We start from the raw sequence: 63,165 nt of genomic DNA, 5'->3' as shown, positions 1-63,165 counted from the left end.
TAGAAAGCAAACGTAGAACTTTTGCTTCAGGCCCCCAGGCTGGGTGTGTTTCAGTTGAATTGGACACAAATGTTCTACAGGGCCCTGAACTCTTGACAGTGTTTAGCCCCACAGTAAGATCTTAACTGTGAGTGGAGCACCAAAAGGGAGTCCCAGGCGGAAAGCAGGGACCCGGCTGTGAATCTGGAGGGGTGGACTGACATAAGTGATGCCAGCAACAACACGGACTCCTGAGGGTCTCCAGGCCACAGAGCCTGGAGGTAATGGAGTCTCCTGTTCCCAGACAGGAAGAGCTGCCAGCAAGGCCATGTCCTTTCCTCCCTCCGTCTTTGCCCCAGGTGCGTTTTTCTCCTCCCAGCCGAGGACTACAGGTAGGCAGGAGAAATTCACACCCAGATGTCTTTAGGAGGCGCCCTATTTCCTCAGAGCCCTTTCGGACCCCATGAGTCCCGGGGTTTCCCTTTTTATTCTCAAACAAGGCACGCCTGAAGCGTGGGGATCTGGGGAGCCCCACCTGCTTCTAGACTGTCGCGGAGCTAAGTCCCAACTTTCCAGTTCCTGCCGGGAGCTCCGCGCCTTCCGAGGTAAGACCGGGAAGCCAAACCGCATATAGACCCAGTTCCACTGGGTGGAGGGTAGGTGTGCGTCAGGGTCAGCGAGGGTGTGTGCGGCTAAGCCTGCTGGTTACCTGAAGTGAGATCTCCAGGGGAGGGGGTGCGGAGGAAGAGGGTTCCGGAGATGGACTTGGGAGCGAGAGGTGGCGGCAGTTCCGGGCGCTTTGACGTAGACTTGGAGAGGCGCCGAACACTCCCACTGCTTAAGAGGCACCGTAGCCTTCAGGACGCCGGGGCTGGGGACCGTCACTCGCTCGGGAAGCAGCCTGCGCTTTTCCTCTTCACACACTCCAGGGAATCCGGGGAGGGTTGAGTAGGTAAGTGCGAAGGGGTGCCCTCCTACAACCTGGGAGTTGAGCATCGGTGAAAAGAATATAATGGGGCACGAAGGACACGGCAGGTCCTTGGCATCTCTGCCCTAAAGAGGATTAAGCCATTGAACCAGGTGTGGGATCGGGACGCAGCGAGCCCAGCGCGGCGCTGGTAGCGGGACGCACGAAGGACCCCAGGGTTGAGAACTTCCAGGCTCGGGAAAAACTGTCCTGAGAAGGGAACCTAAAAGAGCCAGTAAGAGGAGTGCTGTGATGCGTGCGAGCAGACAGGGAGTCCCGGACTACACGAACTTCAGCACAGTGGACAGCGTCCCGCGCTCTGTCTTCCAATAACCTCTGACGGCTTGGACGTGTCCCCTAAGGATAAACAGCCTTTGGGGCAACTTGACTTTGATATTTTAGTTCAGAAGAGGACGTATTGAATCCAATTTTGTTCAGGGAGAGATCCTGTGTAAGTGAACTGAAATATTTTTGAATAGCCTTGAATCTCAACATGCCTTTTCCGAATGGGAAAGAGCATGTTCAAAGGCATTTCTGAAATACTGATTTAAGGGTGCCTCAGTATGTTCTGCTGCTGTGTAGAAGAGAAGGATTCAATCCTACGGTGTTATCCTTAAATGTTCCAGGATAGACGTATTCCTATGAGCTGTGCCTTGCTTGTCTTTGTGATACTCACATCTAAGAGGTTTGGAAATACAAGATAAAACTGAAAGGGAGCTGTGTATGTCCTCCTGTTTTTTCTTTATGTTAGAGTTGTTTAAGTGTGATTTTGTGTGGTCTTAAAGAGTCAGATAAGCTTTTTTCCTCGGAAAAAAGAAAATTTAGATTAGTATTATTTTAAGGACATTATTTCTCATTGCACTTGTTTGAAGTGTAACATCATAATTTCAAAGTGTTATATAGTTTAATTTTTTAAGGATTTATTTCTTTAATAGAGAGACAGAGTTGGGGGGATGGGGCAGAGGGAGAGAATCTTAAAACAGAGTCTCTGCTAAGCCTAGAGGGGGTGGGGGTGGGAGGCAGGGCTTGACCCCACCGACCCATGAGATCATGACCTGAGCAGAAATAAAGAGTGGGAGGCCCAACCAACTGACTGAGCCTTCCAGGGGCCCCTATATAGTTTAATTTTATTACAGCAGGCTTTGGGAGCCAGAAAAGTTGAATGAGAGGCAAATGTTTTCATTAAAATTCTTGAGATTCATAGCAAGAAGAAAAAAATGATAAAAACATTATCTTTATGAAAATTATATCAGAATCATGGAGCATTTAGGTGTTGATAAAATGTCAATTGATTCTACTCTAATGGATTGAATATATACCTCTTGGCTCCCCTACTTTTAGCACACTACCTTATGTTCATTTTTATTTATAACATTTTACAATTTTTATGCTTTTTAAAAATCGAAAGTCTTCAAATAGGAAAACATCTATGCATAAAATAGATTAAAATTCTTAATTGAATGGGGGTCCTGGATTAGAATAGGTAGGCTAAACTATATTATAAAATAATTAAAGCCATGCAGCGAGATTTTAAATTTTTACTTAATATTCCTTTAAATTATGTTCCTCTGTTCTAGGGAAAACAAGTTCACTTACTCATCTCATAAAGGAACATGTCTTAGGAATAAGTACTTCCTATCTAAATATTTTGGTTTTACAGTACATGTCTTGGCAATGTGTCATTTTAGATAGAATGGGACTTAGGGGAGGTATGATAAGACTATTCCTAGGGACAATGGTGTATTTCCTTTGCTGGCACCAAGGTTTTTAAAGGCATAATTATTTTCATTACTGAGTGGATCTCAAGCAAGGATTCGTAATTTATTTCCATTCTATGCAGTTTCAGTGCCATGGCTGATCCTGGGAACAGAAGAGGGATCTACCGCCCCTTGACCCTTACCTGCTCCTTGCTCATTGTGGGAATGTGCTGTGTGTCTCCTTTCTTCTGCCATAGCCAGACAGACCTGCTGGCTCTTAACCAAGCTGATCCTCAGTGCTGGGAATCTTCTTCAGTGCTCCTCCTGGAAATGCGGAAGCCTCGAATTTCTAACACTGTTTCCGGTTTCTGGGATTTTATGATCTACCTGAAGTCTTCTGAGAACTTGAAGCATGGGGCACTGTTTTGGGATCTGGCCCAACTCTTCTGGGACATCTATGTGGACTGTGTCCTCTCCAGGAACCATGGCTTAGGAAGGAGGCAATTGTCTGGGAAGGAAGAGAAGATTTCAGCCGCGCATCCACAGCACGCAGGGAGAAATCAAGGTGGTCAACTCTAGGTCCCATGTCTTTCAAAAGAGCCAATCAAGTATGAATGTGCTCAGTTGTAAGGAAGAGGGAAATTGCTTTAGGGGAATTAATTGTGCTCTCAGGAGTGAACCCAAGAGCACACAAGAGCACACAAATGATAGAAGGATAGCACTTCCTTTTGTATTTCATGGTAGCTGTTTATATCCACATATTTTCCTCATTCTCATACTTCATGTAAACAGCAGCAAGGAAAAGTAAAAATACAAGTAAGGAAAAGCACGATTCCCAAAGTACCACACAAAACTATAAAGTGATTAGCCTGAATATTAGCAGTCATAACCTGTCTTTACATGCTGTGGATTTGGGAAGATTTGAATGTAAGTCTGGGGAATATTCACAACACACAAGCTCTCACCCTTTTTAAATAGAAAAAAAAAATGCTCCCTGTAAATGGAGGGGCTCCTTGTGATATATTTAGTTGGTGAAATGAAGGGCAGAAAAATTGGCTGGCTTGCGGATTTACTCCTTGTAGCTTTTTGAACAAATCTCAAATATGTAATTAACTTCCAGCAAGTGGAGTGATTAACTTTTAGTAATTTGGAACTTCCAACAAATTTAGAGATTCTTGCTGGTGCAAATATTATATTCAAAAACAGTCTTCTCTGGGGGCAATAAAAGAAATGTCCTTTATGGAATTAGGATTAGAACAAATGAGCCACAGTGAGTAAGCTGAGAAATAGATAACTTAGCCCTATTCAAATTATTTTTTTTTCCTTCTTAAATGTTGTTTCAACCAATGAGATTCCAGTCCTTGCAGCAAAGGCTGTTTGGGTGGTAGTGACTCTTAGAATTACTTAAGAACTAGTGCAAAACGGAGGCATAACTAATTTTTACATTTGTATATTTTGTTGTGAGAATTGTTATATATCCCTATAATTTCTCTATTAGAATAGCACTTAACAGTAATAGTTCTAGGTCAATCCTTTCCAAAGATATTATAGAGCCTTTATATATCTAGTTTGTTTTAACCTCACTAGCTAAATATCCTCATGCTTTGCTGATCCATTAAACCAGATAATCCACTGCTGTTATTTATAGATAAGTTTATTATTTTGGCAAGTGTTATTGTAACTTAAACCAATTTCCATTTTTAGAGGAACTACTCTTTTACCAGCTTAGCTACTAAAGAAACACAAAAATAAGTGTCCTTCAATGTTTGTTACCAATATTTAGAAATTTAGAAATATTTTAGGCAGAGGCTCATCAGACATCAGCATCCATAGAATTGGATATTTTCTTCATTTGTAGGCTAGGACTCATTTTCCCATTCTTAACATATTTAGTTGTCATACTCCAAGTCACCACCAATATTTATTGGGGTTTTTTGGTATTTCGCACTCACTTTAAATTACTAAAATATCTATAGAATAAATGAAAATCATATTTGAGTTCAGACAAACATGAAAATAATTATATACATACACAAGATCTTTTTCTAAAAGAGCTTCCAGTTGGCTTGCCTTGTCACTATCAGAATCATCTGAAGCTATGCACAATTTTTTGGAGCATATTTCAACATAGCATTTCTATCTTTTTTTTTTTTTTTCTAAAAAGGTAGTAGATTTATCTTCAGCTCCAAGAGCCACTTCTTTTCTCTTGCTACAGAGGTATTGTTGACTCAGCTGGTCTGCAGATTTTAGCCAGAGTGGCTATGTAGCAAGAAGGAATATTTCACTTTATTGAAGTTATTTTAACATTGGCCATAAACAATTGTTTGCAGATCAGGAAACAAAACTTTCCATTTCGATTGTATAATCACAGTCAAAGAGGGTCTTGGGTCAAGGAGACACCATGTCTAAAAGTTAAATAGTTGCTGGAACATTGAGATTTCATCTCAAGAGGTTTGATTAAATCTCTAGTGGTTCAACTGGGCTCTGGATGTACCTGCAGAGATTCTCCACTAATTTTTTCTATTGTCCTTGGGGGATTAATATACTACCAGGTTGGGATGGGGGTGAGGGTGAAGAGATGTCTGTCTATACAATTCTTGGGGAAATCAAATCACCAGAACAGAAGGAAAGAATGAATGTGTCTACATAATATGCAAAAAGTTTTTTGTTATTTTGACGTCCTCAAATTTAAATAGTTTAAACGCACTTGAGAAATGTTGTTATGAATCATGTTTTGTTAAAAACATAAAACTCCTATATAATTTTGTATGTTAATATATCATGTTTGTCAATATTGGGCCAACAAATATGAAAACAAGAAATCATATATATCTATGTAACCTCAATTAACTTCATTAACTTACTTAGACCTCAGTTTCTTCATCTGAAAAAGAGGGGTGAGGAAAGAATTAGAAGGCCTTCTTTACATTCTCCATTTTAATATTCTGTGATTCTGTAGGAAGGAATTAATGAAAGGCATGTATTTAACTATGAGTCTGGAAGAGCTTTACCTCAAAGACAGCTTATTGAACTGGGTGGTGACCTGGATACTGTAGTTGTTTATAACAATGATTGTCAGGAATAGAGGGTATCCAGAAATGAGAATTCCAAAAATTCTGAGGGCTAGAGATAGCATCACTTGGGGAAAGACTTAAAGATCATCATTATTTAGTCTAGAAAGATATGAGTCAATAACTGAATGTTAAAATGTCCAGAAGGTGTGAAGAGAGTGTACCCAGCTTAACCACTAAATTATGACACATTATGTCAAGGCAAAGAGAAAGAGAGAGTGAAAGAGAGAGTTATAAATTGAGGAAAAGAGTAGACTGATAACTCCCAAACGGAGAATAACAGAGTTAAGGTTAACTCATGGGTTAATAAGGGCTTCAATGCAAATGAAGGGATTTTGAAGTATATCCCTGTTTGTGTCAAAAAATAATGGCCTTTTCCTTCGACAAACCTCGCTCTGCCAGTGAGAAACAGAAAAGCCTGCCTGCCTGAGACTGGCTGTTTAATGTTCTAGAAAAATTGTGAATCTTTGCATTCCTTTATGATGAGAAAATTAAAATTTAGATTATATAATTTGATGATGTTTGCAGTTGGTGTGTAACTAGCTGGCAAATGTTATTTTGTTGTTTATTATTTAAACACCAAGCATTAGAGAAAACAATGCTTCAGGAACATATATGTAATTAGTTTCACAAATGCTTGATTTTTTACTTTGCTTATTTCAAGAAATTTCCTAGTAACATCTTCAGAAATTACTCATCTAGAAATTGATCCCAAGGAAACATTCAGAGATGTGGCCAACAATGCAGTACATGGATTTCACTGCAATACTGTTTATAACAGCAGAAAACTTGGAAATGATTTAAAGTAATGGTTAACTAAATTATGGAATAAAGTGCATATACAAAGAACTTTAATATAAAAATCATATAATGACCATTTTTACTTTTTTAATTAGAAAAAAGTCAATACATTATTTAACAAGGAACTGTATTTATTATAATTTACTTTGTTATTTAAATTGCAAAGGACACATAAACAGAGATTTACATATACATTCTTGCAATAAATTTATAGAGACTTAGATAGTGACAGAAACAACAAACTTTCTTTTATTTTTAGAGATTTATTATTTGAGAGAGAAAGAAAGAGAGAGAGAGATCATGCAAGAGAGTACGGGGAGGGGCAGAGAGAGAGAGAAAATCTTCCATCAGACTCCCCACTGAGCATAGAGCCCATACTGGGGCTTAATCCCAAAACCCATGAGATCTTGATCTGAGTCAAAACCATGAGTCAGATGCTCAATTGACGGAGCCACCCAGATGCCCCAACAAACTTTCTTTTAAAACCAAGGTATTGATATTTAATTAACCTGAGAATAATTTGGTGCTCTAATAATGAGTTCCTTTTCTCTACTTTCAGGTGCATATTCTCAGCAACTAAGAACACCTTTCCTAAAGAAGAAAGAGTTGATTGAAGGCTTGATAAGCATGCACTTGCACAGGAGTGGGTCTAAGTTCATTGGAAGTCACCAGTGGCCTGGAAATAAAGAGAAAATAAATCTCACCTCATAGCTAACTCACATCTTGGAATTAAAAAACAAACAAACAAACATAATTTTCTTGACTATTGATCATTTCTTTAATTGAAATGGTGGGAATGTCCAGAGATAAATCATAAGCTACATTCTCTCACAGTACTTCCTTAAGGTTTCATTCTTTTAGCCTGCTAGCATGTTCGTTCAAATGGTGGCTTTACTGTTAGATCATCCCACTGTCTGATAGTTAAAATAGCTTCCAAAGAGATTATTTGTCAGGTTGTTTGTATTCACTCTGACAAATTGTTCTGGGATGCTGGATATTATTAATGAACCAGAGGGCCATACATTTAACTTGAATACACTGCATGACTTCCAAGCCATTAACCACTGCTTATGTATAAGCATACAAAGGACTATATTTATTAATTACCAGTTACTGACTGTAATACCTAATTCTTGTTTGAAATAATATTTTGAATACTATATAAAACAAAGAACAAACAAAAAATGCACAAAAATGGCAAATAAAGCATTCTTCTAATGGAAACAAAATTAATAAAAGCTCTGGACCCCAAGTAACATTATTGGAGTATCTTTATTTCAACATTTGATGTTACCATTACTGATAATCTAAACTCTAATAAAATAGCAGTAAGTATGAGTATTTTATAATTAGCATATTTTCTATTTTTTTTAATTTTATTTATTTACTTGATAGAGAAATCACAAGTAGGCAGAGAGGCAGGCAGAGAGAGAGGGGGAAGGAGGCTCCCTGCTGAACAGAAAGCCCGATGCAGGGCTCGATCCCAGGACCCTGAGATCATGACCTGAGCCGAAGGCAGAGGCTTAACCCACTGAGCCACCCACGTGCCCCAGCATGTTTTCTATTTTGATTAGATATTAAAACTCTGTAAGTGGTTAGTTATACTTTGTATCACAAAGCAAACTAAAAGTAAAATGAACAGCGTTATAATAAAAGAATCCATAAAAAATTTTTCCCTGAAAAATGAACACACCTGATGAGGTTCACAGTACAGAAGTCCAATGAGCAAATGTATTTGAGATCCAGACACAATGTGATTTTTTATCTCTAATTACTTCCTCTTTCCAATTGTTCTTTCACAACCAATACTGGACAATCAGCTTGAATTTCAGATACGTTAGCAATTTACTTGCTTTTTCCAGATCTAAAGGAAACATCAGTAAATGCTTTTTCATGGAAGGTTGAGGGGACTCCTTAAACTAAAAACCTCATCTAAATGTAATCGGAATATATTTATTTAGATATTCCTTAGATAAAGATGCAAAGGCAATTCCATGGAGAAAGGGTAGTCTTTTCAACAGTGCTTGAAGAAATTTTGGGGAGTGATGAGTATGTTCATGACTTGACTGTAGTGACAGTTTCATAAGTGTGTAATATGTCAAAACTTCGACTGTGCATCGTAATTATATGGAGTTTATGTCAATATACTTGTCAATTATACTTCAATAAAGATGCTAAAAAAGCAAAAAAAAAAAGTTATCAGAGTTATCAGAAGACACAGCTGCAATTGAGAATTAACCAAGTTCTAACAACAGGGGAAATGAGTCTGGGGAAGGAAGTGGGGACGGGAACCAGCCTCAGCTTTTCTAGGTTGGGAGAATGAGCACGTTAAAAGCTGCCACATTGTATTTTTACGTGGGCTCATGGTTCTACTTACCTGCCACTTTCTCTGATACCTTTTATCACATTCCTAAAAACCATCATGTAAACTTATTATCTCTTATAAATCATGGAAGAAATGCCACGCCTGCTCACAGAAAAGCCTGCCCTTTGCTCTTCCCTCACCTGGGTACTATACAACAGAGGCTGCCAAATTTTTCTGTAAAGGATCAGATAGCAAATATCATGATTGTAGGTTATCTGGTCTCTATTGCAACTAATAATCAATTCTGCTTTTGTAGAATACAAGTAACCATAGACACCATGTGAATGAATGAGCATGGTTGTGTTCTAATAAAACTTTGTTTATGGACAATGAGATCTGAATCTGTATCATTTTCAGGTGTCCCAATATCTTCTTCTTTTGACTCTTTCAACAATTTTTTAAAGATGTAATGACCACTTTTAGCTCATAGCGTGGACAAAACAGGCAGTGGGCAGGATTTGGCTTGTGGGGTGTGGCTTGCTGATCAGTTTTAGGGGTTGCTTATTAAACTCTTAAGGAATACATTATATGTTAATACAAAAAACTCATAAGGAACAAGCTAGGATAAAGTGAGAAGGACAGTGAATAAAATAAAAATAAAAAATTTGTAATAGGCTGAAAAGCAAATATTATGATATTGAGCAGGGATAACCTAGTCCTAATCCTATTCAATCGGATGTTATTTTCTTCTGGAACAGTACTAGAAATTACAGATCATATAAATAAAAATCCATATAAATTTAAAAAAGTCCTCTCTAAATGCAGCATGGATTGCACATGAAGATAATATGCAAAAGACTAGAATCAGAGCAATATTTATTGAGAGAAAGTACAGAGGAGAGTACAGACTCAGAACCCAGGTTCAAATCTCAACGTCATCAACTATTGGCCAAGAAACTTTGGAAAACTTACTGACCTTCCTTGTGCCATAGCTCCCTCATAAAATTCAATATCTACTTGCTAGTTTTGTCTTGAGGATTAAATGAGTTAGTGCTTGTAAGGTGCTTAGAAGCTAAGTGCTCTGACAGTAAAACAATTATCAGCTATATCCTTGGACGTTATGGAATTAAGCATCTATACTGCAGTCAGACATGCAGAGAAGGGAGGCTGACAGTTACTTTAGCCAAACTCACCACATATAGGATTTTATTTTATTTATTATTTTATTTTATTATTTTTTTAAAAAGATTTTATTTATTTATTTGACAGGCAGAGATCACAAATAGGCAGAGAGGCAGGCAGGGGTTGGGGGGAGCAGGCTCCCCGCTAAGCAGAGAGCCAGACTCAGGGCTTTATCCCAGGACCCTGAGATCATGACCTGAGCCGAAGGCAGAGGCTTTAACCCACTGAGCCACCCAGGTGCCCCACATACAGGATTTTAGCAAGAAATGTTCATGATTTCAGAATAAATTTATTTTGAGATAATTGTTGATTCATATATGGTGATAAGAAATAATACAGAGACATCCTATATACTCTTCATCCAGTTTCCCTCCATGGTAGTGCCACCTTGCATCATTGTAGTAGAGTGATGCAACCAGGAAGTTGACATGTGTATAATCCACAGAGTTTATTCAGATTTCACCAGTTTTGCATCCACTCAACGGTGCATGTGTGTGTTTAGTTCTCTGCCTGTTCTCCGTCAGGATCATCCAGATAGACAATTTGGTCATCAATTCAATAATTTAAATGATATTTGAAGAAGACAGTAGCATGGATTCATGTAAATCACACACTTGAATATCACTACCAAGGTATCTAAATTAAAATAGCCCTCTATTGGAAGCTCAGCACACCCAGATTCAACTTGGCCTCTTCTTTCCATCTCCCTCTACCACCTCTCACTCCCAAGGATTTACTCTGAACTGAAGAACTAAGACACATGAGTAGGGAGATTAAAAATAAAACTTATTCTCTTCATGCTTCGCACCAAATTCTCGAGAGGCAAAAGACTTAATTCTTTAGCATAGATTTTGGAAAATACGTTTCATCGCCGTCCTAAGGGGCCTTGGAGCCTGGACTCCTAATCACTTCAAGTTGGACAAGGTGATTTGATCAACAAGGGCAGAGAAGGCCTTGGACAGCCGCTCAGCTCCACGGTACAGGTCCATGTTTACTGAAGGCTGCAGGCCTGAAATCAACAAATGGGAGAGTCCTTCAGAGAAAGCACCTGTAGGTTTTCAAGCTGATCTTGCTAAAGCTCTAACACAGAGAAGATAGGGAAGCCATCTCTCCCCAGATCCTGATGACCAGGCCCTCTTTCTACCAGCTGACAAATAAGATGGCTATCATTTGCCATGATCGATTCCTAATAGCACTTGGTTGTGGGTTCTTAAAGGGCATTTTTCCATGACTCTGAGCACAAATCTGAGTAGCCAGAAAGCCACTCTGGAGCAGTGGTCTTCAAACTCTGGTGTCTATCAGAATTACCTGGAGGGTATAAAGACAGATTGCTGGCTCCTACTCTAAGAACTCTGATTCGGTACATATGATGGTTAATTTTATGCCTCACCCTGACTGGGTACTAAAGTCCAGAGGTTTGGTCAAACGTTATTCTGGGTGTGCTATGGGGGTGTTTCCGGGCAAGATGAGTATTTGAATCTGCAGGCTGGCTACAGCTAATTGCCCTCCCTGATGTGGTTGGGCTTCATCCAATCCGTCGAAGGCCTGAATTAAGCAGAAAAACTGAGTAAGAGAATTCCTTCTGCTTGACTGCCTTGTGACTCCCACATCAGTTTTCCTCTGCCTTCAGCTTCCAATCAAAGCAGCAGCTCCTCCTAAGTCTCTAGCCTGCCGGCTTTTGCACGGGAACCCCACCCACTGGTTCTTTTAGTTTTCAGTTTGCTGACAGTAGATCTTGGGGCTTGTCAGCCTCCATAATCCCATGGGCCAATGCCATAAAATAAGTCTCTATCTGTATCTCCCTCTCTCTATCCTACTGGTTCCGTTCCTCTGGTAGTCCCTAACTAACACAGGGTTCCAGGGAGGGGGCCCAAGAATTTGCATTTCTAATATGGTCCCAGGTGATTCTGATCTAGGAACCATGCTCTGAGAACCTCTGCTGTATAGCTACTGATGAATGGTTGGAGTGGCCCCCTATGATCTGTTACAATAGGGATTGTGTTGTAGAAAGATTTACAGTGTGGCAGTTATCAACTAAAAGTTTGATACGCATAATTTTTAACCTAAGAATTACCTTTCTAGGAACTGATTCTACAAATGTATTCACATACACATATGAATATATAGGTCCATAAAGATAATCACCAAACCATTTTTATGGTAATAAAAAATTGGAAGCAACTTAATTACAGACCAGTAAATAAATTATGGTACATTTGTACCATGTGATAAAAAATGAAATTGCTCAATGTCTAAGGTATATTGTCAAGTGAAAAAAAAAAAGCCAAAAGAACAATCTAAGTTATGTTGAGAAAGGAAAGACATAAAATGTACAGAGAAAAATGCTGGAAGGAAAACTCACTAAACTGTTAACAGGTATTATCTTTGAGAAACTGGTGACAAGCAGGGAAGGACACAATGAAACAATCCATTTTTTAAAAACCCTGTACACTTAGACATTTTTATACTATGATGAACATGTAGGATAATATTATTGGTGTAATTAATAAAAAATAAAATTGCAGGGAATGAAAACTTACAAAGACTTATTAGTTACATAATTTCGTTACATGATTTATATAATGGCTTCCTCTATGCGGTTTTCTGTTGAACATAAGAGGAGAGGATTCATGGCTTTTTAAATCTATCTATTTTCTAACATTGTTCCAGAATTATAAGAATCTTGAATAAATAATATTTTATTGACTGAATACAAAACCTTGCCCAGAGACAAACTTATTTTAGGACATTCTGCTTCTCAGCCCCTGAAAACTTAAAATACAACAATAAAGAAATAGAAGAGCTATAATCCATTTCATTCGTGGGAAGTTTTTCTTACTATTTGGCTGTTTTCTTTTTAAGTTTCAGTCCCTTGAAATGTTAAAAAAGCCAGATATACGTTCACTTAGCACCTAGCATGATGCGTGACATACACCTGGGATTCCATGCATATCGGGACTGAATTAATGTACAGCACAGGTAGTAGCCTAATGAGATGTTAGAAATATCTGTGAAATCGACAGCCCAAAGGAAATACAAATGGGAGAATAATTCACTTCAATGTATTAAAAAATCTATCTGGTCTCTGAATGAATCAGTGATGTGAGAGGAGGTTACCAGAATGATAGATATAGAGATTAAAATATATTACGTGATCTAGTCTAGAATTACTGTGCTGGGAAACAGAAATGCTGAGCCTGTGTCTTCCTTACAACAATAACTAATTAAGCAAACCCATATACATTGAATATCTACTCTGTACTAACACTTCTGTGAGCTCCATATTGTACATGTTGATGGACACTCTGATATCCCCCATTTCGATGTCTCTCAGGAAACTGACACTTAATGGGATCCAAGCAGAACTATTGATGTGCAGTCCCCCATCGCAGCTCTCCCCATTACAATAAGGGTATCCCCATCCCCTCAGGCCAAACTACCACTTCCCGCCTAGATTTCAACAGGTTTTACCCAGACTCTGTGCTCACCCCCTTGCCCTTCTCCAAACCATTCTCCACAAAATGCCAGAATACTTTTTTTTAATGCTAGAGTATCTTAACAACGTAATGTACCCCTTTCAAAATGAATGCCCAGCATCTAGCACAGAGTAAATGTTGGAGGAATATTTGTTGAATGAATAAATGAGTGAATGAATGATGAATTCATTAGACATTTTTTTTCTACCTTCATGAAGCTTAGTTGCTGGAGGTCTGTATCTTCTCCCATCAAGGGTAATTGCTTCTACTTTTTCATACATACGCACACACATACATATGTTTGAGAGAGAGAATGAGAGAGACAGAGAGAGATTCAATACGATTTCAGTAGACCCTTCCCCCGACCCGGGATCCCCAGGCGATTATTTGAGAAGACTACCTTCTTAAATGAGTGAGCTAAAGATAGAGCGCCGCACTCCTCTCTCCTGAGCTTGCACTGCCTTTCTGTTCTTAGAATTTGCTAAAGTTCAAGCCTCGTTTTCTGGTTATTTATAATAATAGTGCTGATGATAATCTCACGTGAAGAAGAAAGGGACAGGAATAACCCTCCCACATCCACTCCCTGGCCTTCCCTTCTCATCCTTAAAACGTACGGTGGCAAACAGATGACAAAGAGGGATGGGAGAGAAGCTTGGAAAAGGGTTTCAGAGATGACACAGGAAATTTCACTCACAAATGGAATGAAAATCATTTAATGAGAAAATAAACCTAGAGTGTTATGTCTTTTTTTTTTTTTCTCACCACAGGAGCAAATAGTGTTAGACGCTTTCAAATTGAATTCCTTTACTGCAAGTGTAAGCAAAATGTTTGCTACTGATTTTCAACACAACATTTGGAATTTAAAGAGGCTTGGGGAACCTCTTCTACATACTTTCTATTAAACTCTCATAGTCTCGTGACATCCTGTTACCCTGTCTTGGTCCTGAATGACTCTATTCAGTAAATGTCTGCAACTCGCTGCACACTGACCATCACGCTTGCTGTTTTAGTCTTATTAAGCTTTTAAGTAATGTTAGGTTCATCTTAATTTCCAAAATGTATTGAATCCTTAGCAAAACTCCAGTCTGAAAGGACTGTCAGCTACAGGGAGGCAGGGAAACCGAAGGGAGCCTGTGAAGGAAAAAGCTGGGTTTTTCCCCCTTTGCTTCTTTTTCTACTTCTATTCTTGCTATAACATGCATCTTCAACCTATACACCCCTTATTGTCTGTCCCCCTTGGAAGGGACAAAGAGGAATGATATTTTGGGGGTCTTCCAACACAATAGATGGGAGGGAATGACCGGGCAGAGCCATCATGTGCCTATTCCAGATCACCGACGCTAGACATCTCCATGCCGAGACCTCCTGACTCCAGGAATAAGTGCTTATGATGGACACCTGAACTCGTCCTTGTTATGCCCGGTTCCTGTGTGCCCGAGAAGACACACGCACCACACCACAACTGCCAAGAAGAAGCCCAAACCCCAAGCAAAGACAAGACTCCCTCTTTTCCCTTCTGAGTCTCCTGGACACTCTGTTCATCTCTCTCTCTATATATATATATCTTTAATAAATTTTGTTTTTGCCTCCTGGTGGGTTGCATTTGATTTCCATTCTGGGTGAAGCCAAGGACTCCTGGCTGAATCACTAGGATGATCACAGCACTGGCTGGAGATGTTGACACTATCTGAGTAAATCTTAGCATGTTACAAACAGTGGAACTTTCTAATTTTCCAAATAATCCTCAAGTTAAAAAAAAAAAAAAAAAGAACTGGAGCAGTAAAATGGCCAAAAGCTTCCTGCTGTCATCGGATGCATCTGTGACAGAGAGATAAAACAAAGGTAACCAATACCCTATTTTAGTTTGTTTGCCTTTCCTCCTCTTCATCAGTGTGGTTATGACACTTCTGGTTCTGATTAGGTTTGGTGTAGTCTTGGTAAGCGTGCATACAATGTGCATAAATTATGGCGTGTACTTTTATAATCCATATTGCCAATGGCTAAGTAGAATTTGCAAAGAGGATCATATTCAAAACCAGACCGAATAAAGATATAAACTTACTTGGAAATATTTGGGTGAGGGGTGACAGTATTTAATAAATGCAAATAGCTATGGAGATTAACATAGATGCTTAAAAGCATTAAGGAGGGGCACCTGGGTGGCTCAGCCATTAAGCGTCTGCCTTAGCTCAGGTCATGATCCCAGGGTCCTGGGATAGAGCCTGGCGTCAGGCTTCCTGCCTAGCAGGGGAGTCTGCTTCTCCCTCTCCTTCCCCCCAATTATGCTCTCTTTCTCTTTCCCTTTGTTGCTCACTAGCTTTCTCTCTCAAATAAGTAAATAAAATCTTTTAAAAAGAGCATTATGGAAACAAGGCTGATATAAGAGAAATAAGACTGTCAGTTTAAATCTTATCAATTAGCATTTGCTGAATCATCACAAAATATACATACTATAATAACAAAAAGGGAAAATGTGCACCTTCTTGCTAACATCGTAAGCACTTTTGTATAATAATGCATACTTCTAACAGAAGCATCTCACTGGTTTTATTTAAATTTGAAGTGGAAGAAGAGGTAATTTTTTAAGACTCTTTTTTTCATTTTCTACAAGACTGGACAATGCTAATTGTATCTTTATACATTATTGCATCATCTAAATGTAGAAATAAGCTTTATCCTTTCCTGATTTCCCTTTTAATAATATAATCATGTGTGTATATATAGGTATATAGATTTTTTTAAATAAATAGACTTTGATAAAGTAACTTAAAATATGCATGAATCTTTCAGTTTCAGATATAAAACTGCATAAGTGCTGGGACAAAGTCTTCCCAACGTGTGTAGTCAACGTAGCTTATTAGCATTCTGGAATGTGCAACACAGCCCACTGGATTTGTGAAGGCTGTGAGGAATCAGCAGCTTTTATAAGCTCAGCTGGAGAAACCTAATGAAAAATAAAAATGAAGATGTTAAAGACTAAAAGACTTTTGTAAAATAAAAGTCAAATTTTATGTGTAATTTTCCTAAGAAGTTCAAGTAGATGTTGACTTTGCTTTGAGTGCTCACCATGACCCCAAAGAAGTAAAGATAGAAACACAGTGGGAGGAAACTTCTGTCGGCCTCAGAATTAGGCACAAGGTGTTCCCATCCTGTCTTGGTCTTGGGCAGTCTGAGCATGCGTCTGACATTTTTATGATCTTGTCTTCTCTAATACAAGGACTGTAACTCCAACTCTTCACAGCATGTATTTTTAGAATCACCAAATAATGATTTCATTGACTGGCCTCTGCCAGCTTTAATACACAACTGACATTATAATGTCCTGATTCTATAGCTCTCCAACTGTTATGGGATGGATTGTGTGTCTCCCTGCCTAAATTCATATGTGGAAGTCCTTACCCCCCATACCTCAGAATGGGAATATATTTGGAGTAGATTCTTTAAAGAGATAATTAAATTAAAAGAAAGTTATGTGGGGTGTGTCCTAATCCTATATGAGTAGTATCTTCATAAAAAGAGCAAATTTGGATAGGGGCCCCCACAGAGGGACACCTTGATCTCAGCCTTCTAGCCTCCAGGACTGTGAGAAAATTAGTCTGTGATGTTTAAGGTACCCAGCCTGTGGTAGGTACTTTGTTATGGTAGCTCTAGCAAACTCATCTGCCAATTCAGAAATATTCAGAGAAGGCCTCCTCCCATTCAGAAACACATGAGAATATTATCCTTCATTTTATCACAAATCTCTAGATGATCCCTCAAATATAAAAGATCTGAGGCTTTCAAAAAAGACATGGATATATGTACATAGATATATTAAGGTAACAAAACACTATAAATAAGACAGTCCAAAACACAAGAAATAACTACAGTTAAAAAACATTTTTTAAAAGAGCCTTCAGAATTTAGCAATGAGCTATATCTTACAAAGAAGACGGTGATGCTAATGATGGTACTACTTACATGACAGAAACCTAATCAATGATCCTCTAGGAAGAGGGCCCTTATTACCCCCATTTGTAAGTGGTAATATCAGGCTGCCCAGTTATATTTGTTGTAGTACTATTGATAATATTAACTGCAATAACAAAATCATCTAATATTTGTTATTTATTTTCTATTTTATAGTTTAATATTTTGTAATGTAAATGCTATGGAATTTAAATTTCACATAAAACTTGGCTCTTTTTCTAGAAAAGTCTTTTAGTCTTTGACATCTTCATCTCATTTTTGTTTGTTTGTTTTTGTTTCTCCAGTTCAGCTTCTGAAAGCTGCTGATTTCTAAAATATTTGTAGTTATTTACTATTATTGAATGCTTGGACTGTGTCAGGTGCTGTGGTAAAGACTCTTATGGTCTATCAACATTAATGCTCACAAAAACACTGTGAACTGGGCAATACTAGACATCAAGTTCACCGATGCTACTGATGTCCAAAAGGTTCCCAACTCTGTTACTCACTTGATAAATTGCACTGTTGGGATAATGCTATAAAATCAAGTATTTAGGGGCACCTGGGTGGCTCAGTTGGCTAATCACCTAACACTTGATTTCAGCTCAGGTCATGATCTCAGGGTCGTGGGATCAAGCCCCGTGTAGGGCTCCTTGCTCACCAGGGAAATCTGCTTGAGGATTCTCTCTCTCTCTCTCTCTCTGCACCTCCCTGCTGTAACAGAAATTAAATGTTTAAAAGGCAGCCTGAATCCCTGGCCATCACTATCTCCGTTGATTGTGAAAACCTTACCTGATGGCATTTCTAGAGTGAAGGCATCTGTAAGTTTTGACAATAGTTCTTGCAGTTCCTTTTCCTCGAGCTCATCCGTTCCCTCCTGGATGTTAACTGTCTCTTTCCTTTTTGCCAGTGCCAGAGTAGGACTATTCATCTCAGTGGGAACAATCTGGGGGTTGTCCCGCGGTAGTCCCTCTTGAGAACCGGATGGGGAGCTAAAGATGTCCTTTGAGAGCTTTCGTGCTTGGCTTTGTGCCCTGGTGCTTTGTGTTGACTTCAGCTGCGAAATGGTCTCTGGTGATTCCGAATTTGGTAGAGCGTGCTCTGCATTTGCTTGACTTTGGTGACTTTTGGTGACTTTGGTGTCAGTTGCGGTTGGGGAGGCAAGAGGTTCCCATTCTGAACAATCCTCAGGGGCTTCTTTTGTGACCTGGGAAGAATCTCCTCCCCTGCAAAGCCTTTCACCCTTTCCATGGTCACCCTTGGAAATCATACTTTGACAGGAAGACGAGGAAGGAGGGAGTGACTGTAACACTGCCTGAATAAAGAAAACTTGATGAAGAAACCGACATTTATCTTACCGTTTTCATAAATGTGTTTAGTTTTAATCTCATACTAGGATATTTAATGCAAGATTTTCCTTTCTCCTTTCCAAATCCATTATTATTGATTTTATTTTATGCTGTCAGTTCAACGTCCATCTAAAACTATCCACAAAGGATACAACAGCTCAGATTCTAAAAATATCACAGGGAGTAATCACGAAGCATTTGGGAAAAAAAATCTAGGTCCTAAATGTTCAGGTTCTAAAAATATCATAAGGAATTTCTAAGAACACCAGCATCTTTTGAATTGGTAGCTAAAATGTATTACAATAAAACATGTTCATAAGGTATGTCGGCGGGGGGTGGGGGGTTCATAATAAGGCACAGGTTTAAAATCTAGGGCACAATTCCCAAAGTGTGGCCCACAGACTCCTGGAAATCCCTAAAACACTTTCAGAGGTCCATGAATTCAAAATTATTTTCACAATGATACTTAGATGGTCATTGTGTTAACATTTGCCCAGATGGTGAAAAGTCAAAAGAAAGTAAGGCTAAAGGAGGTAAAGCACTCTTGGAGTCTTAGTACAAATCAAGGCAACACCAAACAGTGCTAGTGGTCATGGTACTCTTCACCGTCATGCTCTTACAGCTAAAAAACAACCAAATAACAACAACGAACAGTTCCACTTAAGAATATCCTTTTTTTTTTCTTTAAGATTTTATTTACTTATTTGAGAGAGAGATAAAGCTAGAGACAGAGCACAAACAGAGGAGGAGGGGCAGAGGGAGAGAGAGAAGCAGACTGCCTGCAAGGCAGGGAGTTCACCATGGGGCTCAACCCCAGGACCCTGGGATCATGACCTAACCCAAAGGCAGACACCTAACCAACTGAGCCACTCAGGCGCCCCAAGAATATCCTTGATGATCTAAAACTCTCAATTTTCTTAATTACAATTTTTCTCTTTAATATTGTGTATGATGAAATGGGAACCGTGTAAAATACCTCTAATATTATTGAAACACAGAAGTTGCCTTTTGTGTAAAAGAATGACTTGCAGACTCTAATTCAGACTTGGATATTTGGTAAATATTTTCTCAAAAATGAGTGAAGTGAGATTGGCACAGTAAGGAACAACATGAATTACCAATTTTAAGAGTTGAGTTTTTAAGCAAAAATCAGAATTTTAGCAAACACATTCATCACCATGTGCATAACAGCTTTCCAATTCCTAAAGACTTTCCCAGTGAGGATAATGGTGATATTAATGAATATGATTTTTTTGGCAGGGTGGGGTGGATATGTATAATGAGCATTAGGAAGCTTGGAATCATGCATAGGTAGAAAATCCATTCAAAGAGCACAACAAAACCTTGTATTTTCATGAAACAGAGTGTGAAGTGGATGCGGTTTCAGATATAATGCTGCAACTATCCTTTAAGAAACGAGCACTTATTATGTGTTGGTGTACTACCAAAGAAAAAGATCTTCAATGATGTGAACAGACTATTAAAATATTGTTCTCTTTTTTGGGGCATCTGGGTGGCTCAGCGGGTTAAGCCTCTGCCTTCGACTCAGGTCATGATCTCAGGGACCTGGGGTCGAGCCCCACACTGGGCTCTCTACTCAGCAGGGAGCCTGCTTCCCCCCACTCTCTGCCTACTGGTGGTCTCTGCCAAATAAATAGATAAAATCTTTAAAAAATAAATTAAAATATTATTCTCTTTTTCAACAGCAAATCTCTCAGGCCAGATTTCTTCATATATTTCAACTATAACATCTTGCAACAGATTGAATGAAGCAGTTATGAAAATCTGTCTTTTGTTAAGTCAAATATTAAAGAAACTTTTTTAAAAAATATAAAGCAATGCCCCTCTTCTAAATTTTTTTTTTAATTTTTAAAAAATATGTAGTTACTGTTTAAAACTGTTACATATATAATGGGCTTATTTCATTTTTAAATTAACAAACTTTTAAGCCACTTCTCACTTTTAATTTTGATCAAGGTAAAGAATAATAGATATGACCCAAAAAGGCTCTTTGGGATCCTCAAAATGTTTTAAGAATGTAAAAAGGCTGCATAGACCAAGAGGCTAAGCATCAGTGCTGTAAAGGGCTGCTTTGCTCTAGATCTATAGTTTCTTAACCAGCACCAGTATACTACCACCAATTCTCCTAGTGGGTCTGAAGGGGAAGGGTAGAGTCTGAGGGTGAAAGTGGGAGGAGGTGAGGGTATGGAGAGAAGACAGAAAGAGAAGAGGCTGATCAAAATGAGGGGAGAAGCTTCAGGCTGAAGTCCTCCCACGTCCAGTGGATTTGAGGTCCGAGTTCCGGACGTTCACTCTTCCTACCTGGAGATCCTGCCCCATCTGCTGTAGCTGGGTCCACAGGCTCTCCTGGTTGGCTGTAAGCCTGTGAATCTTGGTTTCAAATCGGCAACTTTTTTCTTCCTGCGAGGCATAGATGGCTTGCAACTTGTCTTTGTATTGGTTTAACTGTTTTTTAAGGAATCTGCAAAGAGGACACCTTTGAGTGATTTGAAAGGGGAAGAGGTCAGCACACTAACTAGCTCCCTAGTGACATGGGCTGTGAGTCTTCTCTGTGGGAGAAGATGCTGGAGAAGCCCATGCCTCCACTATTATTTCACATTGATGAAGGCTGTTTAATATTGTTCAACCATTCACCACGCACCGCTGACCTTTGTGCCTCCTATGTACATGACTCCACCAAGAACTTCATCGGCATTGGAGGTGTTTTAGAAAACGCATCCTGCCTGTTAGGGAGTAATTTTGGCAGCATACCTTGACTAACTACTTAAATTTGAATATTGATTTGTTATCCTTTGGTCTCGAATCACTCTGTTTAGAACAAAAGTATACACGTCCTGGCCAAACACCTAACACCTGACCAGGATAGGGAAGGAACAACGTGGCAGGCAGTTCATGAATTGTGAATCTGTTTTGGCTCGTCTTCCTAAGTCTAGTTATTTATTGGTTTAAGAATGAACCACGCGGGGTGCCTGGGTGGCTCAGTGGGTTGGGCCGCTGCCTTCGGCTTGGGTCGTGATCTCAGAGTCCTGGGATCAAGTCCCGCATTGGGCTCTCTGCTCGGCAGGGAGCCTGCTTCCCTCTCTCTCTCTCTCTGCCTCTGCCTGCCTCTGTCTACTGGGATCTCTCTCTGTCAAATAAATAATAAATAAAATCTTTTAAAAAAAAAAGAATGAACCACGCGGTCAGGGCAATTCTTTTAAAGCATTAAAATAAACAAACCACCATAAACCAAATAATGAAAATAAAATAAAATAAAATAAAACATAAAGCAGATCATGTTACTCCTCTGCTCAAAACTCTCCAATGGTCCCCCTAGTTTAGAATACGCCAAAGTCCTTCGGAGACAGACGAGTCCTGACAGTTGGCCAAGACCCACCCCCTGTCTTCTTTCACCTGCTCTCTGCCTCCTCTTGCTCCCACACTGTCTTGCAGCCGCACACAGCTCTTGGCTACTCGAACACACCAACCATGACCTCCCCTGAGAGTCTGCTCTATGGCCCCTCTGCTTGGAACCCTCCTTCTTCAGGTTCTTGCTCTCCTTACTTCTCACGTCCTTCAAGTCGTCACTCACAATTGTACTTTCAATGAGACCATCCCTGATTGCCTTCCTGGAAACTGCAAACCAGGACCCCGAACCTTGCCTCCTGCACCTCCCACCTCCTCCCTACTTTATTGGTCTCCAGGTCTAACTGTTACAGAGCATGATATGATCTGAGATTTGGGACTTCACCTCCAGTCTTCAAACCTCTGGACAGTCACATTATATGACATAGGACATATTTTACTTATTATTTTAGTTATTTATTAATTACTCTGTTGCTTAATAATTGCTTATTGCTTCTTCATTCTGGCAACTTTTTTCTTCTTTTTTGCTTGTTGCCATATATCCCCCAGTCCAGGCCTAAAATAGCCCCTGTTACAGAATACATACACAATCAAAATTGGCTGAGTAAAGTACAATCTTACCTTTAATCAGTGTGGTTGGCATATATGTGGAATTTGTACAAATTATCTCACCAGTGGGAAATGCAAAAGATTTCTCAATGTTAGAGCCTTTGAAATTCCTGATTACCAATTTCCAAGATCTTAAAGAAGTCTTGGAATCTGGTTTGGGCTTCTATGCAAAGGGAGCATCTCTGAAGGAGAGCCCTCAAACTTCCAGACAGTCACACTCAGGTGAAATGGAAGTCTGACTCTAAAATCCTTGATCATAATTGGAGTTTCAAATATATCTTTATGATGGATTTTTCAGAAAGGAGTCAACCCAGGGATTTGATAGCAGATGACAAAGATGCATTCTTAGAAGTCATCTCTGGCTGGTTTTTTAGGCAGTGTTGTGCTTCTCATGACCACGAGTGATAACAGCTTCTCTCTTTTTCCTATGCTGTTCTCCATCCCCCAACCTTAATATAATTAACCAGATTATGTATGTTATCCTTAACTACTCAAATAGAGCCAAAGCCCTCTTTTACCTTCATATTGGGCTATTTCTCTGTTGAAGGAATTTCTTCTAAATTAAAAAAAAAAGGCATGGTGATATCTTTGCAGAATTTTTTCCCATAAAAGCAAAAAGGAAATTCTTTTGGTCTGGTCTCTGCTGTCAGTGTTTGTGCATTCCCACGTGGGTCCTACCTTCTTTCACTGTGGAGTGCATTAATGGATTCATGAGTTCTCCTCAGTTCATTCCTGAGGCTGACCACAGTCTAAAGCAAGAAATACAGAAAATAAATCTCTGGCTTTTGGTTTGAATTTAAGCCACATTCCTAAAAATTCACCATAGGAACATGATAATTAAATGCATAAGTTAAATATATAATATATATTAATTACATATATTAAAAAGTGAGTGGTGTTTGGGTTTTGGTTCAGATATGATGCAGATGTTCATATGCTCACAGGGAAGTTTCATGATCTCATATTTACATGATGCTTTTCTTTAAAGGATTTCAACATAAACAAGATCTTTAGGTTTTAAAAATCCATTATAATAGTCCTCTGCCTGAGTTAGCTTCCTGCCCAGAAAATCTCCTTCCCCAAAAGCATCTACAAAAAGCAGCTGGACCACTTTCTCCTCCTTGGCTCAAGAAATCTTTCCCCTCAGGGCGCCCAGGTGGCTCAGTCAGTTAAGTGTCTGCCTTTGACTCAGGTCCTGATCCCAGGATCTCGGGATCGAGCCCCACATCAGGCTCCCTGCTCAGTGGGGTCTGCTTCTCCCTCTCTCTCTGCCCCACCCCCTGTTTGTGATCACTCTGTCTCAAATAAATAAATAAATAAAATCTTAAAAAAAAAAGAAAAAAGAAAAAAAAATCTTTCCCTTCTATCCGCCACCTTCTACTTAAACTTTCTCAACTTTCCGTTGCTCTCCACATGGATGTGTACTGAGAGTCACAGCTTATCTCTTTGAAATCACCAAGGCTCTTTGTGTTAATAGTGATCAGCTCAGCAGCTCTCATTTGGGATTTTCCTGCCAAGCCTTGTCACTCTTCATATCACATCCTGCTCTCTGAACAGCACCCAAGTGCAAGTCCTGACCTGATCCAGTCTGGCCCAGCTTCTGGGACACCATGAACTGGCCCTTGGCTCCCCCATGTCTGGATGGGAGATTGGATTTCATTACTCAACATCTATCAGCAGCTGTGGCTACACACGATGGCCTCATCTGGTTCCTGCGAATGATCTGAAGAGGGACTGGCCACCTTGGGAACACTGGTCTACGGGAACAGCCTGAGAAAGGAAGAGGGAAGGGCAGGAAGAAGGAGCTGAACTGCAGACATAAAGTCACACGATCTGGTTGGGGTGTACTCTGTGGCCCCTCTGAGTGACCTGGGCCCATTTGCCTCTTCACTCAAATGCTCAAACAGCTTCCAATGCCTCACATAGTCTTTGAATCAGTGAACTTTATATTATTAATATCAATGTTATCATGTGGCATGGGTCGTTCTGCAGTTGAGAAGCATTTCAGGTTAGCAATAGGTCCTATGCTTTAGGTTGTCATTCTCAATTGACACACGTGAGGCTGTTTCCAATTTTTCCAAGTACAGGCAATGCTGCAGTGAACCAAGCTGTTCCTGCTTCCTTGAGCATATATGTGTGGGCAGCATTCTCAGCTTTTAAGATTAATAGATACCAGACGTTTGCCCACATTGGGCATGCACACGACACATGCCCACGCACGGATATTTGAAAATGCATAAATACACCACAAACAAATGCAAAGATCTACCCCAAACAGATTACCTCTGGGGAAGTAGGAACCCGCCCTGGGTTGGGAATTAGCGTTGAAAATAACGTTGTCATTATCTGAAATATCTTAACTTTTTATAAGGCAAACGCATTAAGGTCCTATTTGTATAATAAAAAATTTTCTTTTTCTTTCTTTCTTTCGTTCTTTCTGTATAATTAAAAATGTTCTTCATTCTTTCTTTCTAGATTTTATTTATTTATTTGACAGAGAGAGAGCACAAGCTGAGGGAGAGGCAGACAGTGAGGGAGAAGCCGACTCGTCCCTGAGCAAAGAGCCCAATGTAGGGCTCAATCCCAGGACTCTGGGATCATGACCTGAGCCCAAGGCTGATGATGAACCAACGAAGCCACCCAGGCGCCCCTAAATTTTTTTGTTTAATCAAAGGAAGAAATGTACTGCATGAATAAACATGAAGGACGTGAGATAGAATGAAACGAGAGTGACGTAAAGGAGAGAAATCCAAACACAGAACTTCTGTTAAATTTCCTCCTTCGGAAAGAAGAAACGTTAGTTTAAAAAAAGGGGGGGGGGCTGCATTGTGAAAGTGGCTCTTCCTCTTATTCAAAGCAGGGGCTAGAGGAGCTTTTCAGGGCGACTCTGCACGTGGAAGCCGACCGCTCTGCCGGGCGCCCAGGAGGGGGCGTGCGAGGTCCGCGGCGCGGCCTGCAGAGGCTCCTCTCTGGCCGCGGAGGGTTAACGCGCGCAGCGGCCGCAGGGGGCGCAGCGGGCAGGCGGAAGCGCGCCGATGGCCGCGGGACCCAGCCTCGCCTCGGCTTCCCCCCTGCACGACTGCGCGTGGGAACTTTAATTTTTCTTGGGTGATTGAAAAGCATTACAGATACGATTTTGAAGACCTTCCTTAGGATCAGACTGTACTGATTGCACTGATTGGAGGGAACGCCTACCGGTGCGGTCGCATAGGGCAGGGCAAATAAACAAGTGACCGAAAACATAAGTGTTTGCAGACCCTAGAACACACACCCACACACACCCCCATGTCATCTCTAATTCCTGTGATGGAAAAATTTCATTGGATTTTTTTTTTTTTTTTGTTAAGTATGTTCTTTCCCTTACGTCTTCTCTTCCAAATTTCCTGACAGTTTCCTTATTTGTGGACGTACTGGTTTTCCTCCCCCGCCCCCCACTTTTGAATAGCATCACATTGTGTGATAGCGAGTTGCCATAAGACCCCTACGGGGAGAAGGAATCTTTATGTGTAAGTTATATGGGCACGTTTGGGGGCAGAGACTTCGAATCTATGGACACCGGTGTAATGTAAAGACATCAGGGCCGGGGGCGCCTGGGTGGCTCAGTGGGTTAAGCCGCTGCCTTCGACTCAGGTCATGATCTCAGGGTCTTTGGATCGAGTCCCGCATCCGGCTCTCTGCTCAGCAGGGGACCTGCTTCCTCCTCTCTCTCTGCCTGCCTCTCTGCCTACTTGTGATCCCTCTCTGTCAAATAAATTAATAAAATCTTAAAAAAAAAAAAAAAGGACATCAGAGCCAAATGCAGCTTACCTTTAGGAAGTAGACTTAGCCCCAGTCCCCTCAAAGCTGAGCTTGGTCCGCTAAGTGGGCAATCCAGGTGACTGGCCGCAAAGGGGACTCATACTGTGGGGGTGAGAACTGACCACTTGGGAGAGCAACAGGTAAGAGAAAGTTCATGTTGCTCAGTTATATGTAAATGAGGGTCGGTTTTATGTCTTCTTAAGGGTGTTAATATTGAGTCTTCTATAACATCCCCAGACAACAATACAAATTATATTTAATTGTGTGGACTGTCATAGCCATTAATTCATGGTTTTTAGCTGAAGCACTTTTTTACAATGAACTTCACGCTTGCAAACATCAGATTAACCTTATACATGCTACTCTTCATGAAAAACTACGCAATTGATTATATGAAATAGGCCAAAGACTGGCCAGGAGTTATGTATTTTGAGAATATAGGTTTTCTTAATAGATACTGATTTGATCCTTCTGATACAAATGTTACTTCATCCTTTTAGCGTAAAAGTTGAGCATATTTGAGTTGAATTAGAGTAGAAAAATAAAACAGTAAGTTTAAAATACTTTAACTAATTTGAAAATCTTGTGGAAGTAAGTTTCTCAAGAAGATTAAATTATCAAAGTTAACTGAAGAAAGCATTAACAGATGATTAATTTTGAAGAACGAGAAAAAATTATCTTAATATTATAAAGGCTCCAGTGTCCTAGGGTTTTACCCTTAAATTTTGTCATTTTTTAAAAAGATTTTATTTATTTATTTGACAGAGAGAGACAGCAAGAGAGGGATTACAAGCAGGGAGAGTGGGAGAGGGAGAAGCAGGCTTCCTGCTGAACAGGGCACCTACTGTGGGGCTTGATCCCAGGATCCTGGGATGATGACCTGAGCCCAAGGCAGACACTTAACGACTGAGCCACCCAGTGCCCCAGATTCTGTCAATTATTAAGATACAAATAGTTCGGGGGCTCCTGGGTGGCTCAGATGGTTGTGCAACTCTTCATTTCAGCTCCGGTCATGATTTTGGGGTCATGGGATTGAGCCCCACATTGGACTCTGCACTCACTGGTGAGTCGGCTTGTGGATTCCCTCTCTCTCTCTCTCTCTCTGCCCCACCCCTTGCTTGCACTGTCTCTTTCAAATAAATAAACAAATCTTTTTAAAAAATAAAATAGTTCTTATCTTAGATAAATTGCTTCAAACACAAGAGAAGATGAAAAAGGAGTAGCTACTGAAAATGTGCAAAACTGACAAAGACAGTGTTGAGAGACAGAAAGAGAATATTTTGACTCATAAATGTTGCAATTCTAAATGAAAAATAAGCAAAGCAAATTTAAGTCATATTTAAAAAGGATCAACTATGAACAAATATAGGTGTTGGTTTCAGCAATGCCAGGAACGTTTACTTTCAGGGACTACTGGTGCAATGCTCCCAACAGGAAAAAACATGAGATCATTTCAAATGAGGCTAAAAGGGAGATTTAAAATAAATAAATTCAAAATCACTTCTGATTGCCTAGCTCCACAAAAACAAAACAAAACACACAAAAAGTAAAAGGAATAGAAAAAGGACTTCTGCAAAATTAAAAGGAGTTTCAACCCAACAACTAACACCATCATATTTAATGGAGAAGCATAAGAGAAGTGCCCTCATTAAATCTCCTCCCATTTAAAGTAAAAGAAGCTGCCCCGTCATCTCTTGCATTATTCAGTATTGTTCTGGAAGATCTGGATTCTCTCAGGAATGAAGACACATGCAGTGGACATGAGAGATTTAAATATTGGAGAGAAAGAGACCAAAATATCTCCCCCCCGCCACACCGCGTGATTGTTCAGTCAGAAGCAAGAGAGTCAAACTAGACCAGTATTTGAAATTAAGAGAGTTCAGAAAGGTTCCTCTTTATAAGAAAATCATTCAAAAATCCATAACTTTCCAATATACCATCATCAGTAATTAAGAAAAAGGTACAATGGGAAAGGTCTTTATTCAAAATAAGAACAATAAGCATAAAAGAGCCAGGTGCGCTCAGTGAGAAACCTAGACTGAGAAGTAAGCCACATACAGCCATTACTGACAGATGTTTGCACGTCAAAATACAGGTTTAATGCAAATCAAACCAAAATCCTAGTAAGATTAACTTGGCATCTTAGAAATGATTTTAAAGTCCTTCTAGAAGAATACTTGTTTAATAATAGCTAACACTTAAAAAAATCAAAATAACAATGATGTCAGCAAGACACCAGAAGAGGGAGCCCTAGACCCTCCTATCCATCATCCCACCCCAGCCACACTGATTAAACATCACTTCAGTTCTTGTTTCTGCCTGGGGAACTGAGGGAAGGATTGTCCAAGCCCTGATTTTACTGGGGGTTGCCTGAAGAATGGGCTATTTCAGTAAAAAAGTGGGAGTAGGGGAATATCCTCACCTTCTAACATGCCATCCACAATAAAAGCCAGGTAGATTTAAACCTTAAATGTCCAAAAAAATCAAACCACGTTAATCACCCCCCTCCCCCATCAATCCATGTTACAGCAATACAGCTGAAGGCTCTGTTGACTTTTTTAATGCGGAAAAATTTTCCAAGCATAAAATTGTGTAAGAAGTCAGAAAAGAAAAGGTTAATAATGTTTTCATAGGAATGAAAAATGTCTATATATAGCAAGTCACATTATAAGTTAGGTTAAAAGGAAATAACCATAAAGAAAGGTTTCCCATAGCTAAAGTTTTAAAAGCTCAAATACATTAATAAAACAAGCTGCTGCATCGGTAAAACTGGGCAGAGGACACTGATAGAAGAGCAAATGCAACTGCCTTCTAAATGAAGAAGAAATGGACATTAAGGCAAATAAAATATATTCTGCTCATAAAAGTAACAAAATTCAAAATCTGGTGATAGTAACAAGTTACAAGTAAGAGTAACAAGGATCAAGAGAAATAGTTATTTGAATTCACTGGGTGCGCAGTTTGGTATATCCTTTCTAAACAGTAATTTTTCAGTAAGTATTAAGAGTCTAAAAATATTCCCACTTCTCATCCTAGTTATGCCACTTAAAGAAATAAACCCTACCGAACTATCTGGGAAATCACATACAAAGAATAATGCACGAGGATTTCAATGGTATAATTTCAAGTTTTAGCAAGAATTGGAAGTAATTCAAACATCCAACAACAGAAGAGGGGTTAAATAATGTTACATCCGTTTAAATGAAACCTACACAACAATGTGTCAGAAGATTTGTAATGGCAATGGGAAATGCTCACAATAAAACACTGATACAGAACTATATCAACAATACATTCTGCAGTATGATGTAAACTGTATCAAAAGTATTTGCAGGGAAAGAAGTACACCAAAATATTAACATATTAACATTAAAATATTAATATTAGTAAAGAGTACACTTGTCACAATAGGCACTGAGTAATGTATGGAATTGTTGATTCACGATATTGTGATTCAACACTTGAAACTAATATAACTCTGTATTTTAACTATACTGGAATTAAAAGAAAAATCTTAAGAAAAATATTAAAAGAGTGGTTATATCATGGTTTGTAATTGTAATTTTGTTCTTTGTTGGCTTTTCCAAATGTTCTGTAATAAATATGTAACCTCTTATGATTGGAGATAAAAATTATTTTAAACAATATTTTCTTTGATCATGTTAACATCTTGAAAATATTCCACACACCACACTGAATCTCGTGGCATCCTTACAAAGTGGTCCAGATTGTTTGTGCATTGGTTCCTTTCCCTTTGGGACTCACCTGAGGATGTGGGCTGCTGTTGTCAGTTTGCTGAGCCCGAAATATCGTTGGAGATACTTGTCTGGAAGCCTCTGTGGCTACAGTTTCCACTGGTCTAGTCCGACTTCCGTGTATTGGTACTTCAGAGCTACTGTACGGAATCGAGATCCTGCTATAAAGCAGAGGTTTATAAGACATTGTAATGATAATTAATTATCAGGCATGACATTGAGGAAAGCCTTTTTTAAAAATGTTAAATCAGATATTAACTTTGATATTCAAAATAGCATTAAAGTAGTGTGACTTTTTTTTTTCCTGTGCCTTTTCGCATCCAACTACTTAGGTGATAGACAGCAATCGGCCAATAATGGAAATGGGGATTCTATTTACTGCCCTCCTTCTTGATGATCTAGAAATAAGAATGCAAAGAAATTAAGGAATGACTGCATAAAATCCCCAAGGTCATCCTGTTCAGGTCAGATACTAGGGGTTCTGAGCACAGATGTGTGCATAATTATTGTGTCATATTGGAAAGAACATAGAATAGAGCAGTCAGTTTAAGGTCAGGCATATTCCATTTTAAGCAGTTCCACTTAGTTTCATTCCTTTATTCAAAAATGATTTTAAAGCATCTCACCATCTTGAGTTATTGCAGATAAAAGATGGAAAATAAAAGCAGAGAACTCCCCACTCACAGAGATTTCATATTTAATGAACAGATGAACATACGATTGTTATTGACATGATGTGATTTTATTTCTACAGAACACAGGGAGAGAAGTGATTATTGTGTGGTCCACTTAATTATGCAGTTAAGCAGTGGAGTATTTGGGGATAACCCTGGACTTCTTTGTCACATATCTTTGAGTGACACATTTTCTTTCTACCCTACGTGAGATCATTTTGATTCCTTTGAGTTGTTCCATACCGTTTTCTGTACTCGTACAAACATCAAATATATATACTGAATTTATTTTTGGAACAAAAATGACATTTCATGCACACTGTTCTGCCACTTAACTCTTTTTGTTAATGGAGGATGATGAATGCTCTCTAGTGTCATAGATAGGTACTTAAATTTGTTCATTTAAGTGGATTCATTATATTCTGTTGTCTGCATGTATCATGGGTGTTCCACCATTTTTCTACCGGTGGACTCTTTGGTTCTTTCTGGTTTATTGCCCCACCCCTCCAGTGCTGTCATGTGTGTCCTTATTTACTATTTAGTGGTACTTTCATTCCTATAGGATCATCCCCTTCAGTATTCAAACATGCTGTTACTTTTCCCATCATAACAAAACATTCTCTTCATGTCAGGTACCCTACCACCTACACTATCTCTTTGTTCCCTCCACTGTAACAAATCCTGGAAAGAATTGTATTCGGTATCTTCAATTCCTCAGCTCCCATTCTCTCTTAAACCATCTCTAGTCTGATTTTTTTCTACTACCACCGTCCTACCCTGCTCTTTTTGAGGTCATCAATGATTCCCTCATTGCAAAGTCCAAAGGCCAATTCTTACTTGCCCTAGCACAGCAGTTGACAGAGTAGACCACGCCCTCCTCCTTAAAACACTTTATTTACCTGCCTTCCATGATTCCTCATTTTCTTGGTTTTCTCCCAGATCTTTCATCTTTCTTGTCTCCCCTAATGGCTCGTCTTCTGCTCTCCAACTTTGTAGTGTGGACTGTTGTAGGGCTCAATCCTCTACCCTCCTCTTTCCTGTCTACACTCTCCTTGGTGATCTCATACAATCTCACAGTTGAAGAGCCATCATGTCAACAACTCCCAAATTTGTACCTCTGGGAGACTTTCCCCCAAATTCCAGCCATGAGTGGGGAACAGCCTATTCAACATTTCCATGTGATGTCTGAGATTATCTCAATCTTAATATATCCCAAACTGAACTTCTTTATTTTTTATTTTTTTTAAGATTTTATTTATTTATTTGACAGACAGAGATTACAAGTAGGCAGAGAGGCAGGCAGAGAGAGAGGAGGAAGCAGGTTCCCTGGCGAGCAGAGAGCCCAACACGGGGCTCGATCCCAGGACCCTGGAATCATTACCCACGCCGAAGGCAGAGGCTTTAACCCACTGAGTCACCCAGGTGTCCCCCAAACTGAACTTCTGATCATTCCTCCCAAACCTGCTCCACCTACAGTCTCCCCGTTTCAGATGATAGCTGCTTTCTCCTTCTACTTACTATAACACCACCATGACCATACAGATTAGTGTAGATACAAGAATTGACCCATAGATCTGAGGATGAGAATATAAGTTATCTTAATTGATCCAAGTATATAAGGAAATCTGATGTGACAAAGTTGGCATTTTAATTAACTTGGGAAAAGTTAGCATAATTGGCTATGCATCTGAAAGAAAGCAAAGCCAGACCCTCGCTGAAATAAATTCCAAATGGATTGAAATTCAGACTCAACATTAAAAACTGAAACACTAGAAGAACATTTAGAAAGTTACGTGACCTTGCTTCTACTCTTGCCTCCACCCTGCCTTCCCTCTAGACTATTCTCAGCATCTCCTCTTTCTTGCACTCTGCCACGCTGGCTTCCTTGCTGTTCTTTGGACCTGCCAAGCACACTCCCAGATGGATGGCCAATTATGCATCTTTTTTTTTTTTTTTTTTTTTTTTTTTTGGTGAATGAAAACACCACATTTATCATATGTTGGGTTCCCATTTAGGCTTATACCAATCATTAAATTTTGCATTCTTGTCCTCAGATCTATATGTCTATTCCATTTTTTTTTTTTTTTTAGAGAGAGAGAGCAAGCAGGGAGGGACAAAGAGAGAGAGGGAGAGAGAGAGAATATCAAGCAGGATCCATGCTCAGCCCAGAGCAGATAGAGGGCTCGATCCCATGACCCCAAGATCATGAACTGAACTGTAATCAAAAGTCATATGCTTAACCCGTTGAGCCACCCAAGTGCCCCCCATTCTTTTTTTATGTAATACTACTTGGTCTTTGTTGTCTATAGTAAATTTTAATATCTGTTGAAGAGCATCCCTTCCCACTAGTCTTCAATTTCATAATCTTAAATATTCTTGTTTAATTTATTATTCCAAAAATGTCCTCAAAATAATTTTTTCTTATTTAAAAAACATGGTGATTCTATTTGGAAATGCACTTAGTTTAAATACAGTTGATTCTCATTACTGATGGCCATTATACTCTACACAGTCACTGTTAACAATGGATTAGGGAAAATTGACCCATTGCTCCAAGGGGAAATCAAAGGTTAGGTTCTTGCTAGTCTATGGTCAGATTATTTTTGTCATCCAAGCAACATATAACTTTGTTTTATGCGTGTCTTGTATATGGACACCTTATTTAATACATACTGTCAAGTCATTCGCATGGAACTTACGGTCAACAGCACTATGACTCATGCTTGAATGGAGGTTATTTCACACACATATTTTCTTCTGAAGGCGCTTCATAACCTTCCTGTGCTTAGGAAGAGCAGACAACATTTCAGCACGGTGTTTGGGGGCAATTGGCCATAGTGAAATCACCATTAAAAAGCACAAAAATGGGACGAGTCAAGATGGCGGAGAAGTAGCAGGCTGGGACGACATCGGGTAGCAGGAGATCAGCTAGATAGCTTATCTAACCATTGTGAACACCTACAAATCCAACGGGAAATCGAAGAGAAGAAGAGCAACAATCCCAGAAACAGAAAATCGATCACTTTCTGAAAGGTAGGACCTGCGGAGAAGTGAATCCAAAGCGACGGGAAGATAGACCCCGGGGGGAGGGGCCGGCACCCGGCAAGCGGCGGAGCAACGGAGCACAAAATCAGGACTTTTAAAAGTCGGCTCCACTGGGAGACATCGCTCCAGAGGCTAAACTGGGGGGAAACCCAGGCGGGGTCAGCATAACCCTAGGACCCGCGGGGTCACAGAAGGACTGGGGGTGTCTGAGTGCTGCAGAGCTCGCAGTTATTAGAGCGGGGAAGCCGGCTATAGCGACAAAGCCGAGGAGTGAGCTCTAAGCCCAGGGTTACCTTGTGCCGGTCGCAGGCTGGGTGGGCTCGGAGCGCGGCCGGAGGCCACGGAGACAAAAGCGACCCGGCGCTTTTCTCCAGCTCCAACAATTGACTGCTTTCCTCGAGGCGCGACCGCAAGCCAGGGAGGCGGGGCTATTGGGCGCTTTGCTCTGAGAGCGCACAGAGGAGCGGAACCCCAAGCTCTTGGCTCCTCCGAGCCGAGAGATTGGGAGGCCGCCATCTTCATTCCCGTCCTCCGGAACTCTACGGAAAGCGCTCAGGGAACAAAAGCTCCCGAAAGCGAACCCGAGCGGATTACTTAGCCCGGCCCCTGGCAAGGGCGGTGCAATTCCGCCTGCGGCAAGGACACTTGAAAATCACTACAACAGGCCCCTCCCCCAGAAGATCAACAAGAAACCGATCCAAAACCAACTTCAGTCACCAAGAACAGCGGAATTCCACAGCAGGAGAAAGCAAATCCTACCTGGACAAAATGACAAGGCGGAAAAACTCACCTCAAAAAAAAGAACAAGAGGCCGTACCGAAGGCTGGAGACCTAATCAATACAGACATAGGTAGCATGACAGATCTAGAGTTCAGAATGACAATTCTCAAGGTTCTAGCCGGGCTCGAAAAAGGCATAGAAGATATTAGAGAAACCCTCTCCGGAGAGATAAAAGCCCTTTCTGGAGAAATAAAAGAACTAAAATCTAACCAAGTTGAAATCAAAAAAGCTATTCATGAGGTGCAATCAAAAATGGAAGCTCTCACTGCCAGGATAAATGAGGCAGAAGAAAGAATTAGTGACATAGAAGACCAAATGACAGAGAATAAAGAAGCTGAGCAAAAGAGAGACAAACAACTACTGGAACACGAGGAGAGGATTCGAGAGATAAGTGACACCATAAGACGACACAACATTAGAATAATTGGGATTCCAGAAGAAGAAGAAAGAGAGAGGGGAGCAGAAGGTATATTGGAGACAATTATTGGAGAGAATTTCCCTAATATGGCAAAGGGAACAAACATCAAAATCCAGGAGATGCTAAGAACGCCCCTCAAAATCAATAAAAATAGGTCCACACCTCGTCACCTGATAGTAAAATTTACAAGTCTTAGCGACAAAGAGAAAATCCTGAAAGCAGCCCGGGAAAAGAAGTCTGTAACATACAAGGGTAAAAACATTAGATTGGCAGCGGACCTATCCACAGAGACCTGGCAGGCCAGAAAGAACTGGCATGATATATTCAGAGCACTAAACGAGAAAAACATGCAGCCAAGAATACTATATCCGGCTAGGCTATCATTGAAAATAGAAGGAGAGATAAAGAGCTTCCAGGACAAACAAAAGCTGAAAGAATTTGCAAACACCAAACCAGCTCTACAGGAAATATTGAAAGGGGTCCTCTAAGCAAAGAGAGACCCTAAAAGTAGTAGATCAGAAAGAAACAGAAACAATATACAGTAACAATCACCTTACAGGCAATACAATGGCACTAAATTCATATCTCTCAATAGTTACCCTGAATGTTAACGGGCTAAATGCCCCAATCAAAAGACACAGGGTATCAGAATGGATAAAAAAACAAAACCCATCAATATGCTGCCTACAAGAAACTCATTTTAGACCCGAAGACACCTCCAGATTTAAAGTGAGGGGGTGGAAAACAATGTACCATGCTAATGGACATCAGAAGAAAGCTGGGGTGGCGATCCTTATATCAGATCAATTAGATTTTAAGCCAAAGACTATAATAAGAGATGAGGAAGGACACTATATCATACTCAAAGGGTCTGTCCAACAAGAAGATCTAACAATCTTAAATATCTATGCCCCTAACATGGGAGCAGCCAACTATATAAACCAATTAGTAACAAAATCAAAGAAATACATCGACAGTAATACAATAATAGCAGGGGACTTTAACACTCCCCTCACTGAAATGGACAGATCATCTAAGCAAAAGATCAACAAGGAAATAAAGGCCTTAAATGACACACTGGACCAGATGGACATCACAGATCTATTCAGAACATTCCATCCCAAAGCAACAGAATATACATTCTTCTCTAGTGCACATGGAACATTCTCCAGAATAGACCACATCCTGGGTCATAAATCAGGTCTCAATCGGTACCAAAAGATCGAGATCATTCCCTGCATATTTTCAGACCACAATGCTCTGAAGCTCGAACTCAATCACAAGAGGAAATTTGGAAAGAACGCAAATACATGGAGACTAAACAGCATCCTTCTAAAAAATGAATGGGTCAACCAGGAAATTAAAGAAGAATTGAAAAAATTCATGGAAACAAATGATAATGAAAACACAACAGTTCAAAATCTGTGGGACACAACAAAGGCAGTCCTGAGAGGAAAATATATAGCAGTGCAAGCCTTTCTCAAGAAACAAGAAAGGTCTCAAATACACAACCTAACCCTACACCTAAAGGAGCTGGAGAGAGAACAACAAAGAAAGCCTAAACCCAGCAGGAGAAGAGAAATCATAAAGATCAGAGCAGAAATCAATGAAATAGAAACTAAAAAAACAATAGAACAAATCAACAAAACTAGGAGCTGGTTCTTTGAAAGAATTAATAAGATTGATAAGCCCCTGGCCAGACTTATCAAAAAGAAAAGAGAAAGGACGCAAATAAATAAAATCATGAATGAAAGAGGAGAGATCACAACCAACACCAAAGAAATACAAACAATTATAAGAACATACTACGAGCAACTCTATGGCAACAAATTTGACAACCTGGAAGAAATGGATACATTTCTAGAGATGTATAAACTACCACAACTGAACCAGGAAGAAATAGATAACCTGAACAGACCCATAACCAGTAAGGAGATTGAAACAGTCATCAAAAATCTCCAAACAAACAAAAGTCCAGGACCAGACGGCTTCCCAGGGGAATTCTACCAAACATTTAAAGAAGAATTAATTCCTATTCTCCTGAAACTGTTCCAAAAAATAGAAATGGAAGGAAAACTTCCAAACTCATTCTATGAGGCCAGCATCACCTTGATCCCAAAACCAGACAAGGATCCCACCAAAAAAGAGAATTACAGACCAATATCCTTGATGAACACAGATGCGAAAATTCTCACCAAAATACTGGCCAATAGGATCCAACAGTACGTTAAAAGGATTATTCACCACGACCAAGTGGGATTTATTCCAGGGCTGCAAGGTTGGTTCAACATCCGCAAATCCATCAATGTGATACAATACATTAATAAAAGAAAGAGTAAGAACCATATGATACTCTCAATAGATGCTGAAAAAGCGTTTGACAAAGTGCAGCATCCCTTCCTGATTAAAACTCTTCAAAGTGTAGGGATAGAAGGCACATACCTCAATATTATCAAAGCCATCTATGAAAAACCCACCGCAAATATCATTCTCAATGGAGAAAAACTGAAAGCTTTTCCGCTAAGGTCAGGAACACGGCAGGGATGTCCGTTATCACCACTGCTGTTCAATATAGTACTAGAAGTCCTAGCCTCAGCAATCAGACAACAAAAAGAAATTAAAGGCATCCAAATCGACAAAGAAGAAGTCAAACTATCACTCTTTGCAGATGATATGATACTATATGTGGAAAACCCAAAAGGCTCCACTCCAAAACTGCTAGAACTTATACAGGAATTCAGTAAAGTGTCAGGATATAAAGTCAATGCACAGAAATCAGTCGCATTTCTTTACACTAACAACAAGACAGAAGAAAGAGAAATTGAGGAGTCGGTCCCATTTACAATCGTACCCAAAACCATAAGATACCTAGGAATAAATCTAACCAAAGAGGCAAAGAATCTATACTCAGAAAACTATAAAGTACTCATGAAAGAAATTGAGGAAGACACAAAGAAATGGAAAAATATTCCATGCTCATGGATTGGAAGAACAAATATTGTGAAAATGTCTATTCTACCTAAAGCAATCTACACATTTAATGCAATCCCTATCAAAATCCCATCCATTTTTTTTAAAGAAATAGAACAAATAATCCTAAAATTTATATGGAACCAGAAAAGACCTCGAATAGCCAAAGGAATATTGAAAAAGAAAGCCAAAGTCGGTGGTATCACAATTCCAGACTTCAAGCTCTATTACAAAGCTGTCATCATCAAGACAGTATGGTACTGGCACAAAAACAGACATATAGATCAACGGAACAGAATAGAGAGCCCAGAAATAGACCCTCAACTCTATGGTCAACTAATCTTTGACAAAGCAGGAAAGAATATCCAATGGAAAAAAGACAGCCTCTTCAACAAATGGTGCTGGGAAAATTGGACAGCCACATGCAGAAAAATGAAATTGGACTATTTCCTTACACCACACACGAAAATAGACTCAAAGTGGATGAAGGACCTCAATGTGCGAAAGGAATCTATCAAAATCCTTGAGGACAATGCAGGCAGCAACCTCTTTGACCTCCACCGCAGCAACTTCTTCCTAGGAACATCGCCAAAGGCAACAGAAGCAAGGGCAAAAATGAACTATTGGGATTTCATCAAGATCAAAAGCTTTTGCACAGCAAAAGAAACAGTGAACAAAACCAAAAGACAACTGACAGAATGGGAGAAGATATTTGCAAACGACATATCAGATAAAGGGCTCGTATCCAAAATCTATAAAGAGCTTATCAAACTCAATACCCAAAGAACAAATAATCCAGTCAAGAAATGGGCAGAGGACATGAAAAGACATTTCTGCAAAGAAGACATCCAGATGGCCAACAGACACATGAAAAAATGCTCCACATCACTTGGCATCAGGGAAATACAAATCAAAACCACAATGAGATACCACCTCACACCAGTCAGAATGGCTAAAATTAACAAGTCAAGAAATGACAGATGCTGGCGAGGATGCGGAGAGAGGGGAACCCTCCTACACTGTTGGTGGGAATGCAAGCTGGTGCAACCACTCTGGAAAACAGTGTGGAGGTTCCTCAAAAAACTGAAAATAGAGCTACCCTACGACCCAGCAATTGCACTCCTGGGTATATATCCTAAAGATACAAACGTGGTGCTCCGAAGGGGCACATGCACCCGAATGTTTATAGCAGCAATGTCCACAATAGCCAAACTGTGGAAAGCGCCTAGATGTCCATCAACAGATGAATGGATAAAGAAGATGTGGTATATATACACAATGGAATACTATGCAGCCATCAAAAGACATGAAATCTTGCCATTTGCGACGACGTGGATGGAACTAGAGGGTATCATGCTTAGCGAAATAAGTCAATCGGAGAAATATAACTATCATATGATCTCTTTGATATGAGGAAGTGGAGATGCAAGGTGGGGGGGTTTGGGGGGAGGTAGGAAAAGAAAAAATGAAAAGATGGGATTGGGAGGAAGACAAACCATAAAAGACTCAATCTCAAGAAACAGACTGAGGGTTGCGGGGGGGAAGGGGGACGGGAGAGGGTGGTGGGGAAATGGACATTGGGGAGGGTATGGGCTATGATGAGTGCTGTGAAATGTGTAAACCAGACGATTCACAGACCTGTACCCCTGGGGATAAAAATACATTATATGTTTATTAAAATAAAAAAATTAAAAAAAAAAAAAGCACAAAAATGTGAAAAGGATGTGTTTACGGTACGAGAGCTGAAACGAGAAGACAGAATGATTCTCAGTTCGACCTCAGGGGTGCATCAACAGTCAAATTTTTTGCCACTCTGTGCCTGTCTGCAGGTGACCACGGAAACATCACAAGTATTGATTTTAGGGTTATACATAAATTTTCATGAGTAAGCGCATTCATAAATACAGAATCTGTGAATAATGAGGATCCACTGTATTAATTTTTGGAGCATGTACAATTCTTATGCCAGAGTCTTCTCTTCCAGGAATTTGGTATGCTTCTCCTTTCATTCAGGTCTTATTTGCTGTATTTTGAAATATTATGGCTTTTTAAAATGTGGTTTTTGTATCCTTTTTGCTAAGCCTTTTTTCTCTAACTTTCTCTTTAAAATAATTTTTACAGGTACTGTAAAGGGGATTTTAATAAAATTTCTAGCTGACTACTACTATGATAATGAAGATCTACTAATCTGTGTGTATACATTTTATTTCCCACCACTCAAAGCCTATTTATTCTAGTTATTTTTACTAGAGCTACCTGAGCTTTCTTGGGAACTTAAAATCATATTAGCTGCAAATGAAAGTAATTTTGTCTGTTTCACTGTTTTAATTTTCTTTTTTATTATATTTGCAAGAACTTCCAAAACTATTTAATAACAGTGTTGATATTTGGCACCTAACTTTCAGTTATGTTTTTTGGAAGTGAAAGTGTTCTCAGTGTAAACTATTATATGTAAAGTAAGTGAAACCGCATGAAAAGGAGGCTTATTACCTTGCAGAATATTTGCCAAATCAATGAATGAATTTAGTATCATCACTTGCCAAAATCACAAATCTCTTAGAAGATGGTCAGTACTAAGGTGTCAACTTAATAGATATTAAGGATGTGTTTTGCCTCTTACCACATTGTTAAATAATAATGTCCCACATTCCTTTCTCCCAGATAAGACACTAATCAGAATTTCTGAACTCATTAATATCTCGGTGAAGCTGAAAATTATTACATAAGAATTTTACTTTGGGGAACACTGTTGTACTCAGGTGGGCAGAGTAGAACACACTGACATTCTAAAAACCTTTAGCTTTGCATAGCAATTGAATTTCCTTTCCTCCTCGTATCTCTACTGATGCTACTCTGGGAGTAGGACAGGTTATCTCTACTATCAGGTGAAGACACTGAGTCACAAAAACATGAAGCCACTTCCCCAAGGCTATACACCTGACTGCGGACAAAGCTCAATCGAATTTCACTACCTTCTCCCAACACTTTGTAATCACTCTTGTGACACTTTCCCGTGCTCCATTCTAAAAGAGTTCATGACCTACTTTATTACCCCCATCAATCCCTTCATCACACATCCCTCATTGTATTATTCAGTCCATTGGCCATTCAATAAACATTTATTGAGCATTTGTCAAATTTAGACATTAGTTATAGATTCTGGAAATATATCTGAAAACAATAAAAATTTCTCCACCCCCGCCCCTGAGCTTACATTATACCAAACAAACAAAAAACAAAAGTAAAATATATAGGGGGTAAGGTACTGATGAAATGCTCTGCAGAAAAATAAAGCAAGCGAGAAGGATTGCGAGTGCCAGAGAGGGGCAGGGGCTGAAATGTTAAGTAGTCACGAATGGCCTTATGGATAGATGGCATTTGAACAAAGACCTCTATGGGTCTTTATTATTATTATTATTTTTTTTTGAGAGATAGAGCGCACATGCTCATGTGTGCAAGGGGGGGGGTGGTGGCAAAAAGAGAGGGAGAGAGAGAATCTTAAGCAATCCCCATGCCCAGTGTGGAGCCTAACTCAGGGCTCTGTCCCATGACCTTGAGATCATGACCTGAGCCAAAACCAAGTGTGGGAAGCTTAAACAACTGAGCCTCCCAGACGCTCCCCCTCTAGGTCTTTAGGAGTGAGGCTCAAGCCATGCAGGTTGGTGGGCTAGGGATACTTCCTTAAAATAAAGGTTTAAGTCGTTAGAGGGGCGAATCTGCCTTAGTCTTGTGGGGAGGGGGAAGGAATGAGGACCGGAACATAGACAATGTGGGGCTGGGGAGATGAAACTGGAGAGGTTTTGGGGGGGAATATGCAGAACTTTTCTAAGCCATTATGACTTCTAGTTTTTAGCTTTAAAACAATGGGAGAAGAATGGAGGGATTTGAGGCTGGGAGTTTGGGGGAGGTGAGCACATGAGGGATGCCATCATATTTTTACTTTCAAAACATCAGTCTGGCTTCAGTGGCCAAAAGAATTCAAATTAGGAGTCTGGATCTTTGTGTTCTAAGTATGAGAATGTAGGAATTTAGACAAGGTCTCAAGTATTCAATAAATCCAGATGACTAATCGACACATTGTATTGTTCCTTTGCCAGGGAAAGGTGAAACCTGCCTTGAAGAAGACAGATGAATTGGTGCCTGGTATCTTTGTTCTTATTTTTAAATTCCTTGTGCTATATTAAAGATACATATCAGATGATACTCAAATTCTCTAACTTTGAAGATATATTGATAACAACCTGCTAAGTAAATGTGATATAGGTATAATAAATGGAGTCTAATTGTAATGTCAACATATACTTTTTCCTTTAAAGAGCTATAAAAACATGTTTAGATTGGAAAATGACAAAAGGACCCTAAAAATAAGCTCTGGGATTGAAACAGAAATATGCTGATGGGTGTCTGAGAAAAGATTAGGAATTACAAAAAGAATTAGTAAATGAATACCATTCTGATTTAAATTGATCTGTTCTACTCTCACTAGATAAAATGGTAGTGAATTAATATTTCTGGGGGTTTTCTCCCAAAAGTTTGATGATCATAAGCCCACAGAAACATTTTCTTTTTGCTTTATTTTCTACAATTTTAAATTTTGAAGAAGTGGTTACTTCCAAAATTAACATCACAAAGACTTTTGTAAAAAAAAAAAAGATTTAATTTTAAGTAATCTCTGCACCCAATGTGGGGCTTGACCTCACAATCCACAAGATCAAGAATTGTATGCTCTACCTACAGAGCCAGCCAAGTGCCCTTATCACAAAGACTTTTTAAAGTCATCTTTAGGCTGGTAATCTTTCAGTAAGTAATGGGTGACCTCATATACCAGTGGTGTTGGGTATGTTTTGGCTTAACCCTCTGGAGCACAATTTGGTGTTCTGAATTTTGAGAGTTAACAAAGTTCACAAGTTTTGATCCAATGATAAATAAATTTATCTTAGCAAAATATTAAAACTATAGGAAGATGCAGAATTTCAGGGGGCAAATTCTAAAAATAACCAAAATGTTCAATGAAATAAGGGATTCCTTGTATATTATGATACTTCCTTATAAGGATGAGAGTGAGGCGATTAAAAATAATATTTTGGAAATGGATGACATGGGAAATACTGTCCATACAGAAAAGAAAAGAAGAATGTAATATTGTATCTACTGCATAATTCCTGTTTTGGTAATACTAACATGTGACTAGCATTCGTCTGTGAGTGATAGGATTCTGAGTGTCTTCCCTTCCCCCCCCCTTTTCTTTAAAAAAAGATTTTATTTATTTATTTGACAGACAGAAATCACAAGTAGGCAGAGAGGCAGGCACAGAGAGAGGGGGAGGCAGGCTCCCTTTCGAGCAGAGAGCCCAATGCGGGGCTCGATCCCATGACCCTGGGATCATGACCTGCACCAAAGGCAGAGGCTTTAACCCTCTGAGCCACCCAGGCGCCCCTCCTTTCCTTTTTTAATAAAAATTAAGTATTCATTCTAAGTTAGGCTTTCAAAAGCAAACCAATAGAAACTAAAGATATTAAAAAAAAAAAACAACCAACCAACCCAGGGATATAAGGCAGTCATTCAAATACTTTAATATTAAACGTTTTCTGTGTTTGATGTTTTAGTTGGAATAATTCTAAAAGATGGAATGGGCCATTTAGAAGTATTTTTTGCCTCTTGTTCGGTTTGAAAATTAAGGATCATTTCTGGAGGGGAAGCGTATCTTCAGCCCCCAGCCAGCCCAGCCTCCTGCCTTCTTTCTGACCAGCATTAGGAAACCAGGCCCCTGGGCTGCCGCTCTGCAGGACTGTCACTCACAGACACTCACCTGGCCTGTGCGTCATTAGCCAGCTTCCCTGGAGTCACCTGGTCCAGCAGCCACCTCCTTCTCGAAGTTTCTTTTCTCCTACTGCGTCCTCGGAGCAGGTTGCTTCTGAGGGTCCTGACCAGGCATTTGGTATTCTCCTTTGCTGACATCTGCCGGAACAGCCACCAGTAAAAAGGAGAGTCCTATCAGAGTACACAAAGTCTTTTTTCCTCATTTGGGCAAAATGGCCAAAACGAAAGTTTTTGGAATTACTTCACTCACTTTTATGTCCTCAGAAAAATCATCTTCCTCCCGTACTACCTGAATGTCTTGCTACCTTCTCTGCTTGTCCATAGTGTAAGTTTCCAAATTAAATACCACTCGCTTACAATTAACCCCTCTTCCTGAAATCGATCCAGGAATGTGGAATTCTAAAGCAAGAAGGGGTACGGAGCAGGGCTAAATCCAGGGCTGCCAACAGTTGGGGTGTGGATTCTCTTCAGAACTGGATGATCACTGGTGGATTTATCTCCAGAAAAATGCCACACATTTAATTCTGTATAAAATTTCAGTGGATTCACAGACCATCTGAGGTCCACCCGTCAACCCCACGTTAAGAACCTTTGCCAAAAGGAACAAAGGAATGAGGTGTCTTATCAAAAGACTTTCAGCCCTTGAAATCTGAAGTGTAATAACAAAATGACCACACGGTGTCAGTCTAACATCGATAAGCCCTTTTCCTCCCCTGCGTTTTAGGAAAAGGGTGCTGCTGGGCCAATGGACCTGAGCTTCTGGGTTATCCAAGTTCAGTAAAACAACGCCCACTGGGAACTCTTTAATACGCTCCAAGCACTTGACTTTAGTGGACCATTGATGTTAAAGAGAAGGAGGGAAATCTGTCCTTGGTAGGGATAGCTAACCAACATCCTTCACTACTGCCCTGTTTGAGGGTGATACCCCTGTACGGAGAAACTGAGTAATGGGAACTTAGTGAAGAGAAGAAAGTGTTCTTTCCGGGAAAATGAAAATGCTCTTTGCTTAAAATTGACCATCCTATCTCTCTTTTTTCTTCAAAAGGTCTGAATTCTCTTGCTGAGTATTTAGAATTTTCTTAAAAGAACATTTAAAAGGCAACTACGAAGTTTTAGTTTTCTATTCTTTCCATCAAAAGGCAAATAGTAATTTTTCCCTTTCATTTTTCCTAAAGAAAAAATACTGGAATTTTGGGAAGAGACATGTGAAAAGAGAAAAGTTTCCCCAAAAGATAGCAGTAATCGGATACCTCATTTTCTCATTTTTACCAAACCAAGCCTTTTCTTTGAACCCGGACTCACTTCCAATGTTTCTCCCCTTTTATTCCTCAGATATTTTCTGCCGTATATTGTGGGACCAGTCCCATGAGATTGAACTCTGTTTGGCCTTTTCATGTCCCCAAAGGTTCTATTAAAATCTATGATGTAAAGAAAGCATTTGGATATTGAGAGATATTTTCGGTGGAGTTTGTTACTTCCTTAGTCTTAAATATTATGGCGAACGAAAGGAGCAGAATCTGTGGTTTTCTCCAGGGAAAGTTCTTTAGTTGCTGCAGCTGGCCCTGACTGGGTTCATAAATCTTTGGTGTGCAGTGGGTTAGAGGTTACCTGGACGCAGACCTCCATCACAGGATGGACCTTCTGCGGAGATCCTCTGTGAAGCCCAGCAAAGAAGCACGTTTGGCAGAGGTCAAAGTTGAGACACTTCAGACAGCGGTATCTGCCAATAACAGTGGAAGTGAGGATAATGTCCCAACCAGCCCGTGAGCAGATCAGGTGTAGAATGAGCACCCCCAAAACATACAAGAGACATCTACGCTATCAAGGAAGTGCAAAACTTCTCCCAAACTTTGTAGGGATGTTAAATGACTCTAACATGTTTATTTACTCAAAGAATTGATGTTTTGGTGGTATTTTTTATAATATGGCATTATATTAACATAGTTTCACCCAACAAATTACAGTCTGGGAGTCTGATTCATGCCCCCGTGAATATACCAAGCACGTTGCCTACGCAGGGTACTGTGTGCCACAAACCTTGGGATAGACCCCTAAGTCTGGGGCCACCTTTTCTGTGGCTGCATAACGCATTCATGTATTTTGAATTTAGTTGCCCAGTTAAAAAATAAAATAAACCAGGAAATTTTTCAGTATATTCTGACCTTTGACTCCTTTTGAAAATTGTCAACATCTGGTAACACTGGACCTGCATTCCTGCATGGTACTGGGGAAGATAAAATTGTGGACAAAGAATCTGAAATAAAATTTGCGATTTTCTAGAAGTTTGTCTGTAGGAAAGAAACGGGGTGGGAGAGAGCTAGTTCTTCTAGCCAGTGTGTGGGGGAGAGAGCCAGGGAGAGACCTCTGCATCCAAGTTTCTTAACACAACAACACTGCAGTCCTTCCCATACAGACAGTTGCATCCTTAAGTCTCCAGTGGTAACAGGGGAGGAGAGTATCTTGAGACACGGTGGGAAGGAGGGGTGTCTCATAACACTCAGGGAAAATAGGGTGATACCACATCTCTGTGCTCTTCAAATTTCATGTCTTGCTGCAGAAAGAGGTAGGGAAGCTTCAGTACTAACTAGCAAAGTTAAGCAATATGTGATTATGCACCACATATGAGGCATTGGAAGGCAAATGCTGTAGGAGGAGAGAGGCAGAGACACCTGTGGGTGGGTGAGAAGTTTTCATGGAGGAAGTGCGCCTTTCGGCTGGAGACCAATGAGGATGAAATCACAAAGAGAAAGAAGAGTAAGGGAAGGGGGCTAGAGCCACGAAGGAGCGTTTGGAGCACCTCACATCTATCAGACCTGAATTTCAGACATTTGGATTATTCTAAAGAACAGAGGAATCAAAACTTAGAATGCCCCTGAGGCTGGATGGCAGAGCAAGAGAATGTAAGGTCTGTGAGATCAACCATCATCAGCTGCCCTTGTTCATTGCTGAACCCCAACACCTAGTTCCATAGTAAGGTATTAATAAATAGTGTCCAGTGGCTAGAATAGTAGGTAATGTTTTGGAACACTTACTAAAGGGGAGGCAGTATACATGTATTGACACACTGGTCATCACCATGAACGCTCTTTAAGGGAAGGTGTTCTTATGATTATCTTTTTTCCAGATGAAGAAACTGAATCAATCAGATTTTAAGCAACTGACACCAAGTTACACAACTTCTTGATCAGTGGTAGAAGTAGGCTTTGAGCCCAGGGATATCACCCGAATGGAGAAATAGCTATTTTAGCAACTAGCATAGACCACCAGCGCCAGAGGCTTGAGGCAGATGCATACATCACCATTACTAGTGACCCTGAAGTGGGAACTTCAGCTCAGATGTTCAGAGGATGCCTAGTTAACACTGCACATTTTTCAATGACCATTAGTTGAATGAAGTTAAGTGAATGACTTAGTTTATGCACAAGGAAAATGGGACTAGTAAACTCTGCCTTCTTGGCTTTGCAAAGTTTTACAAAGCTTTGAAAATTACTCAACATGCTTAATTGGGAAGACAATTGCTGTTTGCAAGAAATGTATAATACAATGTTTTTAATAAGGATTATTTATAAGTCCTGATTGCATTATCCAGCATTACCGCATGGCTGCCCTTGACTCGTCTAGGACAATACACTGAACCTAACCTTGCATTAATTCCTTTATGCTCAGAAACTACCCACAGGTATACAAGGAAAGGTGTAGTATGAATAATGAGATTGGTCTGTTGATGTCTTTACCAAGAAAAATCAAGTTGGTTTTTTTTTTCCCAATCTCATCTCAACTTACATGGTTATTATAGGGCATAAATGTGATGTGTCCTGCTAAAATATAACACTGGCTTAGTACCAATCTCTGGTCTTTGCACTTTTTCTTATTTTAGAAGGTTAAGCCTTTGCTTTCTTCCTGTTACCTCCAGGTCTGCAAACACTTCTGCTCTAAAATGACTTTATTAATCTCACTAAAACGTAAAGCCTTGAGGTTATTGCTGGAGTTTGGGAGAGCCAAAAACACAAGTTTAAGGTTAGGACTGTCATAAATTCAAACAATTTCTAATAGACGCAGAAGGTTACAGCTAAAAGAAGCCTAGCACTCCAATGGGCCCAGGCCTCCTTATTTTACTTATAAAGAAACTGAGGTCCAGAGAGGTTAATGGCCTTGGGCAGGTCATCCAGGTGTCTGCATGTATGAGAACTTTACATTGCCTTGGATGTCTAGGACGAAAGATGGTTTGCACAGAGGCATTTCTAAGAAGAAATGAATTTCATTCTCAATAGAAAGGGAGGTAACCGGAACTTAAAAAATGGCACTTCTTGCCCTCTGCCTTGGCATGACCTGTGTCATTCAAGTTCTTTGAGACTCCTTTATAAAATAGGAGCAATAGGGGCACCTGGGTGGCTCAGTGGGTTGAAGCCTCTGCCTTCAGCTTAGGTCATGATCCCAGGGTCCTCGGATCGAGCCCCGCATTGGGCTCTCTGCTCAGCGGGGAGCCTGCTTCCCTTCGTCTCTCTCTGGCTGCCTCTCTGCCTACTTGTGATCTCTGTCTGTCAAATAAATAAATAAAAATCTTTAAAAAATAGGAGCAATAATATCTGCTTTATGTTACAGATAATAATTTTGAAAAAATATTTCAGTGTAAAAGTTGTATTTTATATAATTGCAAAGTGAATGCTGTACCTGGTCCAGTGCAGGGCTTGCAGTAACTGCTCAATTAGTATTTGTTTGTTGGTTAAATGATCGCAATATGCATATAACATGATAAATCCTATTCATGTTCCTCCACGGTCCAATGTAAAGAGAGTTTATCTTTCATTGTGGTGTGGAGATTTCTTTGGTTTAGTTTGCTTGGTTTCCAAAGGTCCTTTCCATTTATGTTTTATTGCTTAAAGGATAGTTATTTGCAGAGAGGTTTTCATGAGTGAAATGTCACCATGTCCTCAGAAATCTCTGCAAACCCACTTTGTTTTCCCGGCAAAATTAGTATCTCCCAGCTTAGTAGCGGACCCAGCAGATGTATTTTATATCCATGGGGGGCATGTTTACCATCTGGGTTAGTTAAGATCTGAAAGTATAAGATGAGAAGAACAGAGTCCCCAAGTCCTCACTCCTGCCCCTTCTGGGCACCCCGTTCTTTGACTTGTTTTTAGCAACCCAGCTGTCCCAGCGAGTCAGTCCTACTACACCTTTAGCCCCTACCGGCATTCATTCACCAGGGCAATGGCATCCCTGTGCCTGGTCTTCACCTGCCCGTTTTCTTCTTTCCTCCCCAAGTCTATATGACTTTAATTTCACTTCCTTACTGTTTTATTTATGAGAGACCAACAACACCCTTTTCCTAAGGTAGGGTTTGCTGTCTTCAAAGATATGGAAAGACCTCCCCTAGCTTCCCAATCTGCCCTTTCCTCTAAGCAGAGTGAGGATCTGGTGTAAGCTGTGCCCCTCCCTGCAAACCTGATTTTTCCTTTGGTTCCTGAGACCCTGTTACCAATTGTCTACACTGGGAGGCAGCATGGCATCATGGTTGCAAAGCAGCGCCTGGGGATTCAGGCTGCCAGCAATTACTTGCTGACCAGGTGCAAGTTATTTAGCTTCTCTGCAAACTGGGGATAATAATACCACCTTTTATAGAGGTTTTAGCAAGTCCTTAAATGAAATGATCCATGTGAACCACTCAACTTAACACTTAATAAACTATTATTATTACTATAATTCTTATGCATGATTCCAAAGTATTTAGAAGTGTGTGGTTTTTTTTTTTTTTTGTAACAGAAGAAAAAATATTTTTCTCTTAGAGGAATAAAAATGTTTATTGAGCAGACCATGTGTCAATGGAAGAATTTAATATTCTATTAGCTGTAGAAGATAAAATATAATTTATTGTCAACCAATATCCCCCATGCAGAAAATTATTGACCCCAAAATATCAACTGAGTTCCAGATGTGTGAGGACCACAGAAGCATCTGGAGAGATGCAGCCCCACCCCAGACCCCTTTGGAGCATGACTGTCTGTGAAATATTGATGAGTGACTGTACCTCAGTCCTGTGATTGGAAAGTTCCTGCAGATTCTACACCGGGCAGGGTGAGTGACCATTTCTGTAGCAGATAACCGGTAGCAGGTTGGGAGCCACAGGAGGATGGGAGGCTCAGACTGTAACCAAGACAGGAATTTTTCTTCTTTGATTGTTGGGCTCAACACCTGAAAAAACAACGGCTCACTCAAATATGTTGCCAGGCATGACTTTGGTCTCTAGTGCAGAGGAAAATGTAGTTTTATCTTCTTTTCTGGCTGTTTCTGCCAAAGAAGTTTGTATCTTATATTAAGTTGTCTGGGATGCTGTGCCCGGTCACCGTTCTGTCATTTGAACCAGTTAGCACACATGTCTGCCCCCAACTCCGGGGGACATTTGCATGGCACTCACCCCTTGGAAACAGCTTCGGGTAGTGCTTTCCACAGAGCACAGAGCGCGACTCTCCCCTACGACGGCTGGGATCTACAAGAGGCAGGAAACCCCATGTCAGCCGTGAGAAGCTGGAGAAATACATGACCCCTGGAATCAGCACGCCTGTGTCATGGTGCTTCCAGCCACGGACTCACACGTACTTGGTGTATGACACTGGATGAACTGCCCTCATTCAAGCAGACAAGAAATGTGTGGGTTTTGTGCAATGTCTAAATGGGGAAAGTAAATGAACATGGGGGAGGAAGGGGGAGACTGAGGAGAGAGTCCAGGAATTGGGGCAGCACGGGGACGGCTTCTATTGTTTCACTTCTTATGCTCCCAGGGATATTATTTTCACCCTGCTTTGCCCTCCTTTACTTGTGAATTAATTATATGTAACAGTGATACTGTATTCATGTTCAGAGCCATTTGAAGATAAATCTTTCCAAACACTTTCATAGCATCCCATTTTAACAAACACCAATTTCGGAGCGAGGGCAGTAGTCATTATCCTTGTTTAAAGCAAGGGGCACTTGAGATGTAATATTTTGCTCTGGGTAAAAATAAAACGCGATTTAGCTGCAGAATTGAGATCTCACTTCATGACTCCTTACTCTGTTGAAGAGGGGGGTCACAGAGCTTTGTCCTTTGGACTCACATTGTAGGGGTTCCAATGGTTCCGTCTGTGCTGGTTTCCACCTTTCAATCAAGGGGACCAGAGGAGTTTCACTTAGGGACTAAGGATCCCTTGTGACTGCCAAGAGGGCCAGGGACTTGGCTCTGACATATCTAGATGCACAGATACGTGTACCTGTCACCTCCATTTATGCCCATGTGGTCACGAGTCCTCATTTCACGTCTGATGTCTTCTCCAGCACAGGCTGTCAAGAGGCATTGCCTGCAAGCTCAAAAGTAATTTCGAAGACCCCCCTGCTGAGTCCATCAACTCGAATAAACATTCTTCTAATCAGGAAAGTGGCACTTAGAACCACTTTGCTGACAATTAGCCAGGCAGGAGTCAACAAACATTTGCGTAATAGTGACAAGATGGCTGTACTTTAAATTGATAATAACCCCATCACCAGCTGAACAGAAGTAACTACTCCCTACGTCACTTGGCCTTTGTCTGAAAAACTAACTCATTATCCATACTGTGGCCTGTGAGTGTTGAGGAACTAGCCGGACACTTATTTAGAGGGTGTTTCTGAGCCCTTGGAAAGGGGGGTTAACTTCATGTAAAATAAGGGAAGGGGCTCAGATGGGGTTCATTTGCCGCTCTGCGATGCTGACATCAATCAAAAGAAAACTCACTTCTGTAGTGGATTTTAACCTCCATTTTTGGCTTTAAGTATGTGCACAAAGATTTTGTGGATTAACTGCCCATTTGACTAATTTCTTGCAGGTGTGCTGTGGAAGATTGCATGGGGCTTAGATGGCGTGCTACCCTAGGCAGAACACCACTTGAAATGATAATTAGGATTCTGGGGGGAGTGGTTTGAATCACATGGTGAGGCCTGGAATTTTCTATGGGAATCCATCTCTGAGTTCTTAATGGAAGTCAATGGGAGGATAATTTGTTATGCAAATTTCCACCTTCCTAAGAGTTTTCTCGGGAACCTCCTAATGTGGGAGACAGAGCCCTGCTGGAGCTGCCATTTCAGCGGCTCATTGACCTCAGTTGAGCCTGGAACAAGGGCACATTTTTAGGGCTTGTTGGCTGGGGTGCTGGTCTGGGGCTACAGTAGTTACAAAGTGAGAACAAGGATTTCTCCAGGAAAGGGAAAATGCCCCTCAGAACATCTACTTTCATAATATTCACCTAAGCCCACCCTTGCATAAATGGGTGGACAGACTTTGCCACTCTCTCTGGCTCTCCACCAGCTTGAGTCCTGAGGTGTGAGGATGCTTGGGTAGTACCTCTGCTCTGGCAGATATGCCTGAGAGTTAGCAGAAAGCTGGCAATGGGATCTATGTGCCACCACCACCACCAGAACAGCTCTGAAATAACTATGCCTGATGTTTAACATTCTAAATTTTAAAAAAATTGTCACTCCATTAAAAAAATATGAACATATTGAATATTATTGGGAATTTCTAGAACAAATGAAATATAAATTATTATGATCAATGCGAACATGAGATGTTAAGACCAAATCAAAGCACAGGTAACTTTAGATAGGTTTTTCTTTCTCTCTCTCTCTTTTTTAAAGATTTATTTATTTATTTATTTGAGAGAGAGAGAGAGAGAGAGAGAGAGAGCAAGTGCAGGAGAAAGAGACAGAGGGAGAGGGAGAGAGAGAATATCTCAAGCAGACTCTCCACTAAGCTTGGGGCCTGACATGGGGATCAATTTCATGACCCTGAGATCATGATTTGAGCTGAAATCAAGAGTCAGATGCTCACCCAGGTGCCCAAGGATTGGTTTTTCTAAACCATACTCCCTGTCCTAAAGTTCTAATAATCTTCCTCTTTACCCACTTCCTTCATGACTATTCCCAGTTCAGAATTCTTGGTCCTGAAGAGTACCAGAATATGCCACCCCCTTTGGCATATGGATTATTTTGAGTTAAAGGCCAATGGAAACCAGCAGTTGCAGGAAAAGCTCTAAAAGCAGGAAAGAAAATGTATACTTATGAGGGAAATTTCAATTTACCAAAGATGTCTCCTTCTTCCTACCAGCAAGAAGAGGACTCTAAACAACTCTTATCAATGGAGAAGGGACCAACCTAAATCCTTACAACAAACTTTACTAAACAACCCTATTCATCATACTTTTCCTGGTCACCTTTTCATCACTTTCCTTCTCCACTGGGAAGCCCAGAACCCATTTGCCTTTGTTTAGCTTAAGATTGTACGTAAGCCTGAGTTCTAGTCAGCCCTTTGAGTTACTCATCACTGGGTACTCCCATGTGTATGTGCTATATACATGCTAATAAACTTCTGTTTGTTCTCTTCTTGTTCATCTGTCGTTTGTCAGTCTAATTGACAGGGCCCCAGCCAGAGAACCTTACAAAGTATTCTTTCTTACAGCCTAGATACAGGAGAAAAATGACAGAAAGTTATTATTGCTTCACAGTGCAGAAAACTCACTGTGGGGAATTACAGGAGCTGGAAGAACAGCAGAGGCATCTTTGAAGCAGGGGTAAAAGTCACACTAGGACAGCAACCACTTCCACACAAGACAATCTGGAGTGTGCTCCAACCATTTGTAGATGCTCAGATGCATCATTTAATATTTTTGCTTTAAGGGGGTTAAATTCCCTTGATTAGCAAGGATAAAAACAATATTAAATCTGTATGTTCTTAAAGCACAGGAAATGATGGAAACCTTAACTATTTGAGTCTTCAGCACTGCATTTCATTTATGCTTTCATTAATCTTTGGTCAAAGGCCTTGCAACCAGGCACTTTGTAAGCCACTGGAGACATAAACATGAGTGCAATACAGCCCTTCCCCTTGAGAAGCACTCTAGTGTGGAAGGCATATATCTGATAATAATGGCAACAAAATTCAATGAGTGCTATAACAAAGTTATGCACAGGAAGTTAAAGAGCTTTCAGTGAGGAGGTGACTAACGATTTGAATGGCTTGAAAGATGAACAGTATTTTCCAAGTGATAGGCAACGATGTTGCTGATAGGTGGAGCTGCACAAGTCAGGGGAGGAGAACTTGGCACATGTTGCGCAGAGTAAGGATTTTGATATATAGAAGTGAAATTGGCATAAAAATGCAAGGAAAAATTAAAGTCTGTGGAATAAGCAAAATAAACCACTGGCGGGCGATCTTTTCAATGGTGATACCTGAATGTATAGAGATATGCATCATTTCCTTTAGCTAGGCTATTTTGCAAGAGAATGAAAGTTAACGTGCAGAAAACAGATTGAATTGTAAATAATTCTCACCTATAGACATGCAAATAAATTCTGGCCTGGTTAGGGACTCACTCCCAACTTCCCCCAAAAGCCAGTCTTACATCCACCTGCAAGTTCATTTTAATATTCCTTATCTATCCGTTTGTCCATTCTTTGGTTATTTCTTTCAACTAGTTTTAACACCTTACTGATACCCTTTTTTAATTCATAAATTAAATACATTTTTGGACTGGTGTGCATTTTTTTAAAAAAAGATTTTGTTTATTTATTTGACAGACAAAGATCACAAGCAGGCAGAGAGGCAGGCAGAGAGAGAGGGAAGCAGGCTCCCTGCTGAGCAGAGAGCCCGACGCAGGACTTGATCCCAGGACCCTGGGATCAGACCTGAGCTGAAGGCAGAGGCCCCAACTCACTGAGCCACCTAGGCGTCCCTGGTGTGCATTTTATAGTCCTATAAAAATCATGATTTTACCTCTTTTTGAAAAGAAAAGGATTGGGTCAAATCATGAAAGCTTTTCATATGATGCTAAAGAATTTAGGCTTTGTTCTATAGACAAGCATGGGCAGTGAAGAATTTCTAGCACGAGGGTGACATTTGCATTTTGGAAAAGTCACTGACTGCAGTGTGGGGGCAGAGTTGGAGGGAGGAGAAGCTTGAGTTAGGAAGTGATTATAATGGTCACATCCATGCTCAGGTAATAGCAGTGGCTGTAGAGGGGGAGAATGGCATGGAGAACTGTATTAAGGGAGAACTGACACTGTAAAAATCAGATTCTTTGATAATAAAGGTGACTAATAGAACTGGAAAGAATTTAGAATTCTTAAGTATTAGAGATTTACCTGCTGTAGATCTGTTAGTAGGTTTCTCAAAATGCTTCGAGTCATGCGTGCCCCAGAATCATAAGCTCCCCTGGTATTTTCTGCATAGAGCTGAAAAAGAGCTAGACATACAAAGGGGGAAAGAAATCTTTAAAAGGAACACTTGCCATACGTCTTGGAAGACTATGTGCCTTGAATTCTAAGCAGTTTATTTGTAGGTATAAAGGGAACAGGAAAGGAAAGCCATATTTCTTGATTATTTGCTTGCTGGTTTGAAGACTTCCCAAATGAGGTAATTTGACAACTAATGAAAACCAATTCACATTTTAACCTCCTGATAATTCAGCACATCAGTGGTGAAGACCACGAGGTTGGTAAATGGTATTGTGAGGAGAGTCCCGGTCTTTAAAGGAATAATAACTACTTCTGTGCCTGAAAAATCCCCACACAAATAAATAGCAAGGACGACCAAGTTATGAATAATTAGAAAGAATAGATTGACACCTTGAAAACGTTCTTCATGCTGACCGTGTATCAAAGAAAAGTCACATGGCAGGGGAATAGGAATGAGTGAAGAAGATAGTGTTTTGGAGATTTGGAGGTCACTGCACTTGAGAAACTCCTCCGTAAGTTACCTCTGTATTTTGTAAGAGGGCTGTCCCCGGACAAGGCAATCAGGGCAGCAGCGGCAGGCACAAGCTTGAGCAAACCCGTTCCTGTGCTACACGGCAACAAAACACAGAGACAAGAATGGGAAAGGCAGGGTGATTCTGGGTGAAGTTGCCTTATAAAGACTATAACTATTAACAGAGACTTCTGACATCGTTTTCCAAGTTCACGTTTTCCTTCTCTTTTCTTTATTTTCTTTCTTATTTTTTTTTTTAAGTTCACATTTTTCATGGTCTGTTTTCCTATATCTAGGTTTTGGCAGACTAAAATTGAATTAAAATATTTCATCATTCATTCACTCATTCATTCATGTGCCCAACAGATATTTATTGGATGCTTTCTTGGTGCTAAGCACTGCATTGGACACTGGGGAAACAGGGATGCACCTCGTCTTCATGGAGCAAGCAATGTCACTTCCTTAGGATGCACATACCTAGAAACCAAACAAAGATACAAGCACAAAAACATGTACATAAAATATCCACAAGCTCACTTAGAGCCTAATCATCTGTTGGTCACTGACTGTGCAGATCCAAGCCTGCAAAACAATGCCTCAAAGGCAAGAAGATTGTTAGAAGCAGGGGTTGATATTAGAAATGATGGTCAAAAGCTTAATGTTGGAGGTGTTTTTTTTCTTGCAAAAAAAAAGTTGTTTTTGTTTGTTTGTTTCTGTTTGTTTTTGGCACGGGGAGGGGCAGATGGAGAGTGAGAGAGAGAATCTTAAGCAGGCTCCAAGCCCAAAGTGGGGCTCGATCTCATGATCCTGAGATTATGACGGGAGCCGAAATCAAGACTCAGATGCTTAATTGAGCCATCTAGGTGCTTCCTCAAAAGCTTAATGTTTAGCTAAGGGCACCTGGGTGGCTCAGTCAGCTAAGCCTCTGCCTTTGGTTTAGGTCATGATTCCAGGGTCCTGGGATCGAGTCTCTCATTGAGCTCCTTGCTCAACAGGGAGTCTGCTTCTCCCTCGGCTTGCCACTCCCCCTGTTTGTACACTCTCTCTCTATGACAAATAACTAAATAAAATATTTTTTAAAAAACTTAATGCTTAAGGAGTCTGAAATAATGAAAAAATAGCTTGAGAACATGTTTGTGTATTATTTGTGTGATAAAAAAATAATAAACTAGAAAAGGAAACACTAGGAATTTGCCAGATGACTAAACTGTGCTTGCCTCTGAGAGGCGGGATTTGGGGTAACATTTCTTCTTCTTTACTCTTTTCTGCACTTTCCAAATGTTTTATATTTACTATGATTTTTTAAAAATGCATTCTAAAAGATGAGCCCAACTCGGTCAAGACCACCTAAGGAAAACAGAATGAAGTGCGGCAGAAGAAGGGTAGACCCGAGAACCAGGGGAACACACAGTCACAGACACACACACACACACACACACACACACACACACACACACCATTTACTCCGTGGCATGCGTAGTTAAGCCTTTGATATGGTCTGAACTGGCTTACAGGTGCAGAGGACTGAATGTTTGGATCCCTTTGAAATTTACATGTCAAAATTCTCACCTCCAAGGTGATGGAATTTGGAGGTGGGACTTTGGGATGATTAGGTCATGTGAGTGGAACCCTCCTGAAGTGGATTACTGCTCTTCTTATAAAAGAGAACTCAGAAAAAAAAAATTTAAGTAAAAGAGAACTCAGAGAACTCCCTCACCCCTTCCACCACATGAGGACACAGCAAGAAGATAGTTCTCTGTGAATCAGGAACTTGGTCCTCATCAAACACTGAAAACGGCCGGCACCTTGACCTCAGACTTCCCAGCCTCCGGAACGGTGAGAAATAAATGTTTGTTGTTTGAGCCACCCGGTCTACAGTATTTTTGTTGCAGCCCAAACAGACTAAGACAACGGTTAGCCACTCATGCATAGGTTAATCACCCTTACTGTACCTGAGAAACAAAACAAAAACCAGTAACTGGTTATAAGAAATAAGCTACCAGGGACCCAAGAAAAAAGGTTTCTTAGTAGTTTTCTCAGTAGTTTTTTTGTATGCATAGCTAGATAACCACCTTCGCAAAAGGTGGGCATGCCTCCAGAGTGGAAAAGAGTTTGTGTGAGACAGAAGTAATGTGGATTTGTTTTTCCCTTTTTGCTATTCACGGGTCATTTGTATTAGTGAAGCTGATCAACATGTACTTCTTCATCCCCCTCCTGGATGAATAATACATTTGTGGAAAACAAAGAAGCCTTCTTATGTAACAAACCTCAAGCAAACCTTAGATGACACTAGGTGGCCAATGACCAGCGGTGACTAAACACTGTCTTGAGGCCACAGTGTGACCTTCACACCCTCACCTGTCGTACATCGTTGTGAGAAGGCTCAGAGTGGGTTCTGAAGCTCTGGGACACACCTGTCCTGGTTCGTCCACCCTGACTCTATGAAAAAGCTCCTGGAGAGCCTGAGAGAGCTGCTGCACAGGGAGCGGGCTCGCTCTCGCTTCCCAGAGGCTGCGACGGAGGAGGACTTGCTGAATCAGAGAGCTGTCCATCAAGTCCACTGTGGAAAGCAAACAGGAAATTATCTTATTTTCCGATGGGAACACAGGCTTCAAATAAAGGCTTCCAATAAAGCAAATGTCTTCTAGTGTTTAATTAAGGCTTTTTTAATAGCAGCTATTTTCTTTAAAGGGAATTAGAATATGACCACTATTTGGATGAAGAGCTCTTGTGTAGAATTCAGACCTTATTAGTAGGATAGCAGATTTGATTTTGGAAAAGCACATCTGTTAGCAAAGCCTAGTTATAACATTATTCCCAACGTCACCTCTAGGACGTTGCTTTGCAGGATGACGTTGAAAAGGGGAAAAAAGTGAGAATATTGAAAAGCAGCCTTCTAAGGAGGTTAGGGCACTGTGCTGAGAAGTGGTGAAAACAGTTTTTCGACTCTTGATTAAGTGAATTGAGCAGATTTACCTTTCGTGTTCAAATAGAGTTTTCCCTGTCCACAGCCTTGTTTCAGAAGGAATATTGTGTTAAAATGCAATTGCCTAAGTTAAAAAACCAGTGATCTTTATAAAAGTGCAGTTGCTGAATTACCAGACTCTTTGGGTCTGCCCTTGGCTCAGTGATATTTCTTTTTGTTGATCTTGGTTCCATCGATATTTTTATCTAGGGAAGGCACTTAATAAAGCGAACGTTGCTTACAAAAAATAATGGTTTATTTCTTATGGTTTTTTTTTTTTTACCACCTCCTAAAAATTTTACAAGGCAATGAATACAAGGAAGAATGAAATAGAGCTAACCCTATGGTTTCTTGCAGACAGAGGATAACAGACCAGATTAATAAACACCCACTCGCACCATCTGAGAGATGAGGACGTCAGTGGCGCCCAGAGCTGCTGGCCTTGAAAATGCTTCCGTCTGTGGAATGATAAAACCCTGCGCTTTTCTCTACTTCGTAAATCAGCCTCACAGATAAGAAATCTAGCAAGTATAATAAAATTTTTTATTTGTTCTCTGATCCTGCTTTCAAGGGGAGAGCGTACAGAAGCGAGGAGTAGGTTTTAGGTTGTGACTTTAATAAAAACCTGGCTGCAGGTGGTGGAAAGTGCAAACTGTTTTATCGTTATTCAGTCACAAAACTCATCACCCCGGCCGGCGCGCTGTACACAAGGCGTTCTTGTCCTCTGCGGCGAGCTCTGTATTACAGCGAAACAGATAATGGTGCTGTGCGTGCGTCTCCCCACAAGATTTATGTGGTGCCCTGAGATCCTGCCGCCTGGAGCTCACGGCGTGCTTTATCTCAGGCATTGGGACTTTCTTGTTTTCAGATCATTGTTTGGATATCTCTTCTGGGGAGAACTTTGAACTACTGGTTTTGGGTATTGTTAATATTCCCCGTGAGTATTATTCAAGTTCTAATGTCAGGGGTGATAAAACGTCCCAAAAGGTATATCCTCAAATTTTACCGTTAGTTCACACCCCAGGCAGGCATTCATGAGGGAGGCTTACATGAACATTTGCCACTAACTTTCTTTAATGGGAGAAATTCCCCAGGAAAATAGCAGAATTGAGGGTAAATTTTTGGTGAGCATATTCTGCCTTTTATTGATCTCTCGAATAATAAGTAAGAGTTCTACGTGAATTTGTCAAAAATCCTTTTTTTTTTTTTTTTTTAATTAAAGCCGAGAGTCTCTTCTTCAAAGGGCCCTTTTGCAGTAGGGAAAACAGAGAAAACGAGTTGCGTTGGTTGAAGAGATGGTTTTTTGCCCTTCCCTCACTTGCTTCTACTTCCTTTCCTGCCATACTCTTACCCTTAGGCACTTTGTGAAGCACAATTTGAAAATCACTGGTCTAAATAACTTATTGGGCAGAAGGCAAACTATGACAAAAATTGCAACCTTCAGGACAAAATGTCATAGGTATAACACTTCTTTCAGGTCTGATCTGGTAAATGTCATAAATCACGTCACATGAAATTTTTTTTTTAATGCAACTCAGCGCTTACTAGAAATCAATAACTTTAGCTAGGTTGAATCCCTGTTGTTTTTCATACATAGAACCCAATTTATTTCATTTTGAAGAATTTTTACTAAATAAACACTTTTACTGTATTTTATCTTATTTTCCCATGATAACAATATAGGAAAAGAAAATCATGGCATTCAACCAGATATAAATTTAGTGCAAAAAAGCAGTTCTCAGAGAATTCTTGAGATAGTTTTAAGATTTGTGGCCCAAGGATGATTCATCTGAATGTACTTTTGCATGTTCAAATAGAGGGGTAATGCCTTCAAAATGCAAATCTTGCATGGTAGAAGGAATTTTTAATTTTCATGCTTAAATCTACACGTATAGATTTTAAACTAATTTTACAATTTTATTTTGCGTCAATATTGGTATCCTGAAAAGGAAACAAACAAGAAATATCCAGAAACCAAGTAGGAAAAATTAAAAAAAAATTTAAAACCTCTTCCACAAGTTATTTTCTCTTGTTGGACAGCGAAGCTACACGTGGGTAGCACACACAGGCTGTATCCTCCCCATTCCATCATCTCTGTTACTAATAGGTAAATGCGTAGACCCAGCCTTCTGGAGCTAGCAGTCACTCTCATGGGGGTAGTTCTTGTTTTCTCTGTGAATTTTACATCATACATCAGGATCAGATTATTTCAAGTTTTTAAGGAGATTCTGTACTTACACTGGCACAGAGTTTGCACTGATCGTAATTTGAAGGCTGTTCTGTAAATGGAATTCTCAATACTGTTAAGGTCATCTGGAAAGAAAAGATGAAATATCATGGATAAAGGACCATCTCATTAGGTAAATCCCACACCGGAGAAGGGAATCCTAGAGATCATGTAGCCATGTCGTTATTTCTGCAGGTGAGGAAATCAAAGTCTAGAGCTTTCTTTCCTACCTGGGAACAAAAAATAATGGTTGCAGTGTCCTAGGCTGCAAGTGACCCTACAGGACATCCTCTGAGTCTACTAAACTTTTTATATAAAAAGGAAACCGCCTTGGGGCACCTGGGTGGCTCAGTCAGTTAAACCTCCGCCTTTGGGTCAGGTCATGATCTCAGGGTCCTGGGATTGGCCCTGCATCGGGGCTCTCTGCTCAGCAAGGAGTCTGCTTTTCTCTCTCTCTCTGCCTGCCCCTCCCCCAGAGCTTATGCGCGCTCTCTCTCTCAGATAAACAAAGAAAATATTTTTAAAAAGTGGAAACAGCCCTGTGAATCAAACAGGATAAAAAAAAAAACACAACTGTGTAGAATATAAAGTCAATTTTGTAAATATATTCTAGTCAGATGTATACACAAAAATTTATGCGTATAGGAAAATGACACAAAACTCTCCATCCATTCATTCCTTCAGCAAATATTTATTGAGCTCTTCCTATATGGTCCCAGCATGATTCCAGGCCCTTGAAACAGAGCAGTTAACAAAACAGATACAAATCCTTGCCACGTGGAGCTTAATTTCTCAGGGCAATTATCAAATGGTTCATAGAGGTTATCTCTGGTTGTTCGAATTCTTTGTATAGTTATTTTCATTCTACTTGTCGATATCACCTCAATGTGTTTATGGAGAGCGTCCATTATTTTTACGATCAGAAAAGAATTATTATTATACCTTCTTTTGAGAGTTACCACCACCAAGAACACTACAACAATGGTTAACATTTCTGAGCCCTTACCGGGTCCTGAATGTTTATCCATCCCTTTCACAGTGTGGTGAAAAAGAGAAAGCTCTAGAGTCATAACTAGTTCCTTTTCCTTTTGGGGAAATTAGTTTACTATTTGATCTTCCCTTTCTTCATCAGATAAATAGATATGTGTGCTGGAGACACGTTTGTGAGTAGAAACACAGGCAGCCCTTTAGCTCCTGCTAAGCAAGCCCTACAGCAAAACACAAACAAGGGGCTGCCCAGTGGCTTTCATCGATTCACACCCATGTGGCAGGATAATTTATGTTGATTTTCATTTCTTATTCTTGCAGAAATGGGAGAATTTAGAGGATGAAGAGGCAATTTTTCCATGTCCCTTCCTGTGTGTGTTCCAAGGTCTAAACTCTTCACTCCTTTGGAAGATTGAACAGCTTCTTTGTGTTTAAGGGGCCTCTGCAAAGTCAGCCCCCCCAGGTCTTTGTATGAAAGGCCCATCAAGGAACTAAAGCTATTCATGGAAATGGGGGTTTTACTCAATACTAATAGAGTTTCAAGGACCAAGATCAAGGGCAAATTGTTCTTCCAAAGCAGAACAGGTGCACTGGTTCAACAGAAGAAGGCTGAATGGGAGCTGGGTGGACTGAGGAAGAGGTTCTTGACATAAATACCACCGGGATCCCCCACTTTCTGTATCCACAACCTCGTCCTCTCTCCTAGCTCCTCCTCCTTGCCACATACATGCATTCTGGACTTCCCTTGCTTTGATTTCAGAGTCACTCTAGCAATGGCTGTCTCTTTCCTGAAGTGGGAGAGGGGCTGATGCTTGGAGAGGAAGTCCTGAATAGTTCAGATCAGATATTCAGTGGAGGAACCTTAAAAGGTTTTTATCATGTGTTTAAAGAATGGCTCCTTCCCCCAACTTAACTGAGTCCAAATTTCATACCAAGCCTCAAAGACTTGGTTTTGGTTTAGAAAATAATGTTTCTTGCTCTGGAGTGTTGTGGGGGAAAAGTCCTAGCTGTTATATATGTGGGTATTGAGTGCCAGGCACTGTGCACTTATGGTGCCAAACCAGGTCAGATCCGCACCTGGGGAGTTAGAGCACAGCAAAAGCTTCTCCTGGAACATTCTCTAATTCAATGATTGGTATATGACCATGAGCAGAAGATACTTACCTCGGGTGAATGTGCCTAAAAATGTCATTAAACAAGCAATCTTAAGAACCCTCCATATCC

At 40.2% G+C, this 63,165-nt stretch overlaps 2 protein-coding genes across 2 annotated transcripts; one reads left to right on the top strand and one right to left on the bottom strand.

Moving 5' to 3' along the window:
• Positions 1–2,796: 2,796 nt before the first annotated feature.
• FAM237A (family with sequence similarity 237 member A) lies at positions 2,797–7,212 on the top strand (the record flags this gene model as incomplete). The annotated part of the gene is given in 3 exon segments (XM_080799193.1): positions 2,797–3,208; positions 7,075–7,181; positions 7,183–7,212. Coding segments are annotated over 3 exon segments (549 nt in total).
• A 3,695-nt stretch (positions 7,213–10,907) lies between these two features.
• DYTN (dystrotelin) lies at positions 10,908–62,024 on the bottom strand (the record flags this gene model as incomplete). The annotated part of the gene is made up of 12 exons (XM_080799452.1): positions 10,908–11,011; positions 18,219–18,741; positions 21,098–21,257; positions 44,000–44,148; positions 45,619–45,730; positions 50,039–50,202; positions 50,426–50,497; positions 55,159–55,259; positions 55,773–55,858; positions 58,121–58,322; positions 60,966–61,040; positions 61,961–62,024. The coding sequence occupies 12 exons, from the start codon at positions 62,022–62,024 to the stop codon at positions 10,908–10,910; spliced, it is 1,812 nt and encodes a 603-aa protein (XP_080655578.1).
• Positions 62,025–63,165: the final 1,141 nt, after the last annotated feature.

The sequence above is a fragment of the Martes martes genome (assembly GCF_963455335.1).
Source record: "Martes martes genome assembly, chromosome: 3".
Taxonomy (NCBI): domain Eukaryota; kingdom Metazoa; phylum Chordata; class Mammalia; order Carnivora; family Mustelidae; genus Martes; species Martes martes.
This window is presented reverse-complemented; position numbering and strand designations above follow the sequence as displayed.